The sequence below is a fragment of the Pelmatolapia mariae genome, linkage group LG12 (genome assembly GCF_036321145.2).
Source record: "Pelmatolapia mariae isolate MD_Pm_ZW linkage group LG12, Pm_UMD_F_2, whole genome shotgun sequence".
NCBI lineage: Eukaryota > Metazoa > Chordata > Actinopteri > Cichliformes > Cichlidae > Pelmatolapia > Pelmatolapia mariae.
In genome coordinates, this window is record NC_086237.1 from 36,507,280 (window position 1) to 36,579,368 (window position 72,089).

Sequence of the window (72,089 nt, forward strand, 5' to 3'; positions counted from 1 at the left end):
GCTCAACATTTATTACTTTTGTAAATATAATTTTTGGGGGTTAAATAAATGAAAACCATATTTTTCTAATAATTCCTGGGACTCCTCCTGTTTTTCAACTCGGTCCATCACATGTGGTGTCAGAAGTGGGATCCTTCAGTTGAGGAGACAGGATTTTTTTTTTTTTTTGCATTTTTCTGCCTTTTTTTCTCCCCTGACAAACTTTTTGAGCCATGCAGAATGCTGTGCGCCCAAAGAGAGGAAATAAAATGGAGGCCAAAGAGGCCTTGCAGCAGCCAGAGAGGGAGAAGGAGATGGAAGAAGGAATTTCAGTTGTGGCTGGAGACACTGAAGGAGAGGATACCAGGGAGCCAACTCTGCTTGATATTGCTGGGATTCTTCAGGCTTTCATGGGATAACAGGAAGTTCGAGATAAAAAGCAGAGAGAGGATGCTATACTGCAAGAACAGCGTTTTAAGAGTTTGCAACACCAGTTTCGGCTTTTACAAATGGAAGTGCAGGCCAGAACCACCCCACTTCCAGAGCCCACATCAACTGATCCAGAGCCTGTTGAAACTCCAGCTGATTATCAGACACAAGCAACATCTCAGCCTGAGAGTTCTGGCTCAGCCTCAATATTAACAGGTCAGTCTGTGCATATTCATCATCCTAAACTGGAGAAACTAGCTGTTGAAGATGATGTTGAACATTTTCTGACTACCTTTGAGAGAATTGCAGCTGCTTGTCGCTGGCCAGAGTCAGACTGGATTTTCCACCTCATTCCTCTTCTGACTGGTAAGGCTCGAAGTGCCTATGTTAATATGGACGTGGACGATTCACTGCAATATGATAAGGTAAAAGCTGCCATTTTGCAAAAATATGATATAAACCCAGAAACATACAGGCAAAGATTTCGCTGTCTTGAAGTTTTTGATGAGAGTCCCAAGGAACTGTATGCAAGACTGAAAGAACTTTATGAGAAATGGATTCAGCCTAAAAACAGAACTATAAAAGAAGTTGGTGAAATTATTATCTTGGAGCAGTTTTTAAGAATGCTGTGTCCCGAGCTTCAGGTCTGGATTAAGGAGCATAATCCAAAGTCTGCTGCAGAGGCCGCCATCCTGGCTGATGTGTTTGTAGCTGCCCGAATTAAGAGTCAGCCATGGAGCAGCACTGCATGGAAGGCTGCCAGAGATTCGCGTCGGTCGCAACCCCGTCAGCATCCTCAGAGGTCAGCGACGGGTGTGGGTAAGCCATTTACAAGGGAAAATCAGCTTCCAAATACCTCAAAGCCAGGTAAAAGGCCACCAGTGTGCTACCTTTGTGGACAGGAAGGTCACACTAAGCCCATGTGTCCTAATAATCAAAGCAAATTATCTCAGATGTGTTTTGTGCCTCATCAGAATGTGGATATTAAATCTGAGAGAAAGCAGTCAAATAAAATCACCACAGTTAAGATTAATGGACAAGAAATGAATGCTTTAATAGATACTGGCAGCACACAGACTCTGGTACACAGGAAATATGTGTCAAATGACTACACATGCCCCTCTGAAACCATATCAGTTTGCTGTATACATGGTGATGAAAGGCCATACCCCACTGCTGATCTATTTATTGAAGTGCAGGGGACACCCTATCTGTTAAAGGTTGGTGTAGCGGATAGTCTGCCCTATCCTGTAGTTCTTGGGGAGGATCTGCCAGTCATCTATGATTTGTTGAGAGAAGTGCAGGAGTGTAATGTTGCTATAACAAGGGCTCAAACTAAAAATCAGGATGAGCATTATGCAACCCTCAGTGCTTTACCCTTCTTTGAGGCTGAACTAGAGACAGAACCCGGGAAGTCTCGGAAGCCACGCAGTCAAAGAAGACGTGAAAAATTTCAACACACTGTTGGAAAGACATCAGTTCAGGCTGCACCAGATATGCCTTTAGGCTTTTCAGTACCTACAAACATCAGACAAATGCAGCAGGCTGATCCAACTTTGTCTGCCATGTTGCTGAAGGCTAAGGAAAAGGACTCTGTTGAATCTGACACAAATAAAGAGCAGTTCATTCTGCAAGATGGCATTTTATACCACCAGCACGGCCAGGTTAAGCAGTTAGTGGTCCCTAAAGCGGCTCATGAAACAGTGCTTACTTTGGGGCACTCCATTCCCTGGGCTGGCCACCTGGGGAAGCATAAAACCACCGCACGCATTAAGCGATACTTTTTTGGCCTGGTTTGTGCTCAGATGTTGCTATGTTTTGCAGGAGTTGTCCTCAATGTCAGAAGACTTCAATTATGGTCCCTACCAAAGCACCACTCCAACCCCTCCCAATCATTGGTATACCATTTCAGCGTCTTGGCATGGACATAATTGGTCCTGTGGAAAAAAGCTAAGCTGGAAATCGCTTTATGTTAGTCATTACAGACTATGCTACGAGGTATCCTGAAGTCTTTCCATTAAAAACTGTGTCAGGAGTTTTCCTGTATTGCAACTCAGGTCAGAATAAAAACGCTCAGACAGGTTTAACGTGTACACGGGTGAGACTCAGGGAGACTCGCACCCTGCAGTAAAAAGAAACAGTCTTTATTCAGAGAGCACATACAGGAAGAGAGAAAATAGAACTGCAGGCTTCCTGTGTAACTTCCCCATTTAGGAGTCTGCACAGAGTTGCAGAGTTTAAGCTGAATACTGAAAAGAGCAAACACATTTAGATAAAGAAACGTACTTTTAAGCATAACATAATAAAAATCCTAAAAAATCTCTTATCATTCCCTCCTGTTGTACATATGTATATGTACAGTTCATAGCTTATTGTATCAGTCTATGGCCACTTGTAAACATTTCAATACCATTCAAACATGGTATGACACATGAAGTGAAAAGACACAATAACAGTATTATAACACCAACAAAAACAAGTCCTTTAATCAGCAGGGACTTCCAAGAGCCAAGACCCTGTGTTGCATTACTGCAATGCACAGAGTGTCAATCTCCTGATCCCGTTCGTCGTTGAATTTACATGAAGCATTCAGAACCTTTTGTCTTTCAGTCCAAAGTTTAAATTCCTCTGGGACATCGGAACCCCATATGGAATCATGCTGCTTGAGGTCTGGGGTGCTTCGTCTTTTCCTTGTTGTTGACGTTGATGTTGACGTGGCGTCCATGGTTATCTTGAAAGTGTGGTCAGATATGAAAATGGGAGCGCACTGACCTGTCCAATTCCCAGGAAGGATATCCCAGGCCATCCCTTGCACCCAGAAGGTGCCATTTGAGATGTTGCTGCTCTTCACGGGCCCTCCAGGAGCGTGTGTCTGTACTGCTTTGCAGTTGGTGGTGGTTTTTCCCATTGGCGTGGATCCGTTCTCTTGGCGGTAGCATAGGCTGTGGCTCAAATTCCCATTGTTTCCAAGAAAGACTGGGAATGATTTAGCCTTACTTCTGTGCCTCACTTTCAGGTCAACCCAGAACCATTCATCACATGTGCTGTTTCGTAGTTCTATCTGGAGAGGTTCCTCATGGTTGACCACGATTTCCTGGAATTGATACCCACGGCTGGCGTAGCTTGCGGCACACTTTGCTTGAATTATGTCCATTGCCTTCGCGTACAAGGTGGCGTACTGTGTCGTTGGGGGCATATAGGAGCAAACATAGCAGTCTTTTCTGGGTGTGCTGTCATAGACATAGCGGTACCATGCGTTGTTCATCCATGGGTGAATGTGGTCTTGTGTCATGTCACGAAGATGTGAGTTGTCATGTGTCAATCTTGTCTGCAGGTGGTGCTGTTCATCTTCTTTCTTTCGGGTGAGTGTTAATAAACTCACCAGGAGTGCAACATTAGCCACTAGGAGGACGAGTGTCTTCATGATGACCAGACACACCTGTGACCTCTGATGAGTAGACCAAAGGCAAGAAGGTCAAGGGCGGGAATTTTCCCAATCAGCCCTCCCTCCACCTTCGGATCACCAGAGTGCAGGGGCGTCGGCGTCTATTAGTTTATGCTCTCACTCACTTTCTTACAGTGACTTTGATGAATCCAGGATGGTCTTTCTGCTATTTTGCAGGCAGTTGGCGTGCTCCAATTTTTCCTTTGGAGTACTTTGATCAGGATCCAATCACCTGGTTTCAACCTGCAAGACACTGGAGAAGAGTCTTACCGCAGTTTATTGTTCAAAACAATATCCTTATTTTCTAGTAGTTTTGCCATCCATTCTGCCAGAGCTGTTTCTCTGACAGATTTGTCTAAAGGTTCACTTTTTGCAACTGAGACTGCATCTGCTTTTTTCTCACTGGATAAATCTCTGGCCATTTTGAGAATACGTCTATAATCACTAGAGCGTATTTTGAGCCTTGACTTTCACTTAGTTCAATAAAGTCCATGTGAATGGTGTAAAATGGATGAGGTGGTGTGGGGTAATGTCCTCAGATTGCCTTGTGAGTTTCAAAATTTAGAGTATAAAAGTGTGTATCATCTGTATCATCAGTATCATCCCTAAATCATCAGTATCATATTCTAGTTGTGCTCCACACTTTAACCATTTCTTTTGTTCTGCAGTAGGTGCGGCTTTTTGTTCGTTTTTAAGCACATCAAGTGGTATTTGCATTGTGGATTCAGACATTAATGTGTCTATAGGTAGTTGTGCTGCTGCTTTTGCGGCTTGATCTGCGAAATTATTGCCTTTAGTGACCTCTGAGTTGTCTTTCTGGTGTGCAGCACATTTACACAGTGCTAACTGTTTTGGCAATGTAATTACTTCTAATAGTGTCTTTAGAAGATCTCAAAGTGTTGCACAGCTGTCAGTGTATATATTTATATCTTGGCCTGCGTGTGTGAGGATGTCAACGGTTTCGCTTCTACAACTCTGGCAGCTTCCTTTTATGGGCATGTAGTTCCTGTTACACACACACACACCACAGGCACACACATTTCCTGTTTTTGCAGACTAATCGAACTCTTTGTCGAACTTTGTATTCATAGTCTATAAACCCTCTTTAATTCTACTAAATCTTGATCTAAAACCAATACACCTTTATGTCACGCTCACACTCCTGAATAGAGCCCTTTCAGACATCAGGAATCATCACACACTGCCTTTTCTCTCAAACTTCCACTCGTTCACTCACTCTACTATGAACCTTTGTAGTGTTATTATTACTTATGTTTTATTATTTTTGTACAAATCACACCCAATCACTCAAAACCTACTACTCACAGCATTCACACAGTTAAAATCACTCAAAATATGCTTTCATACGAATATTTCAGACATGCTTTTCAAGATATATAGAGGTCACTCACTGTACATCCACAGTAATGAATTCAAACTCTATTTATACAATTGTAGTGAGCAAAACCAGCATCTCCATGCGCGTCACCGCTCCTCATTAGCTTGGTAGTGTCCATATATTTAATTCAGCTTCTCATTAGTTGTTAGTATAGGTTTGCTCTTCATCCTAACGAAGTCTCATCTAAGATGACAGGTTTACAAGCAGGTCAAGTGTCTCTATGCACCTGATTAGTGTAGTTAATTCCTTATTTTCTTCATCTCATATATCATTGTACTGAGTTTGAGCAAACCTTAAGCTTGATTTAGACTACTTTTAACAATTATCCACCTCACATCATAACTGACTGAGGTGCCTCTTCTTATTAATAGTATCTCATTGTTAATATTATTATTGTTTTGTTTTTCCTTTTTTATAACAGCAATAGTATATTACAATATTTCACTATGTATCCATCCAGGGCTGGGGGTGATCTGCAGTTTCACCCCCTCCCAAGCTGGAGACACACTTTCCTTGGCTGAATAATGACACAGCCTCAATATACCTTATGCATCTCTCTTTTTAATTTGATATATTTTCGTGTGAATTATCTGGTTTCATGCATTCTGTTCATTCTAGGCACGGTCGTCATGCCAACTATGTTTCATTGTTAATACCAGTTTACAGGTTGTTATCCTTCCTATTATTAGTTTGAATACATTAGATAAGCTCTAATTTAATTTAACCTTTTGTTTATTCCACTTCATTCCTTTTCAGTATTTATTTCTGCTTGGAGGGTTTCTTATAATTTAGTCAATGCATTTTCCCTCCCACGTGGGACATTTAGTTTTCTTTGGATTTCTCCATCTACAGTCAGGTCCATAAATATTGGGACATCGACACAATTCTAACATTTTTGGCTCCATACACCACCACAATGGATTCCAAATGAAACGAACAAGACATGCTTTAACTGCAAAGTGTCAGCTTTTATTTGAGGGTATTTACATCCAAATCAGGTGAACGGTGTAGGAATTACAACAGTTTGCAAATGTGCCTCCCACTTCTTGAGGGACCAAAAGTAATGGGACAGAATAAGAACCATAAATCAAACATTCATTTTTTAATACTTGGTTGCAAATCCTTTACAGTCAATCACAGCCTGAAGTCTGGAACACATAGACATCACCAGACGCCGGGTTTCATCCCTGGTGATGCTCTGCCAGGCCTCTACTGCAACAGTCTTCAGTTCCTGCTTGTTCTTGGGGCATTTTCCCTTCAGTTTTGTCTTCAGCAAGTGAAATGCATGCTCAATCGGATTCAGGTCAGGTTATTGACTTGGCCATTGCAAAACAGTCCACTTCTTTCCCTTCAAAAACTCTTTGGTTGCTTTTGCAGTATGCTTTGGGTCGTTGTCCATCTGCACTGTGAAGCGCCGTCCAATGAGTTTTGAAGCATTTGTCTGAATATGAGCAGATAATATTGCCCGAAACACTTCAGAATTCATTGTGTTGCTTTTGTCAGCAGTCACATCATCAATAAATACAAGAGAACCAGTTCCACTGGCAGCCATACATGCCCACGCCATGACACTTCCACCACAATGCTTCACTGATGAGGTGGTATGCTTAGGATCATGAGCAGTTCCTTTCCTTCTCCATACTCTTCTCTTCCCATCACTCTGGTACAAGTTGATGTTGGTCTCATCTGTCCATAGGATGTTGTTCCAGAACTGCGACGGCTTTTTCAGATGTCGTTTGGCAAACTCTAATCTGGCCTGCCTGTTTTTGGGGCTCACCAAAGGTTTACATCTTGTGGTGAACCCTCTGTATTCACACTGGTGGAGTCTTCTCTTGATTGTTGACTCTGACGCACATACACCTGCCTCCTAGAGAGTGTTCTTGATCTGGCCAACTGTTGTGAAGGGTGTTTTCTTCACCAGGGAAAGGATTCTTTGGTCATCCACCACAGTTGTGTCCCGTGGTCTTCCTAGTCTTTTAGTGTTGCTGAGCTCACCAGTGCGTTCCTTCTTTTTGGGAATGTTCTAAACAGTTCTGGCCACGCCTGATGTTTTTGCAATCTCTCTGATGGGTTTGTTTTGTTTTTTCAGCCTAATGATGGCTTGCTTCACTGGTAGTGACAGCTCTTTGGATCTCATCCTGGCAGTTGACAGCAACAGGTTCAAAAAGCAAACAGCAGACTTGAAATGAACTCTGGACCTTTTATTTGTTCATTGTAATTGGGGTAATGAAAGAATAACACACACCTGGTCATGGAACAGCTGAGAAGCCAATTGTCCCATTACTTTTGGTCCCTTAAGAAGTGAGAGGCACATATACAAACTGTCATAATTCCTTTACTGTTCACCTGATTTGGATGTAAATACCCTCAAAAGCTGACAGTCTGCACATCTTGTTAAAGCACATCTTGTTCATTTCATTTGGAATCCATTGTGGTGTTGTATAGAGCCAAAAATGTTAGAATTGTGTCGATGTCCCAATATTTATGGACCTGACTGTATATGCACTAATTTGTCCGGCACCTGGACATTTCTTTCTCTAGCCACTGCTCGTCAGCAGTGAGTTTTGAAGCTTCGTTACCCATTTTAATCCTTTACAACTACACAACTGCGGCACCTTCTCTGGCACGAGAATCGAGAGAGGTAGTTGACACGGCCTTCTACTTTCAAGCTATTCTTGAAAGCGGTGTCTCCTTTAAGTGATGAAACACGACCTATTTCTCTCTTTTCACCAGTACTTGGGTGGCCAACAGCAAACAAAATAGTGGAATAGTTTAGCCTCCTTATTGTGCTGTAAAATCAACTTATTCCACCAACAAAAATAAAACGACAACAATACCTTTTCAACGCGTACTACGTTTTACGGACGAGGTTTATCTAAAAATGCTTCCAGCCCTTTTTCAGGCGAGCGTTTACGTCTAGAAACCCTTCTAAAAGTGCTTCCAGCCCTTTTCCAGGCGAGCCTTTACTTTTAGAAATGCTACCAACCCCTCTGGGCGAGCCTAAACGTTTTACGCGAGGTGTCTGAGTGTTAATATTCACCTGGATGCTGCCGGTCTCTCAGGTCTACCTCATCGACCCCCACCGTCGTGGACCACTTATAAGAACGCTGGCCAGAACCCGAATTGTACGTCTCTGGTCTTTTATCCTGTACCTGGACAGGAGCTGTCGACAGACTTCAGCGCGGGCTTCTCACGACGTCAGGACTCGATGAGGTTTTCCTGTGGGGTCACACAAAAGTGCTGTGTCCCATCCGGCTCGAAGGACCAAGAAATGTCAGGAGTTTTCCTGTATTGCAACTCAGGTCAGAATAAAAACGCTCAGACAGGTTTAACGTGTACACGGGTGAGACTCAGGGAGACTCGCACCCTGCAGTAAAAAGAAACAGTCTTTATTCAGAGAGCACATACAGGAAGAGAGAAAATAGAACTGCAGGCTTCCTGTGTAACTTACCCATTTAGGAGTCTGCACAGAGTTGCAGAGTTTAAGCTGAATACTGAAAAGAGCAAACACATTTAGATAAAGAAACGTACTTTTAAGCATAACATAATAAAAATCCTAAAAAATCTCTTATCAAACTGTTAAAGCAAAAACTGTAGCTTCCTCATTGATTCAACTGTTCTCAAGGGTTGGATTCCCACAGGAGGTTTTAACTGACCAAGGCACTAATTTTATGTCCACACTATTGAAACAGGTCTATAAGCTGTTAGGCATCAGAAGTGTGCGGACAACCCCTTATCACCCACAGACAGATGGATTGACGGAGCGCTTCAACCAAACTCTCAAACAAATGCTCCTAAAGTTTGTCAATGATACAGGGTCTGATTGGGACCAGTGGCTGCCATACTTCCTTTTTGCCTACAGGGAAGTTCCTCAAGCCTCCACTGGCTTCTCCCCATTTGAGCTTCTTTATGGCCATGAGGTGAGAGGCCCATTGACCCTGCTAAAGGACTCATGGGAGGGAGAGCAAGGTAAAGAGGAATTGGTCAATGTTATTTCATATGTCATTCATATGAGAGAAAAGCTTCAGCAGATGAGTGAACTGGCTCAGAGCCATATGGCAGCTGCTCAGAGGCAACAAAAGACTTTGTTTGATTAAAAAAAAGCTCGTCACAGAAGTTTTGTCCCTGGCCAGAAGGTTTTGGTAATGTTGCCAACTTCTGACAGCAAGTTGCTGGCAAAGTGGCTGGGACCCTTCGAAGTACAGAAGAAACTTGGACCTACTACCTACAAAGTTTCCACACCAGGTCTCCAGCGAGGGAGTAGAGTGCTCCATGTTAACCTTAAGGAATGGATTCCACGCACTGAGAATAAAACAGAGGGGTTGCTTATTCACAGCGTGGATGAGGAGGAAGAAGTTAATGACTACTTGCCTTCAGTAACAGCCTCTGTCTTGGACCTGAGCCATCTCACCAGTGAGCAACAGTCTCAGGTAACACCTCTGATTAATTTAGACATATTTCAAAAGTACCCAGGTCGCACCAGTCTGGTGGAGCATGACATTGTTTTAAAACCTGATGCAGCTGTGAAGCGTATGAGTTACAGGATACCAGAACGCTTCCTGGTAGAGCTGAAGGAGGAGGTGGACCTCATGCTGTCTCTTGGAATCATCCAACCTTCAACAAGTGAGTGGTGCAATCCTGTTGTGTTGGCTCCAAAAAAGGATAGCACAATACGATTTTGCATCGACTTCAGGTACCTCAATTCCATATCAAAATTTGACTCTTATCCAATGCCACGCATTGACGATCTCATTGAGCGTTTGGGGAAGGCAAAATATCTAACGACCATTGATCTCTCCAAGGGATACTGGCAAGTACCTCTCACTAAACAGTCTCAAGAGTTGACAGCATTCCGTACTCTTTGGGGATTGTTCGAGTTCACAGTCCTGCCATTTGGTCTGCATGGGGCCCCAGCAACATTTCAAAGACTAATGGATAAGGTACTCTGTGGACTCTCAGCATTCACCTGTGCGTACCTTGATGATGATGTTGTTTTCAGTGGAACTTGGGAAGAGCAATAGGGTCACCTAAGGATCGTGCTGGATCGGCTGCGTTCCGCAGGCCTTACCATCAATCCAGCAAAGTGTGCTCTTGCTAGGACTGAAATCCAGTACCTCGGATTTACTGTTGGAGGTGGGACAATTAAGCCACAGGTTGACATAATTAATGCAATTGCATCATGTCGTCTTCCAAAAACCAGGAAACAGCTGCGATCCTTCCTCGGCATGGCTGCGTTCTACATCAGATTCATTCCCAACTTCTCAGCGAGAGCAGCCCCACTGACAGACAAGATTGGCTCAAGGTGTCCCAATAAGATTCGGTGGACAGCTGAAGCCGTTGCAGCTTTCAAAGACATTCGCCAGTCCCTGAGTAAGGACCCCGTCCTGCATTCACCTGATTTCACAAAAGACTTTACATTGCAGACTGATACTTCTGAAAGGGGTCTGGGAGCAGTGCTTCTGCAGGGACCACCAGAGGATCGACATCCTGTCGCCTACATCAGACGTAAGCTGCTACCAAGGGAAAGCCGCTACGCAACGGTTGAGAAGGAAGGCTTGGCCATTAAATGGGCACTTGACTCTTTAAAGTATTATTTGCTGGGATGAGAATTCATCCTTCAAACTGACCACAAAGCCCTGCAGTGGCTGGAAAGAATGAAAGACACTAATGGGAGAATCACCAGGTGGTATCTGGCTATGCAGCCATACCGGTTTAAAGTTCACTACATCCCTGGTAAGGACAACACCACTGCTGATTACCTCTCTCGCTGCCTGATGGAAGATCAAGAAGTGGGGGGTGTGATGGCCAAACCCGTGGCCACACTCTAAAGTCGGTAACTCTTGTATTTTAATTTCTTCATTTGAACATAGTAACACACTTTAGTTTCCAATAACTTATTGATCGGTTTGGATACATTTGTTCTATTTGTAAGTGCGCACATTTAGTTTACTTATGTATTCATACTACTTCATTACTTTGATTTTTGACTAACCTTTGTCTTTTTATTTCTTACCTGCTATCATCCCTGGGAGTTGCTGGACAAAAGATGGTAGCCAGGGTTTGAAACCATTAAATGCAAAGAGGGATAATTGGACCACACCACCACTTCCTACTGAAGGGGAGAATGTGTGTTTTCTTTAATTTAAAAACAAAGTATTTGTATTTAATTAAATATTTGAGTTTAGGGTTTAATGGGTTTTGATTTTCTTCTTTAGTGTTTAGTTTATTAACAAACTAGATTTGTACTGCATTGTTTTGTGATTTAGACAGATAGAGACAGCAGTGTTTGGGTCCAGAATGACAGGACTGAAGTGGACCTTCTCCTTCATCTTCTCCCACACTCTGAAGGACAGGTTGCCCAGGTGTTTGGCCACATCTATCAGTGCTCCTGAGACCAGCTGTGGATCTGACACTGAGCTCTGGGCTCTGGCTCTGCTCTGAGTGTCTTTATAACTGCTGAGGAATGGCACGCTGTGTTTCTGCAGCTCTTCTTCAAAGGCAGATGCTGTCTGACAGAGAGGAGATCTGCTCCTCAATCATCTTCATCTCTCTGCTGATAGTCCCCCCCCTTCTGCTCCTCTTCCTCCCTCAGAGCTGCCAGTCTGGACTCCTCTTCCTCTTTCAGGAACTGCTGGAGCTTGTTGAACTCTGCTCTGATCTGCCTCTCTGTGGACAACAGCTGCTCCTTCAGGTCACTGACTGCAACTCCTACAGGAACCACTTTGTGACTCTGGTGGAGAGAAAAGTCACACACAGCTCTCTGCTCGTCCACACAGAACAGTTTAGGTTCTTCATGGTGTTTACTGCACACCACTGTTAATTTCTTTTCTCCTGTTGCTGTCTCAGATGACCCAGCTTTTTGCGTGCCAGTAAATGAATCTGCAAGGTTTTTTTAGTGTGAAGTTCACTAGCGGACAATCCTTTGATGATTTTCTCTTACAAATGGGACAGTTTTTGCTTTTAGCTTGCTCCCAGAATTGTTGCAGGCAGCTTGAACAGAAGCTGCGGTTGCAGCTCAGAGACACAGGATCTCTGAAAGTCTCTGAACACACATGGCAGCTAAGGAAATTTTCAAGAAGCCTTCTCTCAGCCATTTACATTAAAGTTGCTTTCTTTCTTACTCACCAAATTGCTCCCTTTTGAACTGTCTGATTAACACCCTCCAAATGTCTGTTTTTCACCAGAGACCTGACATCTCATAAGTCTCTCAGCTTGTTCAGCAGTGCTAAAATTTACTTTCATTTTCATTCATCAGAGTCAAAGGGTAAATTCTTACCAGCAGGAAATGCTATCGTAACATTTGTCTCCACAAAACATCGGTGACAGGGTATTGTTAAGATATCAATTTTCCTGTTTCCAAGTAGATATCTGCTCAATAAACACACCAAAACAAAGGGAACATATCTAAGGTAATGACCTCTCATGTGTTATTTCAACTAAATAATATGTAAAAATGACTCACAGCAAGTAAGACTTCTGGTGTTTCACTCTGGTAGTGAGCATTTCACTGAGTGATGTTAAACCAGTTTTACAAGTTTTATATGAACCAGTGTTGTATATCAGCATGACTGTTTATTTCATCCAACTTGACTAAATCGGGTTATTTAATGAGCAGAAACTATAAGACACATTTGTTGATTAAAGTTAAGAATAACACAGCTAGAAGAAGGTATGTAATCCACTCAATCAAGTCTAGTTACAGCGTTATCTGACTGAAATTCTTTTTTAAATAGACATACTAAAATTCAAGAAGATGCTGATGAGCAGTATAATTAACATCTCTGATTTGTAAACCCACCTCTTTTCATTGGCTACAGTATGAGAGTTGATTTTAATTTATTTTATTCAAATGAGCCTTTTCTGTACTTTTTAATCATGAATCATTTTAAGACATACCACAGCACAAAATGTTCACATTCAAAATGTTTCAAAAGTCATGTAATCAGAATCATTCAAGTTTGGACAACAGCTGCTTCTTGGAGTGTTCACTTCCATGTTTTCTCCACTTGTTTGTATTTATTCTTCTTGTACTGCAGAGACTTCTGCTGCTCCGGGAAGGTTTCCACACTCAACAAATGTAGCTTAGACTCGAAAAACAAAAAAACAAAACAAAAAACCCTGACGCAACTGTTTCTATTATTCTTTCTGAGTTACAACAGCAAATTCAGCAAACAAATTATATATTTAAATATATTATGCTGTCATCTGAAAACCTGTAATAAGATAAGGTGTTTAAAGTACTACTGCTTTAAAGTTGTCAATCAGATCCCCCTTTTTTTTATAAAAATCACTTAAATACAGAAGAAGAAGAGAAGTCAGGAAATTACTGTGTTAGAACTGCCAATGAAACAGAAAATACAAAAAAGTGAAAAACTCAATAAATCAAAACCTAATATGACATAATAAAAAGCTTACACCTAAACTAAATTACAGGGTTTGTGGTGTGAAGTGTAGATCTTCTGTATCTGTCCTTGTGTCAGTGAAGCTGAAACAGTTGTTGATGGAAGTGTTTATTTGGAGGTCTAGTAAGAGATGGAGAGGATGGTCTGGGTCCATTATCTACAGCAATTCATCACAGCCAGTTATTTGGATGAGCTCTGCATCACCTGATGAAGCAATCCAAACAGTGTCATACAGCAACTGCAAGGATGACTTCCCTCATAACAGCCCCGTGCAAAATAGACTTTTTTTTATCAGATAAATCCAACTATTAAGTTACCAGTAGTAGTAGTAGTAGTTTTTCCCATTTTAGTTCTGTTTCTCACCACCCTCGCCTTTGTTTGTATGTTCCTCTCCATAAATAAAGCTCACTCACATCAGCAGTGCCTGCATCTTGGGTCCTTTATTAAATTCCACACAAGTTGCCTCGCAAACCGTAACACTTGGCTTTTAATTAATCACTAATGTTTTTCCTAATAATTGAGCAAACTAATATTTCTGAGTAACTTCTGACAAATTTTGCAGTTTTATTTATTTTATTTGAATATTTGCAGATGAACTCAGCTGACTCTTAATATTCTGTTTAACTTGTCATTTTAATATTTTAGATTTTAAAGATGTGAGTACGTGGAAATGGAATGTTTAAAAAAAATTACCAGAGAAGAGAAGGTGAACTTTGCCTCCATCTTGTAAGTAAAATGTTTTTTGCAGTCCTGCTTAGACTAAATTGACCTTCATCTGACATCTCTGCAGCTAGAGTTTATAAACATACAGATTAGATGTGAGTGTGCAAATTTTATCAATGGTTACTTGTGATTTTTGCCTGGTAATGTTACAAACTGATGAGCAGATGAATGTGAGAATCAGTAAGTAAAAATAAAACACTTTAGAAGTAGTTGCTTGAAATAAATTATGTTTTTCATGACATCTAACGGTTTCAGTTGTTGCAAACTAACAGAAGCAAATCATCTTTTACCCTAAGCATTCAGTTAAAAGTAAAAGGAACAATGAAAGTGAGTTTATGTATTGAAATAATATGAACTAATGACTGCATGTGTCTGAAAAGCTGATTTACAGTCAAACACTATAACAAAAAAAAATCCCCTCATTTGATTTACTTCACTTCACAGAGACATTTTGTTATGCTCAATAAACAAAGTATTCAATAACACTAAAATAACAATCAGAGGTAGAATCTTTTTTGACTGAAACACTGAGACTGAAGTCTTTAAATAAAAATTTAAACCTCATTATAAAACATGAGAAGATCCAGAAATATATATATAAGAGAAAACTGCTGCTGATAGAAGTTAGAAAACCACAAATAAAGAGTTTCTAATCAAATCAATCAATTGCAGTTAAAGTGATATCTGACTGAAATATAGATGATGCTGAAGTAAACATATTATAATTTTATCTGTTTAAACATTTTAACCTGTGGATGTGATACATGATATGATACCATAAAATGCTGTTTAATTGAAAACAAGATGTTGATAATCAAGATATTTTAGTTGTAAAGTTCACTCTTGCTGATGTGACACAAGTTTAATCACTAATTCTTCTTTTAAGAAATGTCACACTTTACTGTTCACACTAAAAGAAATGGAAAACCAAAGAAATCAGCATCATTCAGATATTGACATGATCAAGGTTTTTGCATCAATTCCATTAAATAAAGTTCCAATAAAGCAACAAAACAAAACAAAACCTCATTATTAAATCAGACAAGTTGATAATTTCTCTGACCCTTTGCAACAACTCAACTCTGCTGCCATCATTTAATGCGAACTAAAATCTTATGTTAGACTGAAGAAACACACACTTTAGTTTGACAGATTTTGATTTCAGAGGTTTTGGCGTCTCCTGCCTCTCCAATACCAAAATATGGGAAGAGTTTCTCAGTGAAAGTGTCTCTGTAAGTGTAGATGTGAGGCATATCTTCAGGGTCAAAGAAGGACACCTCCCCCCTGTCATAGTCCAGCTGGACTCTGATCCTCTGGAGACTCTTCTTCACTGTCACAGTCTGACCAACACCATTAGTGTATTTTCCACTGTGGTGCTTTAAACACCAGATTCCATTTTTTGGTGAAGCAGAACACTTTCCCTTCCTGTCAACTGACTCTTTAACTAAACCCACAAGCCAGTGAGGATGGTCTCCCACCTCCACCTCCCAGCTGTGTTTCCCTGAGCTGAAGCTCTCAGAGCCAAAAACATTGGTATAATTAGTGTTTCTCTCTGGATTATCAGGAAGCTGCTGTTTTGTGTCTCCACATCTCACACTGGTCAGATCATCAGACAGACAGAGCCAGCCACTTGCAGTGTTTGGGTCCAGAATGACAGGACTGAAGTGGACCTTCTCCTTCATCTTCTCCCACACTCTGAAGGACAGGTTGCCCAGGTGTTTGGCCACATCTATCAGTGCTCCTGAGACCAGCTGTGGATCTGACACTGAGCTCTGGGCTCTGGCTCTGCTCTGAGTGTCTTTATAACTGCTGAGGAATGGCACGCTGTGTTTCTGCAGCTCTTCTTCAACAGCAGAGATGCTGTCTGACAGAGAGGAGATCTGCTCCTCAATCATCTTCATCTCTCTGCTGATAGTCCTCCTCTTCTGCTCCTCTTCCTCCCTCAGAGCTGCCAGTCTGGACTCCTCTTCCTCTTTCAGGAACTGCTGGAGCTTCTTGAACTCTGCTCTGATCTGCCTCTCTGTGGACAACAGCTGCTTCTTGGAGTGTTGAATCATTTCATTGTATGTTTCCTCCACTTGTTTGTATTTGTTCCTCTTGTCCTGCAGAGACTTTAAGTCAGATTTCAGCTGCTCCTTCAGGTCACTGACTGCTTCTTCTACAGGAACCACTTTGTGACTCTGGTGGAGAGAAAAGTCACACACAGGACACACAGCTCTCTGCTCGTCCACACAGAATAATTTAGGCACTTCCTCATGTGTACTGCACACCACTGTTAATTTCTTCTCTCCCTTTCCTTTCTCAGATGATTCAGATTTCTGTCTCCCAACAAATGAATCAGCAAGTTCTTTCAGAGTAAAGTTCACATAAGAAAGATCCTTTGAAGATTTTCTTTTACAAATGGGACAGCTTTTGTTTTTAGTTTTTTCCCAGAATTGTTGCAGGCAGCTTGAACAGAAGCTGTGGCTGCAGCTCAGAGACACAGGATCTCTGAACGTCTCTGAACACACATGGCAGCTCAGGTAATTTTCAAAAAGAGCTCTCTCAGCCATTTGATCTTCAAGTATTTTTAACTCACCAAAACAGTGTCTCTTGTATGTTCAGATTAAAATCCTCCAAACGTGTGTTTTTCAGCAGAGCTCTGACTCCCTGTAATGGCGTCTCAGCTCAGTTCAAAAGTGTCGGAATTTACTTTCATTTTCATGAATCACGTGTTAAACTGAAACACACACATAACACTTGTGTCCATCAGAAGGCGTTGTCAGAGTCATTCAGATAGTTTTCAGTTTGTGCTCCTTAAGACACAAATGCGAAAATGTAAAAAATTTTGACATCTTAAAAATGAAACCCAAATAGAACATAAAAATGACACAAAGAAGGTGAAGCTGTGGTGTTTCTGAAGTTCAAGTAGGAAAAGTCAGCGTGTTCTCAGAGTTTTTATCTGCAGTTTGAACTAAACTCATGTTTGCAGCCAAGGATATAAATTTTGATTCATCACAGGGTTTAGATTGTCAACCTACCAGAGCCCTGCTCTCACGCTCAAAAAAAAGAAGAAAAATTCTTGACCCTCATAAACATGAAGCAATAACAGCTGAAATACATAAAATCAAAAGTTCATTGTTTCAAATAATACATCATTAAAATATGTTTTTTTAAATAAACTAAATGTATACCAGTGAAGTTAATTTCCTTTGACCAGATTCAATCAAAGATGACTGTATTACTGTAAACTGAAGACATCCTGTAAGTAGTTCGAGTTCAGGGACACAGGATCTCTGAATGTCTCTGAACACGTTACAGTTCAGGAAAGTTTCTACACGCATCAAATGTCACATCTTTACAGCTTGAACAGTTCTTCAAGAAAGCAAAGTTCTTTTACAGAAATAACCTGTTGTCATGGTGTTCTAGATAATTAATAACCACCAAACACAATATGTGCTTTTACTACCTGCTGTGGCCTCAAACCTGCATAAGATTTTAGACCTTTAGACTCCAACTTTCAAGTTTGTTATGAACTGAAATGTGATGAGCTGACCAGTGTGAGAGATGTCACCGAAATAATAATGAAAAATAAAGAGAAAAATCACAGTGAACAATGAGAAACCAGAAATGCTAATAATAAAAAAAATTAAACAAACTGATATAAACTGTTGATATGACATAATATGACACTGAACTGTGACAACACAGAAGAATTTACTGTCACATGTCATAAATCAGATTCTGGTCAAAGTCATGTTTAAGGTATTACTGCCTCGAAATTGTTAATCACATCCACTTTCTTGAAAAATAATTAAAAAGACAAAAAAAACAACAACAACATTGTAGAGCTCTTATAAATGCATTAAATGAAGCCAATGAAAGAAAAAATACAAAAAGTGAAGTGTTCAATAAATCAATACATAATATGACACAATAAGGAGCTTATGTCTAAACTGAGTACAGGGATTGTTGTTCTGCCTTGAATTTAGTGCCCCCTACTGGGCCTTGTAAATTGTTGTTAATTTAGATGCCCTGCATCTGGAAAAGGAGGCTGCAGCTGCCATCGCCCAGGCAGAGATATTGGAGGCAGCAGCACAACATGTGGGTGAGGAGCTTTGCAGTAAGAAAAGCGATTCAGCAAAACTTCAGGGCATGTACGAACGTGTGAGTGAATGTGAATGTTAGGGACCAGGCCACACGTCTTAACAGTCTGAAACAAAGTTCCACCTGGCACATGACCAGAAACCAGAGCATCCCACCTGTTTTATGACGCAATGTTCTCAAAACACCTGGAAGGAGGCCAACAACGAAAGTGTTAACCAGCATTCCTACTCTCCACTAGTGATGGGATTTCCAGCTCTTTTTAGAGAACTGGCTCTTTCGGTTCGGCTCACTAAAAAGAGCCGGCTCTTTCGGCTCCGAACCGGCTCTTCAGGTTGTTTTGTTGCTTAAATTAATTTATTATTAACATTAATATAAAATTATGCACAAAAGGAATTACAAATGTAAAAAAGTGGTTTATTTATATATGTTTATATATAAATATATGCGGTGGTCCCTAGAGAAAAAGCACGTACAAACTCCAAAACACATTTCTAGCATGAACTGAACTTCTAAAACAGAGCTACCTAGATCACTTAAATTACACAATTGAAAGCATGAAAGCATATGTGTTTTTGTTTGTGTATTTATACACAACATATTTATATACATTCAAATAATAAAAAAAAAATTGTTTTTTTACCTGTTACTACCACACACCAAATCCGGTCATTGGTACTTGCTGGCTTGTGTAGCCACTTTGTAATAAAAGCTCAACACTGCACTGAGCATCCTGGAGCACTACTGTTGTCTTTTGTACGTGTTTTGAGTTTTTCCGTGCTTCAGAGTTTGTACGTGCTATGGAGTGCCGCCAGTGCTGTGCGAACAGAGATGTTCGCACAGCACTGGCGGCACGGAGCACCGCTTTTGCCTCCGCGAACACATCGGACTACAAACACGCACATTACCAACTCCGGAAGACGATCAAAGCAGCCAAACGTGAGTACAGGGACAAGGTGGAGCAACATTTTGACAACCCTCGGAGTATGTGGCAGGGACTAAACACGATCACAGACTTTAGAGGGAAAACCAGCACACCGCAGACCACGGCGTCTCTGTGCGAGGATCTAAACGTATTCTACGCTAGATTCGACACAGCGAACACCACGAGACCGGACAGTGTGCGCACCGCGGATGACGTCAGTGCGCACACTGTGTCTGAGGAGGATGTGCGGAAGTGCTTCAGGAGGGTGAACGCACGCAAAGCTACTGGTCCGGACGGGATTCCCGGCCGCGTCCTCAAGTCATGCGCGGCTCAGCTGGCTGTAGTGTTTACACACATCTTCAACCTTTCCCTCTCTCTGTCTGTAGTCCCAGCCTGCTTCAAAATGGCCACCATCGTCCCTGTACCCAAATCCTCCACCATCTCCTCATTGAACGACTGGCGACCCGTAGCCCTGACCCCCATCGTGAGCAAATGCTTCGAGAAGCTGGTCAGGAACTTCATCTGCTCTGCACTACCCGACTCACTGGACCCTCTACAGTTCGCATACCGCCACAACAGGTCCACTGATGATGCCATAGCCCTGACACTCCATGCTGCCCTGTCACACCTGGAGAAGAGAGACACGTATGTGAGAATGCTGTTTGTAGATTACAGCTCAGCATTCAACACCATCGTTCCCTCGAAGCTGGACAGGAAACTGCAGGATCTAGGACTGAGCAGCTCCCTCGGCAGCTGGATCCTTAACTTCCTGTCTGACAGACGCCAAGTGGTCAGACTGGGCAGCACCACCTCATCCCCCATCACACTGAACACTGGTGCTCCACAGGGGTGTGTACTGAGCCCTCTCCTGTACTCACTCTACACCTACGACTGCACGGCCACTAGAAACTCCAACATCATTGTGAAGTTTGCGGACGACACTACAGTGGTGGGTCTTATTACCAACGGTGATGAGACGGCCTACAGGGAGGAGGTCAGCGCCCTGACCCACTGGTGTCAAGACAACCATCTCACCCTCAACGTCACAAAGACAAAGGAGTTGATAGTGGACTTCCGGAGGTGCAGAGGAGTACACACCCCCATCACCATCAACGGCGCCGCTGTGGAGAGAGTGAGCAGCTTCCGCTTCCTTGGTGTACATCTGGCTGAGGATCTTACGTGGTCAGTACACATAAACAAAACAGTGAAGAAGGCGCAGCAGCGCCTCTTCTTTCTCAGGAGACTGAAAAGATTCGGCATGAGCCCCCGCATCCTCAGGACCTTCTATCGCTGTGCCATTGAGAGCATCCTCACTGGATGCATCACCACCTGGTACGGCAACAGCACCGCTCACAACCGCAAAGCTCTCCAGAGAGTAGTGCGGTGTGCTGAACGGATAATTGGAGGTGAGCTTCCCTCCCTCCAAGACATCTACAGGAAGCGGTGCCTGAGGAAAGCGGGGAGGATCATCAAGGACTCCAGTCACCCCAGCCATAAACTGTTCAGACTACTTCCATCAGGAAGGAGGTTCTGCAGCATCCGGTCCTGTACCAGCAGACTGAGAGACAGCTTTTTCCATCAGGCCATCAGACTGCTGAACACTTCATAGACACCTCACCCTCACTACTGGAACTTCAACATTATGCACTCCATACTGTATATAAATACCACTGTTTTGCACATACCAACCTCTGTATATTTTATATATCTTATTTTATTGTTTACTTTATTTCATTTGTAAAACATGTATATACATACTATATACACACTCAAACACACACACGTAGAAAAACATATTTAGTATACACATTCAGTAATGTATATACCTTTACATATTGTACATATATTTATTACTTTTTAGATTAGCCATTTTTATATTTTGCTTGTTTTACATTATTGTATTTTGCACAACTCTGTTGCTTGTGAAGCTCGCACACAAGAATTTCACTCACATGTACTGTACCAGTGTACCTGCACATGTGATGTGACAATAAAAGTGATTTGATTTGATTTGATTTGAGTTTTTACGTGTTTTGGAGTTTGTATGTGCTTCGGAGTTTGTACGTGTTTTGAAGTTTGTACGTGCTTTGTCTGTAGGGGCCACCGTAAATATAATGTAATTGATTCCTTAAACTTCACACAATTTGTGTCTGGCCCAACACGTAAGGGCCACACCCTAGACCTTGTCTTGGGTTACGGACTGAATGTATCCATGACTGAAAATTGTGTTTTACCTATCTTAGACCACTCAGCAATTTTATTTGATATTTTAATCCCTAAATCTCCAGCTTATGAGAGGGGAAAATTGCCCCTCAGATCATCTCGTTATATTAGCCCCGAAGCATTGCTTGGAGTTAAATTACATCAACCTGATGTGTTGGACCCTATTTTTTACCAAGGAGCTATGTGTGGACACCTTGACTGCGAACCTTAATAATACACTTCTTGAATTACTGGACTCTGTTGCTCCCGTAAAGAAGTTAAAATGTCAAAAAAGGAACCCTATGCCTTGGTTAAATGAGGAGCTCTTGAACTTGAGAAGATTTTGTAGGAAAGCAGAGAGTCACTGGAGATCTTCCAGACTAGAAGTATTTCTCCAGGCTTGGAAGAACTCATTATCTTCTCTTCAATCAGCAATGTCAACAGCGAAAGCAAATTATTTCTCAAATCTCATCATGAGTCATAAACATAACTCAAAGCTCTTATTCAATACAGTGTCGCAACTTACAGAGAGTAAGTCAACTCTCTGCTGTTCTAATTTGATAGCTCATGACTTTCTTACGTTTTTCAGAGACAGGGCTGAAACACTTAGGAATCAGATTACTCCCTCCTCATGCTGTTCATCAGACTACTCAGCTGCTTTGCCTGCTGGTGCTGATAAACTGTTCTCTGACTTCAAGGTTATTTCTCTGTCTGAATTAACTAAGGTTGTAAAAGCAGCTCGATGTACAACCTGTTCTTTGGATCCTCTACCAGCCTGGGCTATAAAGGAGCTGTGGTCAGCATTAGGACCCTACATTCTGTTTCTTTTAAATACTTCATTGACGACTGGAGTCTTCCCTGAATGTTTTAAATCAGCTGTGGTAGTGCCGATCTTGAAAAAGCCTGGACTGGATGTTGACATGGTCGCAAACTATAGACCCATCTCACATCTGTCTTTTTTATCTAAAGTCTTTGAGTGGTTTTTAAGCAGCTCACTGAGCATTTGTCAACAAGCAATCTGTTTGAACCATTTCAGTCTGCTTTTAGACCAAATCACTCCACAGAAACAGCTTTAGTCAAAGTGGTAAATGATCTGCTGGTAAATGCAGACAACGATCGCACTTCAGTTTTATTACTGCTGGATCTAAGTGCTGCGTTTGACACTGTGGATCACTGCATTTTATTGGATAAGTTTGAACATTATATTGGAATTACAGGAAATGTTTTATCATGGCTGAGATCTTACCTATCTGGGAGGTCTCAGACTGTTAGTTTTAAAAATGATCTCTCCGAGACCTGTGCAGTGAGGCACGGGGTCCCTCAGGGCTCTGTACTTGGACTGTTGCTGTTTTCTATGTACCTGCTGCCTCTTGGTGTTCTTTTACGTTCTTTTAATGTAACCTTTCATTGTTACGCTGATGACCTGCAGCTTTATGTTCCTTTAACCATTGGAAATTGTGCTGAAGTTTCTAAACTAGAATCTTGTCTATCTGCAATTAAGGGCTGGTTATTGGATAATTTCTTGTTCCTAAATACTGATAAAACAGACTTGATGGTCATTGGGCCACACAAATTTCAGCACTTGTCCCAAAACTTCATCTTGAGAATTGATGACAGTGTCATAAATTGCAGGGACAAGGTAAAAAACTTGGGCGTGTGGTTCGACATGGTGCTCTCTTTCGAGTCTCATGTAGAAGAGATAACAAAAAACGCCTTTCATCATTTGAGAAACATAGCCAGAATCAGACAAGTTTTGTCAAGCGACACTGCAGAGGTTCTTATCCATGCATTTGTGTCTTCACGTATTGATTATTGTAACGCTCTTCTTTCTGGGCTACCAAAGAAAAGTTTTAGAGGTCTACAGATGGTGCAAAATGCAGCTGCTCGCATTTTAACAAGGACTGGGAAATTTGAGCACATTAGCCCTGTATTGAACTCTCTGCATTGGCTACCTTGTCAGGTTCGAGCAGATTTTAAGGTCCTGCTGCTCACCTACAAGGCTTTAAACGGATTGGCACCTACATACCTCTCCGACCTTTTACATCTTTATGTTCCATCCCGTGCTCTCCGATCCCAGGACTCTGGCCTTCTAAAAGTTCCTAGAGCCAGAAAAAAGACAATTGGAGAGCGTGCTTTTTCTTTTCGTGCCCCGTTTCTGTGGGACAACCTCCCTCAAGATATTCGGCAGGCATGCTCTGTGGAGGTTTTTAAAACTAAGCTGAAGACACATTTGTTCACCCTTACATGTCTTAATTCTATTGCTTTTAGTTTTTAAATTTTTACTGTTTTTAACTTGTATTGTGTCTTTTACCTGTATTGCTATGTATCGCTTTTATTTTACTTATCTTTTTAGTTTTAAATAGTTGTACAGCACTTTGTTTGAAAGTGCTTTATAAATAAAGTTATTATTATTATTAGTTATTATTTTATTTATTCCACGTAAAATGTAATAAATAAATCATATAATACAAAAACCAACTATTCACATTTCAACTTTTAACTATTTAAATTTTCAGATTTTTCCTTTGTGAAACAACACAAAACACTGCAAACCACAACACAATTAAACATAAATTAAAATATGAAAACAAAAAGAAGATGCATATTCTCTGTCATATGGACCTGCATGAATAAACTTTCTGAATCCTTTATCATCTGCAACTGAAAATAGTTGTGGATGATTACTATACCTTTCTAATGTGACGTTGTTGTTGTTCCTGTGCTGCTCAGTGTAACTACGGCCCCATCCCCCCTCATCCCAGCGTAAAGCACAAGGCTCGCGTGCGGAGTAAAGCGGAAAAAAGTGTGAGAGAGGGGGTGAGAGAAAGAAAAAAAAAACCCCACGGCTTGCAATGAGGAGCTTGCGTCGTTCGCGTCAAAGATCCGGCTCTAAGAGCCATTTTGTTCGCGACCGACCCATCACTACTCTCCACAACTGGATGCCAAACAAGATTTTGAGATACTACTGACTCTCACTTACCTGTCCAACTACAAGACAAAGGTCTCCCCCATATCAAAAAAGAGGCAACACTCCAGGAACCATACAATGACAAATGTCAGAAAAGGGCAAAACCTGTCACTCCGCAGTATGCAGCTAGTCCGCCGCCGAAGAGTGTGCATCCAGAGCCTGCAGGTATGATGGACATAGCAAAGTATTTAGCCCGGAAAGAGCTTGTGAGTACTGGCTTATCAAAATTTGATGACTGTCCAGAATCTTACAGAGCATGGAGGTCATCTTTCCTTAACACAATAAAGGATTTAGACCTCACAGCCAGTGAAGAGTTGGACTTGCTGTCGAAATAGCTTGGAAAAAAGTCATCAGAGTATGTGAGGCATATGAGGGCAGTTCAGGTAGGCAACCCAGGAGCAGCCTTAAAAATGACTTGGGACAGGTTGGATGAATGTTACAGCGCCCCGGAGGTCATAGAACGTGATTTGTTTGAGAAACTGGACAGCTTTCCTAAAATCTCAAACAAGGACAATAGTAAGTTAAGAGAACTTGGCGATCTTCTAATGGAGCTACTCTTAGCTAAAGAAGATGGCTCTCTTCCAGGTTTGGCATACCTGGACACTGCTCGCGGCATTGGCCCAATTGTAGAAAAGCTGCCATACAACTTGCAGGACAAATGGGTTTCTCAAGGATCCAAGTATAAGGAAGAGCATCATGTATCATATCCTTCCTTTCAGATGCTGCTCATCATCTGCACATCTTGCCCGCATCTGCAAAGCTACATTAAAATGTGATGAGTGCAACAGCGACAGCCACATTACCGCATTACATCCTGGTCCACCACCATGGATAACCAAGTACTTAGACACTCCAGCAGAGGACGGCGGGGAGGAAGGAAAACAGGAAGCCTTATCGCCTGCTGTGAGCTCCCTGTGCACTGATGTTTGTGGTAGCAACATTACAGCAAAGTCCTGCTCTAAAATATGTCTAGTCAAGGTCTATCCAAAAGGTCAGCGTGAAAATGCTGTTATTATGTATGCTATGCTCAACGACCAGAGTAACAGATCATTAGCAAGGACAGAATTCTTCGACCTGTTCAACATTCATGGTGAGGCATTCCCCTACACCTTAAAGACATGTGCTGGCATTAGAGAGAGTTCTGGAAGAAGAGCCAATGGCTATCAGATTGAGGCACTTAATGGTGGTATCAGCCTCACACTGCCAACACTGCTTGAATGCAATGACATTCCAGACAATCGTGAGGAAATCCCAACACCCGAGGCCGCTTTTCACCATCCTCATCAAGAGAATTGCCACTGAAATCCCAGCTATAGATGGGGGTGCTCTCATTCTACTTTTGCTTGGCCGGGACATTCTTAGGGTCCACAAAGTCAGACAGCAGATCAATGGCCCTGGCAACGCACCCTTTGCACAAAAGTTGGATCTTGGTTGGGTCCTGGTGGGTGATGTTTACTTAGGGAAAGTCCATAAGCCAACAGTTTGCAGCTTCAAGACAAATGTCTTAGAGAATGGAAGACCCTCACTGTTTAGACAATGCACAAGCCATGTTCACCTCAAAGAAAGGGTTGATTTGAGTTTATTACGGAGTCCCTTACAAGGCTGTTGGGGTGGCAGAACGGTGGATTCTCTTGGAGTCACAGTTTTCAGGAGAACAAATGATGATGAGAATTAATAGGAATAGGAAGCATGGAGGGACTCACTACTAGAGATGGACCGATCCGATATTAAGTATCGGTATCGGTCCGATACTGACCTAAATTACTGGATCGGATATCGGCGAGAAATTAAAAAATGTAATCCGATCCATTAAATATCAAAAAAGCACCTCACAAAACTTGCGACACGACGTAACTCGGCTTGTAACCGTAGCACGTCGAAGCAGTGTGCTCACGTGATAGAGCGGCTGTGTTTATTTGTAGCCTCGCTAGCAATCCAGCATTTCATCTCCGAGGAAGTTATCCCAGAGAGAAGTAAAGCAAGTGTGTAAGTTCATCTCTGAATGTTTGTAAAGCGTACCTACTGTAGGAGCCATATGAGTTGCTCTTTGTCTGTCTAAGTGGGTTGGTTTAAATAGATTCACTTTATTGGTGCACGGGTGCGGGGCGTGTCTCATGGGTGTGGTAGAGGATAAATGTGGTTGCACTCACCTGTTCACAGCACCTGCTGTTGATGAGCAGAAAGGTAGGGTGAGCATGGGGCAAAACTTTCTGTTGATCGCAGCTTGAGCGCAACTTGAGCGATTTGATAGATTTGTCTGTAACTTCATGGGTTTGTATGGTTATGAACTAATTGATGCTATAGAAAAGTTTTAGTTTGGCATAGTAGTTAGTGCCATCATTGTGAGTTGCAGTCATTTGTTTGTGCAGCCTGTGCATTTGTGTATTTGGTTAGAAGTTGATCCCATGTGCTGATTTGTATATTGGACGGTGCATGTGAATAAAGGAGCAAATGTTACAGGAGTGTATTTTATGCGTTTAATGTTGCGCGTCACCTGTGTCCTCATGTTTAGCCTGCCGCGGTCATAGGTTGGAGGAGCCGCAATACCTACGTTAAGCTTAACAACCGATATATGGAGCCTCTTCTCCCTCCCTCTCTTGCTGCTACTTCAATCGTGAAACTGCTTAATGATCAGCTGATCGGCTTTTCTGTCGCGAGTCCGTCTCTCTTCTTTGTTTTTGGCCCACTTTGCACCAGAAAGAGGAAACCAGCGGCTGAACAACAGCAGCACGTTTAACCTTGATAAGCTGTTGTTAGAATTTATTTAATATTACTTTCTAGACCAGGATCCTTTTCTACGTAGCTGACGGCTGGTAACTGTGCAGGGGCGGATCTAGCAAAGTTTAGCCAGGGGGGCCGATAGGGCATTAACAGGGAAAAGGGGGCACAAAGACATACTTATCTTTCTTATTCTCATTTAAAATATCTAGCTTTTAATAAATAATTATCTGAATCTTACACCCAAAGTTTTAATCTGATGTAAAATGTATAGAAGTCCATTACTGTATATAGTAACTGTTAAGTCTAATATACCCTAGTAAGCTATAGTACTTTTTCCTTTGGGAAAGTACCATCTGTGCAGTCTGCAATTCTGTAGAAGAAAGATGTTGAATATATTTAATTATTCTTGAAAAATAATTTATTTCTGTGCATTTTTTTCACACTGCATCAAATTAAAGTTGATTACGTCGATTAAGCATCATGAGGTGGAGGGTGGGGGTGGTTCCCTTTTTTTTTTTTTTTTTTGCTGGGAGTTTGCAACCCTATTAGTTAGGTTGCTTAATATTTCTGCTAAGTACTCTTTAAAATACCAGAATAGGAAGGATGGAGTAGGTTTAAGTTTATTAGATTGATCAGTATTGCTGAACTATGAAATATTTTGGGTGCAGTGTATTTTTTACATACAGGTATAACAGAATAGCTTTAGTGTTGTTGTTTATTTAAACTTGAGTATGAACTTATACAAAATGCAGCAAGATATTAAAAAAAAAAACAGTTTTATTGATTAAAAAACACACTATATCGGATTAATATCGGTATCGGCAGATATTCAAATTTATGATATCGGTATCGGACATAAAAAAGTGGTATCGTGCCATCTCTACTCACTACAAGACCTCCAACAGTTGCATATTCCTCGAGCTTACACAGTCAACTCTCCTTCAAAGGCCAAGAAAAAATAAATATGCATTTTCTCAGATGCTTCAACCAAAGCCATCGGTGCTGTAGCATACCTCAAAACAACTGATGACGAAGGACAGATAAACATTGGCTTTGTTCTAGGGAAGGCCAAACTGGCACCATTAAGTGAGCCCACCATCCCCAGATTAGAACTCTGTGCGGCAGTGCTAGCGGTGGAAATGGCTGAACTTATTGTCCAGGAGTTGGACTTGGAGCTTGATGCAGTCCCCTTCTTTTGTGATAGCAAAGTGGTGCTTGGATATATCTATAATGAGTCTAAACGCTTTTATGTGTATGTTCACAACCGAGTTCAACGAATTCGACAATCGACGCAGCCAGAACAGTGGAGATATGTGCCCACAGAACATAATCCAGCAGATCATGCTTCAAGATCAATCCAAGCCTCGCAGCTCACTAATACGAACTGGCTGACTGGACCAGCGTTCTTATATGAACAACACAAAAATTTTGCTGAGCAGCAGGAGACCTTCAGTCTGGTTGACCCAGACTCGGATAAAGAGATCCAGCCACAAGTCACGTGCTGTGCCAGTAAGAAAGTGGAGAAGAAACTCACCCCAGAAAGGTTTGAGAAATTTTCTTCATGGAACTCTTTGCAGAGAGCAGTTGCCACACTTATTCACATTGCACATTCTTTTCAGTCCATGACCCAAAGCACCAATGAATGCAAAGGATGGCATCAGTGTTCAAAGCCACATACTGTCAGTGAATTGTCCAAGGCAAGGAGTGTTATTATTCGCTCTGTGCAGGCAGCTAGTTTCTCTGAGGAGTTAGACACTCTCTCCAAGAAAGGCAATATCAGCCAGAAAAGCCCATTGGCAAAGCTGAATCCATTCAAAGACGCAGATGGTCTGCTTCGAGTTGGCGGCAGGCTAAAACTAGCTGATCTTATCAATCAGGAGAAGCACCCAGTCATTATGCCTGGCAAACCTCATGTCTCTACATTGCTCATACGACACTACCATGAACAAGTGGAACACCAAGGCCGTGTCTTCACAGAGGGTGTGATTCGAGCAGCTGGAATATGGCTGATAGGCGGCAAAAGATGCATAGGCAGTGTTCTTCATGGATGTGTCGTTTGTCGGAAGCTGCGAGGCAGAACTGAGAGCCAGAAGATGTCCCATTTGCCAGAGGAACGACTTAGTGCTTCTCCCCACTTTACTTACACAGGTCTGGATGTCTTTGGGCCTTGGAATGTATTTGCAAGGCACACAAGAGGAGGACTGGCCTACAATAAGCGCTGGGCGGTATTATTTACTTGTCTAAGTACTCGTGCTGTTCACATTGAAGTGATTGAGTCCATGGATACTTCATCTTTCATTAACTGTCTCCGGAGATTCTTTGCTATCTGGGGCTCATGTAAACAACTGCACTCTGACTGTGGGACTAATTTTGTTGGCGCCTGCAACAACCCTGAGTACCACAAAACAGTAAAAGACTCAAAAGTACAGAGATATGTGAACAATCATGGTTGTACATGGGAGTTCAACCTTCCACACTCGTCACATATGGGGGGCGCATGATTGGAGTTGCAAGGAGGATCTTGGACTCTATGCTAATGCGCACAGATTGTTCCCATCTCACTCACGAAGTACTGTGCACTTTAATGGCAGAAGTAATGGCTATTATTAACTCCAGGCCTATAGTTCCTGTCTCTTCAGATGCCGACTCACCTGAAGTACAGCCAATAGCGATTTTCCTTACTGAGGAGTTGGCAACACTGCATGTTACTTGGGGTAAGCAGGTTCACATGTGCTGAAGTGTTCCTGTAGTTATCCGCTGCTATCCTCTTTCTTGTTTATGCATTCGGAAGCATCGTCTGTAAGTACTTGTTGACTTAAGAGTATAGAGCCATATTTTAGTAACATTTTGGTAGTTACTAAAAGCCTAACTTTGTGTATAATTGTATTGCTAAGCTAATCTCATGTCATGTATACATAGGATGACCTATTACATGGAAATTTCTTTGTCTTTTGTTCTAGCCTTGACTTGCTGTAGAGTAGATAAGGGAATTTGTAATATCAGTGTGTTAATCACCTTACTGTTGTATTCTTGTTTTTGTTTTAGTTTCACTCTGATTCAATGGTGTATGGCGGTGCGACGTAAAATAAAGCACCTGGAGCTTGGACGCTATATCCTGACTCCCGTATTCTTTTGAATGCTGCCCTCTCTGAACCTCCTACTGGCCTATTTCAGAAAAACTGGAGTCGGACGTCGCTAGCTCGAGTCGGACGTCGCTAGCTCACACTGGATTGAAATGCTAGCTTTCTACAGTCGCTGCTTATCAATGGGCACTGTATTTTGTAACTTCTAAAACGGCAAACAGGACTTTGGTTAAGAAGAGGACAACCAACATTCTACCAGTTCTATCGACCGGAGTGTTTTGGGCTGCGCTCCCTAACCGGGAGATAGCTAGCAAGTTTACAGTAGCATTAGCTACCAGCAGCTGCTAGCTCGCCAGTTAAATAAAAGAAGAAAGGACCCCTGGACTGGAAAGGCTGGTTGAGACAAATATTTTATCGGAGTTTCACGAGTAACACAAACTAAAGACAGTATGCCACCCAAGAAAGGCCCAACACCAGAGGAGGTCGAGGACATAAAAACCTCCCTTGGAGTGCTGTGCGGAGACGTGGCCGCAGTCAGGGCGCAGCAGGAGCTGCTTCTGGGGCTTCTGGAGGAGGTAAAACAGCTACGCCTCCAAAATGCCGAGAAGGACAGAAGAATCATGGATCTTGAGGGGCGGGTGGATGAGCTGGAGCAGTATACCCGTACGAACGACGTGGTCATCAGCGGTATTAAAATCAAGCCGCGCGTGGCCGGGAACGTCGGGGAGCCCAGCGACGAGGAGACCCGCTCGGTGGAGCAACAGGTGGCGTCCTTCCTCCAAAGCAAGGGGATAGAGATGGACCTGGAGCACGTAGAAGCATGTCACCCACTGCCCAGGAGGGGCGACAGACCGCCGGCCGTCATTATGAGATTCGTCAATCGGAAGAACAAGGTCGTACTGCTGAAACAAGGACGCAAACTGAAAGGCACGGACGTTTTCATTAATGAGCATCTGACACGAAAAAACGCAGACATCGCGAGGAAGGCAAGGCAACTGAAGAAGAACGGTAAAATACAACATACATGGGTAACAAACTGCAAGATTTTCATTATGCTTAACGGGACACCAGAAGAGGCAAAAGTACTGATAGTGAGGAACATGGAGGATCTGGACAAGTACAACTGACACTAATGTATCGAGGTAATATATAACTCTAATGACAATTAAAATGATAAATACACCAACATCTTTAATTACACCAGGAAATGACATGGACACGTTGAAATCAATTCTCCAACAGAAAGTAATTGATCTAGATTGTGAATATAAGGAGCATAATATAATAGACCCAGAAATAGATTCTGAAAGTAATTTTCTCTCTTCTTTTGTTAAAAATTGTAATTATTTTACACAGGAACAATATGAAAAAAAAATCAACCTAGACGGGAAGCTCTCATTAATTCACTTCAACAGCAGAAGTATGTACTCTAATTTTGATTTCATTAAGGACTACTTGCAACAATTTTCTCGCCCCTTTAGTGTTATAGCCATCACTGAAACTTGGTTCAATGTCGATAAAGGAATAGATTTCTGTTTGAATGTATATGATTTAAAATACATGAATAGATTAAATAAGGCGGGCGGCGGGGTTGCTATATATGTTCATAACTCTATAAAATATAATGTTGTAACAACTATGTCTATGGCTATTGATGGAATTTTGGAATGTTTGACTATTGAGATCATGAATGAAAAAAAATGAAATGTTATAATAAGTTGCATATATCGGACACCCAGTTCAAGTATTGACACTTTTAATGAATGGATAGAAAAAATGTTTGCTTCGGTGAACCAAAAATTACTATCCATCTGTGGTGATTTTAATATTGATTTGCTAAACCCAACAAGGTTAAAAGCCATTGTTGACTTTACTGACACGATGTATAGCTTATCACTATATCCAACAATAACAAAGCCAAGCAGAATAACATCACATAGCGCCACTATTGTTGACAACATTTTTACTAATGTCATGGATTTCCAAATTAATAGTGGCCTGCTTGTCTGTGACATAACTGACCACTTACCAGTTTTTACTTTGTGTGACTGTGATTTAAAAATAATAGATACCAAGATTACGATAGCAAAGCGAACAATAAATGAAGAAGCAATTCATGCCTTCAATTTCGATTTAGCACAACAAGATTGGAGTTCGGTGTATGAAGAGTCAGATGTGGAAAAGGCTTATGACAATTTCCTAGATATTTTCACTATGTTATACAATAAACATTGTCCTGTAAACGAACACAAGACAAAGAAAAAAAGATAAAAAGTCCTTGGCTCACAAAAGGAATTATTAATGCTTGCAAAAAGAAAAACAATCTGTATAAACAGTTCATCAAAGTAAAAACAAAAGAAGTGGAACAAAGATATAAAGCATATAGAAATAAATTGACTGATATTATAAGAACGAGTAAACAACTTTATTATAGAAGAAGATTATATGAAAATAAAAACAATATAAAAGGAACTTGGGATGTGTTAAATAACTTAATCAAACAAGGATCTTCTGGAACATCATATCCTGAATATTTCATTGATGCAAATGGTGAAAATCACAACATGAGTAACATTGTTGATGGGTTCAATAAATTTTTTATAAATGTTGGCCCTGAACTAGCAGCGGACATCCCGTGTCAAAAAAATGAAAATATCAGTAATATAAAATCAAATCCCTTTTCACTGTTCCTCTCAGCTACAAATGAGCAAGAAGTAATAAATATCACATTAAAATGTAAAAGTAAGTCTTCAATGGATTATCATGACATAAATATGTCTGTAGTTAAACAGGTTATTCTGAATATTGCTAGTCCCTTAACATATGTCTGTAATTTATCATTTCAGTCCGGTTGTTTTCCAAAAAAATGAAAATTGCGAAAGTAATACCACTGTACAAAAGTAATGACAAACACAGTTTTACCAATTATAGGCCTATTTCTCTACTGCCTCAATTCTCAAAAATTTTAGAAAAACTTTTTAATTCAAGATTAGAAAAATTCCTTGAAAAACATCAAATAATAAATGTTGGTCAGTATGGTTTCAGAACGCAAAGAACCACTTCAATGGCAATAATTGAGGCAGTAGAAGAAATTACTAATGCACTGGATAAAAATAAATATGCAGTTGGTATTTTTGTTGATCTCAAAAAGGCCTTTGACACAATCAATCACTCAATTTTATTGGATAAATTGGAAAGATATGGTATTCGAGGGAAAGCTGGTAACTGGTTAAAAAGTTACCTAATGGGTCGGGAACAATATGTTAGCATAGGGCATTACCATTCAGAGAAACTTGGTATTACATGTGGTGTTCCCCAAGGGTCAGTGTTGGGACCAAAACTTTTCAATGTATACATAAATGATATTTTTGATGTTTCTCAAGTACTTAAACTCATACTGTTCGCAGATGACACCAACATATTTTTCAGTAGCGATGATTATACTGATCTTGTAATGACCGTAAACAGGGAGCTAAAATTAATTAAAAAATGGATGGATATAAATAAATTATCATTAAATATAAGTAAAACTAAAGCAATGTTTTTTGGTAATTTAAAATATAATATAGAATTACCAATTATCATTGAAGGTGTACCAATTGATAATGTGAGTGAAAACAAATTTTTGGAAGTCGTAATTGATAACAAAATTTCATGGAAACCCCACGTCAGACACATAAAAACCAAAATTTCCAGAAGCCTCGCAGTTTTGAATAAAGTGAAACCATACCTTGATAAAGATGCACTTCGTACTCTGTACTGTACCCTGGTTCTTCCATATTTTACATATTGTGTGGAAGTGTGGGGAAACACATATAAAAATACAACTAATCCATTAGTCACAGTACAGAAACGAGCACTGCGTATTATCCACAAGGCTGGTTATCTAGATCATACTCACAAACTCTTTCTTCAGGCAAAGTTACTTAAATTCCAGGATCTTGTTAATTACAATACATCCATAATCTTATATAAAGCCTTTAATAAACTTCTACCTGCAAATTTACAAACTATATTTGAAATTCGAGAAAGGGTTTATAATGTGAGAGGCTTCGGAGAATTCAAATTATCCAGAACTCGAACAACCCGTAAAGGTTTTTGTGTGTCTGTATGTGGTGTGAAAATCTGGAACAGTCTGAGTTTACAACTGAAACAATGCAAAAATATTCATAGATTTAAATTCCTCTACAAACAGTTGGTCTGGTCACAGTATACTCAATGATGGTTTTAGTGTGCTCTGTAATGTCTGTTCTCTTACCATTGCTGGTATGGATTCCAAAAAAAAAAAAAAAAAAGTGTGTGCGTATGTATGTACATATATGTACGTGTGTAGATATATATGTATGTATGTATATGTATGTGTGTTTGTTACTATGTAATTATTATTGCCTGTTACCTGTGGTAACACAATTTATAATTAATATATTCTGAATCCAGTTATGAAGGTTCTATTTGTTGTTTGCGAGCTGCCGTTGAATGCTTGCATGTGCCCGGGGCTGTGGATGGGTTTGTTTGGTTTGCAATGATGGGCGTAGCTGCGGGAAGCTTATTGTTTTTTGTTGATGAGTGAGTATAGGGGTGGGATTTAATACGTTTTCTTCGTCCCTCTCCTTTTCAGGAAATTTTTGTTTTTTTGTTTTTGTGCACTTTATGTTCAATATATGTATTTTGTTGTGCCTGAAATGAACAAATAAATGAATGAATGAATGGAGTTTGGCTGGCTGCTGAATTGTGTACCTACGCACGCACGCATGCACACACACAAGGAGAGCAGTACAATCGTGGTGTGAGGTGTAGATTTTCTGTATCTTTGTGTTAGTGAAGCTGAAACAGTTGTTGAAGGAAGTGTTTATCTGCAGGTCCAGTAAGAGATGCAGAGGATGGTTTGGGTCCATTATCCACAGCAGCAGTCATCAGGATGGAGGGATCCAATCAGGTTGTATAAACCGAATTAATCAATTCATGAAATATTCATTACTTCCACACAAAACACGAGCTTTATTCAGACCATGACATGTGAATTAAGACAATAACTATGGTGTTATACTTGGTTAGAGTTGTATTTGACACTATATAAAAATAAAATGAACTGAATTCTCTCTCTCAGTAACTCAGAGACCAGTTTCCCATGAAAAATCTGTTTTCTGCATTATTCACTTGTTTATTACGCACCAGCCTATAGTTGTGTTCAGTGCTTTTGTTTTTTCAAAATTGGCCTCTGACAAGAAAATTTCATTTCTGTTGTTCAATACTGAAGAAATATAAACTCTTACATATTATGCCAAATTACAAAAATCTTATTTGCTTCTCTAATAAAACCTCTGTAACTTTGCTCTGCTTCACTTCAGCAACATCAGGTAATGTTCATATTTTGATTCATGGTGTTCTTGTGTTTTTGTTCTGCTGCAGAATATTTAAAGAGTGTTGTGTGTTGTAGAAAGCCAAGCCAGGAAATCTCCTTCATATTTTTCTGTGTTTTATTCTCAGTTACACGAGACCCTGCCCTAGTGTGAACAGAGTGTTTGTGGTGGTAGGCTGGACAACAGAGCTACAATTGTTAAAACACTGGGTTATGCGTTGATGCTACTTTGTGTGGTTTTGACCTTTTTGTAGAGCAGAGTCTGCTTTACACACGCTGTGACAGTTTCACGCTCTCGAAGGTAGCTCTCTGTGCTCGGAGAGAAATCCTGCTCACGCAAGTAAATTTCAGTTCAATTCAATTCAATTCAATTCAATTTTATTTATATAGCGCCAAATCACAACAAAAGTCGCCTCAAGGCGCTTTATATTGTACAGTAGATCGCACAATAATAAATACAGAGAAAAACCCAACAATCATATCATATGACCCCCTATGAGCAAGCACTTTGGCGACAGTGGGAAGGAAAAACTCCCTTTTAACAGGAAGAAACCTCCGGCAGAACCAGGCTCAGGGAGAGGCGGCCATCTGCTGCGACCGGTTGGGGTGAGAGAAGAAAAACAGGATAAAGACATGCTGTGGAAGAGAGACAGAGATTAATAACAGACATGATTTGATGCAGAGAGGTCTATTAACACATAGTGAGTGAGAAAGGTGACTGGAAAGGAAAACTCAATGCATCATGGGAGTCCCCGGCAGCCTACGTCTATTGCAGCATAACTAAGGGAGGATTCAGGGTCACCTGGTCCAGCCCTAACTATATGCTTTAGCAAAAAGGAAAGTTTTAAGCCTAATCTTGAAAGTAGAGATAGTGTCTGTCTCCTGAATCCAAACTGGAAGCTGGTTCCACAGAAGAGGGGCCTGAAAACTGAAGGCTCTCCCTCCCATTCTACTTTTAAATACTCTAGGGACAACAAGTAAGCCTGCAGTGTGAGAGCAAAGTGCTCTAATAGGGGGATATGGTACTACAAGGTCATTAAGATAAGATGGGGCCTGATTATTTAAGACCTTGTATGTGAGGAGCAGAGTTTTGAATTCAATTCTGGATTAAACAGGAAGCCAATGAAGGGAAGCCAAAACAGGAGAAATATGCTCTCTCTTTCTAGTCCCTGTCAGGACTCTTGCTGCAGCATTTTGGATTAGCTGAAAACTTTTCAGCGAGTTTTTAGGACATCCTGATAATAATGATTTACAGTAGTCCAGCCTGGAAGTAATAAATGCATCAACTAGTTTTTCAGCGTCACTCTGAGACAGGATATTTCTAATTTTAGAGATGTTGCGCAAATGGAAGAAAGCAGTCTTACATATTTGTTTAATATGTGCGTTGAAGGACATGTCCTGGTCAAAAATGACTCCAAGGTTCCTCACAGCATTACTGGAGGCCAAGGTAATGCCATCCAGAGTAAGAATCTGGTTAGATACCATATTTCTAAGATTTTCAGGGCCGAGTACAATAACCTCAGTTTTATCTGAATTAAGAAGCAGAAAGTTAGCGGCCATCCAGGTCTTTATGTCTTTAAGACATTCCTGCAGTTTAACTAATTGGTGTGTGTTACCTGGCTTCATGGATAGATAGAGCTGAGTGTCATCTGCATAGCAGTGAAAATTTATGCTATGTCTTCTAATGATGCTGCCTAGGGGAAGCATGTATAATGTAAATAGAATTGGTCCTAGCACTGAACCCTGTGGAACACCATAATTGACCTTAGTGTGTGAAGAGGACTCTCCATTTACATGTACAAATTGGAGTCTATTAGCTAGATATGATACAAACCACTGCAGTGCAGTACCTGTAATACCTACAGCATGTTCTAATCGCTCTAATAGGATATTATGGTCAACAGTATCGAATGCTGCACTAAGGTCTAGCAGGACAAGCACAGAGATGAGTCCACTGTCAGAGGCCATAAGAAGATCATTTGTAACCTTAACTAAAGCTGTTTCTGTGCTGTGATGAGCTCTGAAACCTGACTGAAACTCTTCAAATAAGCCATTCCTCTGCAGATGATCTGTTAGCTGTTTGACAACTACTCTTTCAAGGATTTTTGATATAAAAGGAAGGTTGGAGATTGGCCTATAATTAGCTAAGACTGCTGGGTCTAGAGATGCTTTTTAAGTAAGGGTTTAACTACAGCAACCTTGAAGGCCTGTGGTACATAGCCGATTATTAGAGATAGGTTGATCATATTTAGGATTGAAGCATTAATTAATGGCAGGACTTCTTTGAGCAGTTTTGTAGGAATGGGGTCTAAAAGACATGTTGATGGTTTGGAGGAATTAATTATTGAAGTTAACTCAGAAAGATCAATTGGAGAAAAAGAGTCTAACTTAACATTGATGGTATTAAGAGTAGCTGTAGACGATATTACATCTGTGGGATGATTATTGGTAATTTTTTCTCTAATGATAAAAATTTTATTTGTGAAGAAGTTCACGAAGTCATTACTAGTTAACGTTAAAGGGATGGTTGGCTCAGTAGAGCTCTGACTTTTTGTCAGCCTGGCTACAGTGCTGAAGAGAAACCTGGGGTTGTTCTTATTTTCTTCAATCAGTGACGAATAGTAAGATGTTCTGGCTTTGCGGAGGGCTTTCTTATAAAGCAGCAAACTATTTCTCCAGGCTAAATGATGATCTTCTAAATTTGTGACACGCCATTTCCTCTCCAGTTTACGAGTTATCTGCTTTAGGCTACGTGTTTGAGAATTATACCACGGAGTCAGGTACTTCTGATTTGAGGCCTTAGTTTTCACAGGAGCTACAGTATCCAGAGTCGTACGTAGTGAGGAGGTAAAATTTTTAACAAGATAATCGACCTCTGTTGGAGTAGCGTTCAGGTAGCTGCTCTGCTCTATGTTGGTACAGGGCATTGAAGATGATAACAGTGGGTGGATTATATTCTTAAACTTAGTTACAGCACTTTCAGAAAGACATCTACTTTGATAAAGTCTACTCTCCACTGCTGTGTAATCAATTATTGTAAATCAGTGGTTCTTAACCTTGTTGGAGACACCGAACCCCACCAGTTTCATATGCGCATTCACCGAACCCCTCTTTAGTGAAAATTTTTTTTTTTCAAATTCAAGACATAGATATGTTTTTTTACTGGTGCACAAAATGATCCTTGCATGAACATCACCTTGTTCAAAGAACAAAACCAACACAATGCATGAACTTACAAGAAATTACATACCTGCAAATCAGTGTGACTTCTGCTGTTGCCTTTGAGACACCAGTTCAGATATGCGTGGCTTCACCTTGGCAAGTGCCAGTCTCATGTCATTTTCACAGAAAAGTCTGTTCCTTTTCTTCGTTTTTATGTCCAGCATCGTCGAAAAGGATTGCTCGCAAAGATATGTTGTAACAAATGGTATAAAAAAATCCAGGGCTTTCTTAGCTGAAATGCGCTGAAAATGCGGTGCCTCAGAGCACTATTTCGCACATAGTTCACACATTCCACCACAGTTTTTAATACTTCTGCCATTGTTGGAGGAAAGTTTTTTGTTGCCAATGCATGCCTGTGCAAAATACAATGAGTCACAATGATGTGTGGTGCATCGGCTTTTACTAGCGCACCAAAGCCAGAGTTTCTTCCTAGCATGACTGGAGCTCCGTCCGTACAAACTGCAGAAACCATGTCCCATGAAAGATTGTTGTCTCTGAAGAAGTCATCCACAAGCTTCTTCACATCGGCTGCCTTAGTTGTTGTTGTAAGAGGCTTACAAAATAAAAAATCTTCTTTTATCATGTCATCTTTCACATAGTCCACAAAAACAGTAAGCTGGCTTAGATTAGCAACGTCTGTGCTCTCATCGAGCTGAAGGCTGAATTTTGCCGGGCTTGAAATCAGATCAGCGACTACTTGAGCCAAGATGTCTTTACTCATGTCTTCTATTCTGTCGCTGACGGTGTCATTTGAAAGAGGAATTTGGGATAATTTACCTTCGGCCGCTGTTCCGAGAATCAGATTTGCCATCTTTAACGCAGCTGGTTTCACGAGTGTTTCACCAATGGTGTGTGGCTTGCCCTGCTTTGCGATCAGGTAAGCAACTTCGTACGATGCTGTGAGGATCGGTTTGTTAACGGCTACAAATCCAAGAGCAGGCAGAGTGGGCCTTTCACCGAATCTGGCTCTCTTCACCTTGAACTCAGCAAGTGTTGTGTTCTTGTATTCCCCGTCTCCATGCAGCTTCAAGAAGTGTTCCTTTAGTTTTGCCGGTGCGAGACTACAGTTGCTCAACTTGGCGTTGCAAATCATGCAGATAGGACGCTCACTCCCATCACGTTCCGTGATACATGTGAATCCATACTGTACATATTCGTCCGACCACTTTCTTCTTTTGCCCGACATAGTTAGTATGGATTAAAATGTTAAAATAAATCACACGAAGTACTACCACTACATTCACCTGTTGACTACTGCGCGCGCTACATTCCCCGCAGCCCTGATTGGCCAAGCAGTGTAGCATGACAGTCTGCAGCCAGTGATGGCCAGAAGGGGGCGTGTCATCACAAATTTACACGATAATTCGGGTGTGTCTGGACCTCTGTGACCTCTGCGGTGGAGGCTCTGCCGAACCCCTGAGACCGGCTCACCGAACCCCTAGGGTTCGATCGAACCCAGGTTAAGAACCACTGTTGTAAATGTAAATGTTATCAGGAAATGATCAGACAGCAGAGGGTTTTCAGGAAACACTGTTAAATGTTCAGTTTCTATGCCATATGTTAAAACAAGATCTAGAGTGTGATTAAAGTGGTGGGTGGGTTCTTTTACATTTTGAGAGAAGCCAATTGAGTCTAATAACAGATTAAATGCGATGTTGAGGCTGTCATTTTTAGCATCTACATGGATGTTAAAATCACCCACAATAATTATTTTATCTGAGCTGAGCACTAAATCAGATAAAAAGTCTGAGAAATCAGAGAGAAACTCTGTGTAAAGCCCAGGTGGACGATATATGATAACAAATAAGACTGGTTTCTGAGTTTTACAGCTGGGGTGGACAAGGCTAAGCATCAGGCTTTCAAATGAATTAAAAGTCTGTCTTGGTCTTTCGTTAATTAATAGGCTGGTGTGAAAAATTGCTGCCACACCGCCCCCTCGGCCTGTGCTTCGAGGTTTCTGGTAGTTAGAATGACTCGGGGGTGTTGATTCATTTAAACTAACATAATCATCCGGCTGCAACCAGGTTTCTGTAAGGCAGAGTAAATTGATTTGTTGATCAATTATTAAGTCATGTACTAACAGAGACTTGGAGGAGAGAGACCTAATATTTAATAATCCACATTTCATTGTTTTACTCTTTGGTTCAGATGTGGATACTGTATTGTTCTTTCTTTGTGATTTTTTTATGTTTAAGTTGTTTATTGCTGGTTTTTAGTTTGTTTTTTGTCTTTTTGGGAGCTGACACAGTCTCAATGGAGATGGGTTTTTGGGGGGGTAGCAGGAGGAGAGAAGCTGCAGAGAGGCGTGTTAGACTGCAACTCTGCTTCCTGGTCCCAACTCTGGATAGTCAGATTTTGGGGGGTTTAATAAATTGGTCCATATTTCTAGAAATGAGAGCTGCTCCATCCAAAGTGGGATGGATGCCGTCTCTCCTAACAAGACCAGGTTTCCTCCAGAAGGTTTGCCAATTATCTATGAAGCCCACATCGTTTCTGGGACACCACTCAGACAGCCAGCAATTTAAGGAGAACATGCGGCTAAACATGTCACTCCTGGTCTGATTGGGGAGGGGACCAGAGAAAACTACAGAGTCCGACATTGTTTTGGCAAAGTTACACACCGATTCAATATTGATTTTAGTGACCTCCGATTGGCGTAACCGGGTGTCATTACTGCCGACGTGAATTATGATTTTACTGTAAATTTATTTTTATTTCTCTACAGAAACTTTGTGTTAAAGGCTCAACACACCAAAAAAGGTTTGATAAGATTTGATTGCTCGTGCAATACAGAAACTAGTCAGGATGATTAATAATGAGCACAAGTTAAATGAGCTTATAACACTAAATTAGCTTTATTAGTCCTGCACAGAACAGACTGATCTTGAATTCTCTTAAAGTCTCTTAAAGAAGTAAATTATGAAACTGAAGATTTCTGATTCTTAAATAAAAAACTAAATCTTAAAGAAACAACCTAGCTGTGGGATTTGGAACAAATGTAAGGATAAGTGTGAGCTACTTAACATCAACTGATTGTGTTGATGTTTTTCTGTTTTATTAAAGATGGCTGCTTTTTGTTGAGCTCAAAGAGTTTTCTTCTTCTTCGGCCATGTTCTCTTAATAATACACACTCTTGGTTGGTTGATTACTTTTCCCGTTTCTTTTATTGTCCGCAACACAGGAGGGCAAAACATACATCCATTTTTGGCAGTTCGCGCTTCACAACAACAAGGAACAGGAAGTGAAGTCATCTATGATCACCAAAATAAAATCATTTCCAAAATAAAATGACAGTCAGAAAACGTCTTTTACAACACAAGATAAATTAATTTATTTACTTATGAGAACACAAATCTAACACCCCCCCTTGTTCTCATGCTGTTAACCCATAGCATCTTATGCATTTCCAAAGAACCATTTTTGAAACTTTCTGAGTCTCACTCTTGTAACTGGTTTTGTTAGTATGTCTGCAGCCATTTCTTCTGATGGACAGTGTTCAATGCGGATTTTTCCTTCATTTACCGCTTCACGAATGAAGTGATATTTCACATCAATGTGCTTCGACCTCTGTCTGTTCACTGGATTTTTACTTAAAGCAATGGCCCCTTGGTTGTCCCCAAACAGTTTGGTACATGTGTACCTTTTTCTGTCCATGCCATTTAACAGTTGGGTTAAGTACATGCTTTCCTGAGTAGTGGTTGCAAGACCAATGTATTCAGCTTCACATGTTGAGAGTGCCACTGTAGGCTGTTTCTTTGTTTTCCAAGATATTACTGGTCCCTCTTTAGTAAGTGCAAACCAGTAGCCTGTTGTACTGCGTCTGTCTTTTACAGAGGATGCCCAGTCAGAGTCACTGTAAGCAATTAGATCTAGATCCTCACTTCTTTTCTTAAAGATCAGTTCAAAGTCATTTGTGCCTTTTAGGTATCTGAGGACTTGTTTTGCCGTTACTAAGTCCTCTCTCGTGGGTTGAGCTAGTGTTTGAGATAGTCTGCTAACAACCCAGCTTATATCTGGTCTCGTACACATCATGGCATATATCAGACTGCCCACTATTTCTCTGTACTCTCTTGAGTTAACTGTCTCATTTGCATCACTTCCTCCACATGTAGTAGTGTCCATTTTTAGTTCACACGGTGTGGATCTGGGTTTGCATTCTGACATCCCAAAGCGTTCCAACATTCTTTGAATGTACCTCTTCTGATTCATCCTGATTTCAGCCTCTTTTTGTATAAACTGGATACCAAGAAAACTGGATATTTTCCCCAGGTCTTTCATGTTAAACTTTGACCTCATTGTTTCTTTGAATGTGTTTAACAAGTTATTATTGCTAGCCGCAATGATCAAGTCATCTACCCAGATGATAACCAGTAGAGTTTCATGGTCAATGTCTTTCCTGTATACACAGTGATCAGAAAGGTTTCTTTCAAAGTCATTTTGTTCAAGGTAGTCATTCAAGAGTTTGTACCAGTTTCTCCCTGATTGTTTTAATCCGTAAAGGGATTTCTTTAATTTGTACACCAAATTTTCTCCTGACTCTGTTTGCTCAAAACCTTCTGGTTGGTCCATGTATATTTCTTCCTCAATGGGAGCATGCAAATATGCAGTTTTAACATCCATTTGGTGGATAATAAGATCATTCTGGACTGATATTTGCATTAGGGTTCGCACAGATGTCATGTTTGCTGTTGGTGCAAATGTCTCTTGGTAGTCTATTCCTTGTGTTTGGTTGTAACCTTTTGCTACAAACCTGGCTTTGAATATTTGTCCTTGTTCATTTTCTTTGAGGGCGTAGACCCATTTTCCTCCAATGGTATTTCTACCAGTAGGTAAAGTAGTCAGTTCGAATGTGTCATTCTCTTTCAGAGAGTTGATTTCTTCTGCCATTGCCTGTTTCCACCTTGGTGCCTCTGGTGACATCAGCGCCTCTTTATAGGTTTGGGGGATTCCACATTTTGCTCTGTAACAATAATCAACACTTACAGAAGTTACATTAGCTAACCCTTTGCAGTTGGATGTGTAATCCTCTAAATATTTAGGAGGCTGCCTTTCTCTTTTAGGATAGCGTTCAGTTTGGTTTTGCTCATCTCCCTCATTTCTTTCTGTGTCAAGGTTTGGTTCATTTGTGTTGGTTTCCTCTTCTCTAGGAGGTCTGTTCTCTGCTGCATTTTCATTTTGTTGTTCTGTACTTTCTTTTGAAGGCACTACATGCTCATAAGTCTGAATTTCTGTGTCACATTCATCAGTCTGTGTTTGTTGTTCAACAGTGTTCTTCTTGATAAATCTCACAAGTCTGTGTTTTGACACTTTTCCTGTGTGGGGGTAATAAACCAGGTATGCTGGGCTATTTTTACTATAACCCACAAATATTCCTTTTTCACATCTGGGATCAAGTTTCTTGTGATCATGTATGTATGCATAACAGTCTGACCCAAATATCCACAGTTTTGAGAGATCTGGTCTTTTCCCTGTTAACATCTGATATGGTGTACTTTTAGTCCTGTTACTGTAGCATCTGTTGCGGGTGTGTGCTGCATTTTGAATGGCATAAGGCCATAATTCTTTTGGCAGCCCCTTTTCTAGTAAAAGACACCTCCCCATTTCAAAGAGAGTTCTCCATTGCCACTCAGCTGTGCCATTCTGATGAGGAGAATATGGCGCAGATGTCTCATGCTTTATACCCTTTTCCCTTAAAAGAGACTGGAAGGAACTGCTTGTGAATTCGGTGCCATTGTCCGATCTAATGCACTTAACACTGCCGTATGGTGCACAGTCAGCTAGAAACTTTGCTGTGGCCTCTGTGGTGTCACTTTTCTGTTTTAGGAAGTAAACTGACACTGCCCCTGAAAAATCATCTGTGAATAATATAGCATATTTGTGACCACTTTGGCCACTTGGTTCAATGGGGCCGGCTAGATCAGTGTGCACCAACTGTAATGGCTCACTCGCTTTTGGGTCGCTTTGTCTGTTTCTGTTGTTAGTGAATTTCCCTTCTGTGCACACATTACAATCTAACATCCCATTGCCTGTGATTTTCATGCCCTCTACAACATCAGGTAGCTTTAACACATCGCTAACATTACAAAGTCCTAAAATTTCGTGCCATGTTTTCACATCACAAGTCAGATTAACAGTGTCACAGGACATCATGTCATTGAATGATGTTTCATTGTTTACCGTTTTCAAATAGTAGAGTCTGTTGTATTCTTCGATGGAGAAGACTGTCCCATTTGTGTTCACTAGTTCATTTTGTCCCTTCTTGAAGACCACCTGTGCTCCATAGGTTGTAGCGGCCTTCACTGAAAATATGCTCTGAGGGTAGGATGGGATGAACAGAGCATCTCTCAGTGTGATGGTGGTACACTGTCCTTGTACGTCCCGTAGAGAGACGTTGGCATCTCCCCTCTTGAGTGCGACGTTATTTGTCCTGGATCCATCAGCAAGCTCCATGTAGTGTTTCTCTGGATCAAAAGTCTCATCAAACTTTATGAACTTGTTCTTCTCCGTAATGATGTGTGAAGTAGCACCACAGTCCACCATTAGTCCTTCTCTTATTATGTCAGTAGGCAGAAGTCTTTGACTAACTTTAAATACAAAAGTCTGCTCTTCTTTCTTGTCCTCTTGTTTTTCTACAGTTAGTTTTGCATCATCTCTGTACTTGGTTTTTCTTCTACATGTCTCATCACTGTGTGTTGAGCTTCTATGGTAGCTACACCACTTAGGTGTTCCTTTTTGGCGACAATCTTTTACAAAATGTCCTCGGTTTCCGCATCCATGACAGGTGATTGAGGTTAAATCAACCTTCATCACATTATCTGTTTTTACTTTGTTGTCGAATTTCTCGGTTTCCTCATAACTTCGTAGGTTGCTTTTGAACTGTGTGAATGTTAAATCTTCACTGCTTTGAGTTGTGTGAATAGCAAATGGCTTGTAGGCTTCAGGAAGCCCCTTTAAAATCATAGCGATAATAAGTCCATCACTGATGACTTCTTTTGCATTTCTTAGGGAGGTCACTGCTTTTTCAGCTCGGATAATATAATCTGTCACTGTCTCATCTGGTTTCTTCTGTAAAGACGTCAACTCTGTGTACAGTGCGATGATTCTGGGCTTGCCTTTACTATCGTAGTGGTCACGTAGTATTTTTAAAGCTTTTCTTCCGTCGTCAGTCGCATCTCTCATTACCAGTGAAAGGCTTTTATCATCAAGAAACTGAATCAGTTCAGCGTAGCATTCAGCATTCTTCTCTGCATCTGGGTTAGTGGCTGATAATATAGTGTCCTTTAGACCAATGATCCGCATGTGGCCGAGAAACTTTGCCTCCCAGAGTTCATAACTGTTTTCGTCTCCATTGAACACTAACCTCTGCCATCTTCCTCCTGTTGTGTCACGCCTGGGCCCATAACCTGTTGAGCTCAAAGAGTTTTCTTCTTCTTCGGCCATGTTCTCTTAATAATACACACTCTTGGTTGGTTGATTACTTTTCCCGTTTCTTTTATTGTCCGCAACACAGGAGGGCAAAACATACATCCATTTTTGGCAGTTCGCGCTTCACAACAACAAGGAACAGGAAGTGAAGTCATCTATGATCACCAAAATAAAATCATTTCCAAAATAAAATGACAGTCAGAAAACGTCTTTTACAACACAAGATAAATTAATTTATTTACTTATGAGAACACAAATCTAACACTTTTCATTTGAAACGTTTCTGACTCTGGTCTCTTCACTGTGCTTTGCTCCATCACTCCTCTGAACCTAGAACTAGTCCAGCAGCTTATATATATATTTTACAGCGACATCAGTGCTACAACTGGTTCAAGAAAACAGTGTCAGCACAACAGGAGTATTTAAAAACCATCAGAATCAAATGTTCTTTTCTTCTAAGGAATCAATTAAATGTAAAAACAACAATATGAGCAAATGAGCAGTTGATCTGGTGACGGGCAGCTGAACCAACCAACTCAATATGCAAGATGACAAACAGCACATTGGCCCTCTCAATGGGAAATCTGAGTATAAAAAACAACAAGACGGAACAATCGAGCGACATAAAGTATTATGCGCTTTGTGCAGGAAAGAATTTTGTTTTCACCAAAGCACTTCCAGCTCAAAATATCACATTAACGCGAAGCATACGTTAGTCGGGGATGCTGCTAGCACTTTGTCGCCCAGCTTGCAACAAACCACTCATGAAGCATCGGGACTCAGTGAACCTACCTTGGACAAATTGACTGACACAATTGCCAAGTGGATTGCAACAAATTGCAGACCAAAGGTTTTGCAAGTTGCATTGTACAAGGCTCCAACAGGAAGAACAATAATGTCAAACATTCATGGATTCTATGAAACTGAAAAGGAAAAAAAGCACGAGGATTTAGCTGTAGCCAAACATGTCGCCCTGACAGGTGACTACTGGACTTCTGTGAGTAACAGTAACTATCTTGGTGTTACTGCATATCTACTTACTACTGCATAGGAATTAAAGTCGTTTGCATTGAGAATAATGAAGACAGAGGAGCGTCACTTCGCAGAGGCATGTGCTGAACATTTGTTAACAGTGGCACATGAGTAGGGAATTGAAGGAAAAATCACAACTGTAGACTGTTCTCAGTTGCAGGCAACATTGTAAATAAGAAGCGGTCAGCTCTCCTCTCGGGCAGTGTCAACAAGTTAGTTTGTCTTAGTAACAGGGCCGAATTGATGTGGATAAATGTTTAGAGTTATTTGTTAACATGAATGTTCAAGATGTTCAATAAGGATGTTAAGTGCATATGTATTCCCTTTTTTCTTGAGTCTGTTTGCTCATGCAAAATGAAATGCGATTAATACCGACTAAAAATGTCAGGATGAATGGAACGGACTCGGGCGCAGACTGAGAAACACAGTTTAACTGGGCTTTGTTAACCACACCGGGTGCTCTATATACACATGGGGGAAAAGGGTCCACAGGGTAGGGAAACACAAGGTCCTCACACACGCTCCACTCTTCACACTCCTCGCACACACAACTCCACGCTGAACAGCTCCACTCGCACTCAGGGGTCCAGGGTCACAGGTCCGGGAAATCTACACACAAACACGAAAGTTACTCGGAGGTACACACAAGAAATGATTGCTTTCTACAGAGCCAGTCAATACTGACTAGAGTTACTCAATATTCCAGCGACGAGTAGCTCAGCGCCCCTGCCTTATGACGAGTCAGCAAACAATTGTGAGGAATCATCGGTAATCAGCTGCAGGTGCGTGGGCCAAGGGTGGGAGCTCAATTTGGGCTCCGCCCAAACAGAATGACAGGAGCGAGAGAGCAGGAGAGAAGAGAGAGAGAGACAAAAATAAAAGAAAAATACTTGTGGCCGCTGGGCTGGCCGGGCAGGCACAAGGACCATGACAAAAAATGAATGATATTTAATTGTGATTAATCAAAAATAATCCACAGCAATCCTGTGATTAATCTGATCACAAATTGTAATCGTTTGACATCACTAGTTTGAAATAAATAAAACTAAATGCTTGGTTAAATGTCTGAAAGAGGATTTTCAGGAAAAAACAACTATAACAACAAAAAAATCACTGCTGGTGCTGATGAGTAAAATATTAATCAACCATAGACAATATGTTTGCTAATAAGAAGAAAGTTAAAAAACAACAACAAAATTTTTACGATAAAGCTTTGCCATTGTAACTTTTCCCCCATAAGAAAAGGTTGACTTTATAATGAAATCTCAGTCTGACTTGATATCACAGGTTTTTGCATGTCTGCAGGGTAAAAAAAGATTCAATTGGCAAAAAGAATAAATGAAGTTTTACTGATTTTTAATTAATCACTTGTCATCTTTCTCTGATAATTATAGTAACTCAACATTTCTTAATAACTCCTGACAAATTATTTATTTAGACCCAGAGTTTATGGAAATACAAGAAAAAGATGTTTTATTTGTCGATTTAAAATATTTACAGATAAACTCGGCTCAGTCTTAATGTTCTGTTTTACCTGTTAAGTCATTCCTAACATTTAATGATTTACATTTAAAAATGTGAGAAAGTGGAAATAAAATGTTTAAAAAACGTTTTTCCGTAAATGAAAATACAAACTTTGTGTCCAAGTTGTGAGTAAATATAATATACGAATAAAACACCAATATTATAAAGTTGGACCTTCATTTGACATTTCTGCAGCTTTGGTCATACAAACTATTTCCAGCTCTGCTCTGTCAATGTGAATATTAAATTTACTGTTAAGCAACATAAATAGAGTTTATAACAGGGGTCGGAAACACTAGGCACGTGTGCCACAGTTGGCACGCGAAGGGTTAACTGATGGCACGACCATAGCTGGACTGGCCATCGGGCATATCGGTGGCCCGATGCTTTTTGTTTTCTTTTTTTTGTAACGGTATAAACAATGAAAGGTGGTGGATTGGCCAGATGCTGGCCGGTGTGTAAAAATAACTCAATTGTTTGGTGGTGGCTATGGCTAGAGCTGGGCGATATGACCCAAAATTCATATCTCGATATTTTTTAGCTGGATGGCGATATACAATATATATCTCGATATTTGTTATTTATTTGGTATTTGTTAAAGCCATAAGGTAAGAACAAAAAGAGAGGTCTTAGTCAAAGCTGTGTCCCAGATGTCACACAGGCACTTTTATTAACATACAACGTAGATGTACATGAAGAAATTACTCAAAAATAAATTATCATCATTTATTAAATAATAATCCTCCATAAATAAAAGAAAACAATGTTGTTTTTGTGCATAACAAAAAGCTCACAATTGTGCAGTCAAAATGTAAACTAAAAGACGCTGAGCATAATAACAAAGACAGATTTCACAGCTGCTCTATTCCCAACTTCTACTGCCTGACTGACAGCCTGGAGTTTGAAATCCTCTTCGTAACCGTGTCTCTGAACAGGTGCCATTTATGGTCCTTATACACACACAATACGGTAATATTACATTGAAGCACAGTACGTATCACTCCGCGAGGCTCCAGACCAGTGTTGCCAATTTAGCGACTTTGTCGCTATATTTAGCGAGTTTTCAGACCCCCTAGTGACTTTTTTTCTATAAAAAGTCGCTAAAAAAGATGTGAAAGCGCATAACGCTTTTAGTCTCAACAAGCAGAGGGTGCTGTAACGCAGTCAGTTCTTCTTTTACTCTTATGCTGTTTTGTGGATCACAAGGTTTAAAACTACTTATAAACACACACACACAAAGTAACTCCACCAGAGTGCCTATTTCGGGTCACTTTTGCCGGTCCAAGCCTGGGTAAAGGAGCAGGGTTGGAATTGTGACATTAAAAAAAAACAATAATTGCTAAAAGAAATTTAATTTGTAGTTCTAAATAAACTCTAAATGCATTTAGGACGTTATTTACTCACTTTATGTCTCTTCCACGATGTTATTTCTCTCTCCAACAACATAGGTTACAATTATATTAGCGTGACCAATTATGCAAATTAGGTGATGACGTCATTTAGCGACTTCTAGCGACTTTTAGGACAGCCAATAGCGATTTTCCTTACTGAGGAGTTGGCAACACTGCTCCAGACTACGGTAGCCGTAATGCTCCGACAATCCATCAAGCGGTGCAGCTCCGTAGCTTACCAATGTCGTACTAACACATTTTTTTTTGACAGATTGTTGAGCGCCGTGTACCACATAAAATCGGTTTGCAGTCAGTAAGCACAGCCAGAATTCATACATAAGGCGCACTGTTGATTTTTGAGAAAATGAAAGGATTTTAGGTCATGCAGCCCCTGTGGGCTGCATGTCGTTAGCGCGGTTAGCTCGTTAGTGCGGTTAGTGTGGTTAGCTCGTTAGCGCGCTTAGCTCGCTAACACGTTGACGCCGTCCTGCCCCACACACGGGGCAATCCGCGGTAACTCGTTAACGGAGATTTGCCGTGTCCATCTTGTCGTTGCCTGCAGGTGAAGCTATGGGGGAGGAGGGGGAGTTGTGTTCAGTGAAGGAGAGGCGAGGCCGAGCAACGTTGCGTAGAGACAAAAGTGGACGAAAGAGAGGCGAACTAGCGGCTCCACAAGTATAATTATAACGTAACATATACTATATCGATATAAACGATATTGTCACATATTATATCTCATATTAAAATATATCGATATTTTTAAAAAACTCGATATATCGCCCAGCCCTAGCTATGGCGGAGCTTCCACAGATTCAGAAACATTAGCAAGTGGTGGAGGCTAGCAGGTGGATGAGGTAGAAGGGAGGCAGGAGGAGCAGAGACCTGAGGCGGTCGCCGGTCCGAGTGTCAGGTGAACTGAACTTCAGGTAAGAAGTTATGACCTGCAGTCTATCTGGGTCAGATATAAACCAAGTTTAGGTGTAGTTTATTTTCGTTGTGATGACTTTTTACAGTCAGTTACAATAATTCGTACTGCGTGCTAGCTAGCATGAGTTTCTATACAGCTGGGTCGGTGCTATAGTGTTACTGATAGTAAACTTTATTTTATTCATAAGGTTAGTTAGTAGAGTTGCCAACCGTTCCGTTAAAAGACGGAATCGTCCCGCATTCAGAGAAATTATTACGCGTTTCGTGTTGAGCTGAGAAGGGACGCAGTTTGGCCCGGATTTCAGCTAGGATGGAAAAAGACACAAAGGTGGATTTATTCTGTCGTTACTCTGTCAGCTGCTTCTTCTTCTCTCATTCTCTCCCTTCTCTCTCCTGTTGCTACTTTAATCATGAAACTGATCAATGATCAGCTGATCAGCTTTTCTCTCTCTTTAGTTTATCGCCCACTTTCCGCCAGAAAGAGGAAACCAGCGGATGTCGCGCTAAACAACAGCAGCACGTTTAAGCGTGATCAGCTGTTGTTAGAATTTATTTAATATTAATTTCTAGTATCAGCTGAGGTTTGCTGGCGCCACAGCTGTAAAACCTGCTGGTCATGATGTCGGTTTGTATATCTGGTGAGAGGGAAACATGAAGATGAAACCAGGAGATGTCCTTACTGAATCATCAGAGTTCAACAGGTGATGGAGAAACAGGTTTACCTTTTAGGTGACATGAACGAGTTGAAGGGAAGTTATGAACTGTTTCTGAGAGACAAATAACACCAGGATCCTTTTCTAAGTAGCTGGTAGCTGACAGCTAGTTTTGCCAGGGGGCCAGGTAGGGCATTAACAGGGAAAGGGGGGCACAAAGAAATACTTTCTTATTCTCATTTAAAATGTCTAGCTGTTATTAAATAATTATCTGAAGCTTACAACCAAAGTTTTTATCTGACGTAAAATGTATAGAAATCATACATATACCAACAAGACAGTGTACATCACTGTCACAACAGCGTTTGTTTTCATTCAAAGGGTTTATGTTTTTAATACCTGGTGGGCCGGTCTTTAGTCAAAATGCTTGCTGGGTTAATGCCAGTTAATGCAACATCAAAGCAGCTGGAATCCACAGCTGTGCGTGTTCATGGAGCTTGCATTGTCACCTGTTGGACATCACTACCTAACAAGTTTAACTGTCTTCAGAACATTGCAGAGGCCTTATTGACAGTATTTGGCTCTACATATCTGTGTGAGCAGATTTTTTCTCACATGAGTGTCCTCAGGTAGCTGTCTGAATGCTGGACACTCGGAGTGGGAGACCTGAGATCACATTAACATGTGTGTCTCTGTATTAACAGACATGCCATATTGGCTGAGTTTATTTTTCTTATCATTGTTGTGAGGAGACCATAAATAGCATTTGCATTTTCTGTTGTACAGTTCATTTGCTGTTATGGAGTTTTTGTTATGGATAAAAAGTGTCTTTTTTTGTTTCAAAATAGCTGATAACTATTCGCTGATAGCTGCCAACATCTGCAAACAAATATAATTCTATAAAGTGGTTCTATATAGTGTGTAACTGTTCATATAGAGCGTTATTAAATTTATTGCTAATGCAATCATATGGCACTCTGACTTCTGAGGAAATTTTAAATGGCACTTGCCATCAGAAAGGTTGCCTACCCCTGGTTTATAAAGATGCAGATCAGGTGTGAGAATGTAAACTTTATCCATGATTCCATTTGTAATGGTGTAGTACCCTCATACTCACTGTGTTTTCTGTCCATAGCTATCCTGGTTTAGGTTCAGGTCTCTGTTTTGTTGTTGCCAGCAATAAAGCTGAGTGTTTTGAGTTTTTCTTCTGTGTTTTGGAGTCTGCGTTTGGGTCCTTTTCCTGCCTGCCTACACACAGCCATGACAATTGTAGCTGCAGCCTCCTCCTCTCTGAGGTGGCACCTCCTGCTTTCTCTGGAGCTTCTGCCTCCTGCTCTCTACTCTCAAGTTAAAAGACAAAAAAGACATACATGACAAAGTTAGTGAGCCAGACACCAACAGATTACCCACATGATAGCCTCAGACTCCTCAGTTTCCATACAGAGTGTATCTGACTACCTAAAAAGCAGGTATCCATTCAATTAACTTTTACTATTAAAACAATAGTAAAAGTATATTTAATAGTACAAAAGCAAATGTGCTGTCATTCATGGTGAAGTCCCTCTTATCATATTAATTTTAATAGTATACACGAGTGAGAGTCTGTATTTAGTGAGGATTAACAAATGTTCCTGACCACAACCTTCTTTTATGTAAAGATATGGCAAAAAGTTAAATGTTGGACAATCAATGCATTAAAAAAACATAACAAATTCTCTAAATGTGTGTTTTTCAGCACAAATCTGAGACAATCAATGTGTCTCAGCTCAGCTCAACAGTGTAGAAATTTAGTTTAAGTTTCATTCATTATAGTGAAGAGGCAGCAAGGTGGAGTGGTGGTTAGCAGTGTTGCCTCACAGCAAGAAGGCCCTGAGTTTGTCTCCACCACCTGGCCTGGTCTTTCTGTGTGGACTTTTCATGTTTGTTTGGGTTCTCTTTCTCTGTGAGTAGTTGTCCTCAATACAAAAACAAAAAAGGAAAACAAGTAAAATATTGTGAGTTTATCTTAATATAGCATTAAAATGAGACCAAGAATGTGAAGTGTTTGGTATCTTACTTATTGAGGAACACTGCAATCAGTAGAGGTGGGCAGATCTATCTAAATTTTGATCATATCGACACTGACTCTGGTATTGGTATGGGATTGATACGGCCATGATCGGATCAATGCTTTGTTTCTATCCCCACGTTTTTGTATTAAATTAATACATTTTTTGGAAAGTAAAATTGTACCTCAAACCTCCACAATGAAAAATGTCAAACAACAGAAGTTAACCCAAAGACCTTTAGAGACAGGCACATTTACATTCGAGGTCTCCAAAAACCCAGTTTCAGAATACAGGAAAAGCTGGAAGGTGTGTTTTGTTGTGTTAACCAAAGTCAGAGTGAGCTAGTGGTCACTATTTGCAAATTGATGATGAGCCATCTGTTAAGTCACTGCTCTCTCCAACATAAGCTGCCTATAGGTTAAAAGTATTGGTTAAATGGCCTGTATTTATATAGCACTTTACTAGTCTCTAAGGACCCCAAAGCGCTTTACACATCCAGTCATCCACCCATTCACACACTGGTGATGGCAAGCTACATTGTAGCCACAGCTGCCCTGTGAAAACAAGATGCTGATAATAAGGAATATTAAGATCTTGTAATTGTAAAGTTGACTCTTGCTGATGTGACACAAGTTTTATCATTAATAATTCTTTGAAGAAGTGTCACAGTTTACTGTTCACACTCAACAACTTTGAAAGGCAAAGAAATCATCATTCAGATTTTTAAATTATCAAAATATTTACATGAACAACATCAGAAATAGTCTGAAAATATTAATTTAAAAGAAACAAGAATATAAAAAGCAAAAGATTTTTTTAACAGAAACTTGAGTGGGTCACAAGATTTTCATTTGAAAAAGTTTTGGTTTCATTGAATTGCTAATAGTTTCATTAATTCAACAAAATAAAATAAAACCTGATAATGATGTTACACAATTTGATTAATAATTTCACTAAAATTAAGCCTGCTGCTGGACTGAAAAAACAAACATAGAAACAAACAACAACAAAAAAACAAAACAGTGAAAACAAAGACCCGCTTTACAGTCAAATCTCAGTCTGACAGATTTTGATATCAGAGGTTTTGGCGTCTCCTGCCTCTCCAATATCCAAATATGGGAAGAGTTTCTCAGTGAAAGTGTCTCTGTGAGTGTAGATGTGAGTCATGTCTTCAGGGTCATAGAAGGACACATCCCTCCTGTCATAGTCCAGCTGGACTCTGATCCTCTGGAGACTCTTCTTCACTGTCACAGTCCGACCATCACCATTAGTGTATTTTCCACTGCGATGGAATAAACACCAGATTCCATACTTTGGTGAAGCAAAAAGCTTTCCCTTTCTGTCAACTGACTCTTTAACTAAACCCATATTCCAGTCAGGATGGTCTCCCACCTCCACCTCCCAGCTGTGTTTCCCTGAGCTGAAGCCCTCAGAGCCAAAAACAGTATGATACTTAGTGTATCTCTCTGGATTATCAGGAAGATGTTGCTTTGTGTCTCGACGTCTCACACGAGTCAGATCATCAGACAGATAGAGAGAGGGGTTTGCAGTGTTTGGGTCCAGAATGACAGGACTGAAGTGGACCTTCTCCTTCATCTTCTCCCACACTCTGAAGGACAGGTTGCCCAGGTGTTTGGCCACATCTATCAGTGCTCCTGAGACCAGCTGTGGATCTGACACTGAGCTCTGGGCTCTGGCTCTGCTCTGAGTGTCTTTATAACTGCTGAGGAATGGCACGCTGTGTTTCTGCAGCTCTTCTTCAACAGCAGAGATGCTGTCTGACAGAGAGGAGATCTGCTCCTCAATCATCTTCATCTCTCTGCTGATAGTCCTCCCCTTCTGCTCCTCTTCCTCCCTCAGAGCTGCCAGTCTGGACTCCTCTCCCTCTTTCAGGAACTGCTGGAGCTTGTTGAACTCTGCTCTGATCTGCCTCTCTGTGGACAACAGCTGCTTCTTCATGTGTTGAATCATTTCATTGTATGTTTTCTCCACTTGTTTGTATTTGTTCCTCTTGTCCTGCAGAGACTTTAAGTCAGATTTCAGCTGCTCCTTCAGGTCACTGACTGCTTCTTCTACAGGAACCACTTTGTGAGTCTGGTGGAGAGAAAACTCACACACAGTACACACAGCTCTCTGCTCGTCCACACAGAACAGTTTAGGCACTTCCTCATGTTTACTGCACACTGCTGTTAATTTCTTCTCTCCCTTTTCTGTCTCAGATGATCCAGATTTCTTTCTCCCAGCAAATGAATCAGCAAGTTCTTTCAGTGTAAAGTTCACACGTGGACAATCCTTTGAAGATTTTCTTTTACAAATGGGACAGTTTTTGTTTTTAGTTTGTTCCCAGAATTTCTGCAGGCAGCTTGAACAGAAGCTGTGGTTGCAGCTCAGAGACACAGGATCTCTGAACGTCTCTGAACACACATGGCAGCTCAGGAAATTTTCAAGAAGAGATCTCTCAGCCATTTGATCTTTAAGTATTTTTAACTCACCAAAACAGTGTCTCTTGAACTTCTTGATTAAAATCCTCCAAATGTGTGTTTTTCAGCAGAGATCTGACTCCCTGTAATGGCGTCTCATCTCAGTTCAAAAGTGTCGAAATTTACTTTCATTTTCATGAATTACAGTCATGTGGTAAACTGAAATGTGCATATAACATTTGTATTCGCCAGGGGGCGCTGTCACAGTAGTTCAGATAGTTTCCAGGTTGTCCTTCACAAAAAACACAAGAGTGAAAATTGAGAAATGGTTTATTTTTCCAATGTTTTGTTTTTTTAAACTAAACAGTATAAAACTGACACAAAGAAGGTGAAGCTGCAAACTGAACCACTTGATGAGTGTCTATACCTATAGCCCTTGAAAACAGAACGCGTGATCAGAACATAAAATAAAGAAATTTCTATCACACAATGAATCCAGTAGCCAATGGAACAAAAATACAACAAAGTGAAGAGCTCACTGAATCAAAACCTAATTTGACACAATGAGAAGCTTACATCTAAACACAGGGATTGTGGTGTGAGTTGTAGATTTTCTGTGTCTTTGTGTCAGTGTTGCTGGTGTTGAAGCAAGTGTTTATCTGCAGGTCCAGTAAGAGGTGCAGAGGATGGTCTGGGTCCATTATCTACAGCAGTTCACCACTGCAGCAGTGATTTGGATGGAGGAATCCAAACAGGTTGTCGACTCAAACTGGATTCAAACAGGGTAAGACGGCGCTGGCACGGCTGGCAGCCTTAACCCAATTTCTCTCGGGATGAATAAAGTACAATCAATCAATGATGAATTCTCTCATCAAGACACCTGCACCACTCCCTGTGCAAAAAAGATGAACATACAATTACTGTTTTTCAGATGAGTGCAAATATTCAGTAACTGCTGGGAAAGACAAGATAAACATATTTATAGGAAATAACTGTAATGCTAATTTGAAGAGCTTCACACACGAGAAGTTAAAGGGACTGAAACGTGAGAGAAACATTAACGTATAAAGGTTTGGAGAGTACGTGTAATGAGATACTGCTGCACAGAAGTTTATTAGAGAGAAACTGGTTCTGCTCCAAGTTTAGTTCAGTAGATTTCATTTGCAGATTCTCTCTAGTGACATCTAGCAGGTGATAATATTTTAATATTCTTCTTATAAATGAATTTATTAAACACTGCACTAGCTTAGGATTAATAAAACACATTCAAAGCCATCCATTCATCCATCCATCCATCCATCCATCCATCCATCTTCTGCTTATCCGGGGCCGGGTCGTGGAGCAGAAGCCTAAGCAGAGAAGTCCAGACCTCCCTCTACCCAGCCACCTCCTAATGTTTGTCCGTGGGAACACTAAGGCATTAGCAGAGAGATATAATGTCTCCGGCGTGTCCTGAGTCTGCCCCGGGGCCTCCTACCAGTGGGACATGCCCGGAACATCTCACCCAGGAGGCGCCCAGGAGGCATCCTTGTCAGATACCCGAACCACCTTAACTGGCTCCTTACAATGTGGAGGAGCAGCGGCTCTACTCTGAGCCCCTCTTGGATGGCTGAAATCCTCACCCTATCTCAAGATTCAGGATTCAAGATTCTATCTCTAAGGGAGAGGCCAGCCACCCTTGGGAGGAAGCTCATTTCCGCCCCTTGTATCCGCGATCTCGTTCTTTCGGTTACTACCCACAGCTCGTGACCATAGGTGAGGGTAGGGACATAGATCGACCGATAAATTGAGAGCTTCGCTTTTACATTCAGCTCTCTCCTCACCACAACGGATCGGTACAGCGTCTGCATCACTGCAGCCGCAGCACCAATCCGTCTGTCGATCTCTTGCTCCCTTCTCCCATCACTCGCGAACAAGATCCCGAGATACTTAAAATCCTCCACTTGGGGCAGGAACTCATCCCTGACCCAGCGTGGGCACTCCACCCTTTTCCGGCTGAGAACCATGGCCTCAGATTTGGAGGTGCTGATTCTCATTCCCACCGCTTCACACTCGGATCTGAATCGTTCCAATGCGAGCTGCAGGCCATTACCCGATGAAGCCAACAGAACCAAATCATCATTGAAAAGCAGAGATGAGATTCTGAGGCCACCTAACTGAAAGCCTTCCGCCACTTGGCTACGCCTAGAAATTCTGTCCACAAAAATTGTGAACAGAATCGGTGACAAAGGGCAGCGACAAAGGCACAATTGTTTAATCTTGGAGTAATCACTAAATTACAGCAATGTGTACTTGATTAATTCTTATACTAGGCTGATGCTAGTACTGGGTACCTTGTGTAGTGGAGTGTAAGTAAACTATGTTAATTTGCATTAGAATTAGGAGACTTACAGTCACCATGGTTTAGAGAGCATGTGAAAGAAGATGCAGCTGGAGAAGAGTTGATTAGATCTTCTCTCTGAAACTGCTGCCTCCTGCTCTCCACTCTCTTTTTGAAAGACAAAAAAACATACATGACAAAGTTAGTGAGCCAGACACCAACAGGTTATCCAAATGATAGCCTCAGACTCCTCAGTGTTTCCACACAGAATGTATCTGACCACCTATAAAGCAGGTATCCATTTAGTTAACGATTACGTTTAAAACAATACTAAAAGTACAATTAACAGTACAAAAAAATAAATGTTATTCTCGTCCTCTCTGTGCTGTCATTCCTGGTGAAGTCTACCTTATCATATTAATATTAATATTAATATTAATATTAATATTAATATTAATATTAATATTAATATTAATATATTCATGTAAAGATATGGGACGCAGTTAAATGTTGGGCAATCAGTGGATTCAAAAAGAAATTAAATTCTCTAAATGTGTGTTTTTCAGCACAGATCTGTCAAAATAAACATGTCTCAGCTCAGTTCAACAATGTAGAAATTTAGTTTAATTTTCATTCGTTATAGTCAAGAGGCAGCATGGTGGAGTGGTGGTTAGCAACGTTGCCTCACGGCAAGAAGACCCTGAGTGTATCTCCACCACCTGGCTGGAGCCTTTCTGTGTGGAATTTTCATGTTTGTGTGGGTTCCCTTCAGTACGGAGCCCTGCAAAAGACATGGGAGAAAAAAAATTAAGAAGAACTTTTGCGAGATCTCGGAACACTGCAATCAGCAGAGGTGAGCAGATTTACCCAAGTATTGATAGTATCGATACCAACTCTGGTATTGCTATGGGATCAAGTCTACCGTGATAGGATTGATGCTTTGTTTCTATCCTCACATATTTGTATTAAATTCATACTTTTTTTGGAGATTAAAATTATACCTCAAACATGCAGTCTGAGGTATAATTGTTACATGCCACGACAAGTGTCACTGTTATTCCTCTGTTTCTCTTGTCTTGCAAGTGTAAAGCCTGTATCTACTGGCCCATTTAAAGTTAATTGGTATGTGTCTATTGACTGATCTGTGCACAGTAGATCAATCACTTGTCAGGGATCATTACAAAAGGGCAGCTGCCTAGCCGGTTGGACCTGCTTCTGACTCTCTCTGTGTTTCTGTGTGTGATCTTAAGGTGGGTTTAATAAAAAAACAAAAAAACAAACTGTATTTCCTGACTCAAATCAGTTTAGTTTGAATAAAACAACATCGATTCATTAAATCCTGAATTGATTTTTAAAAGAAATGTAATTTGCCCGGCACGCCAGAATCTCAGCTTAAAGCTCACAAAACAATTTCAACACAGCAAACAGCTAAAACAGGAAATAAAAGCAGGTGAACGGATCCGCAAAAAGATTTAAACACAAAATGTGGATCTTTCATCCGATGTCACGCACTGTGACAGTTTCACGCTCTGGCGGGCAGCTCCCTGCTCTCGGATAGAAATCCTGCTCACGCGAGTAAATTGACTTTTAACAGTCCAAACGAGGACGGGGTCCTAATGTGAGTTACACTGTGGCAGCGACAGAAATGCTGTTTTAAACTGTATTTGTTTACAATTTGAAAAATAAAGTTTGCTGAATTCATTGTTATTGTTTGCTATTGTTTGTGAGCTTTGTGGGTGTTGGTCGAGGCCTGTACTGCCCTCTCTCCCCTCTGAATGTTTGGTGTTGCAGATGACACACAAGACTCAAACTTACAGACACTACAGCGACCACATCTGCAGAATTGGTTTGATTGGATCATGAAAAGGCAATTTGCTTTATCGCAGCAGGATTCTGGATTTGAGCTGATCAGACTGACACTGACCTGAAGTGAAAGTGTGATTAGACATTTTATTTGTTTATTTAAAATATTTACAGATGAACTTGGCTCAGTCTTAGTGTTCTGTTTATCTGTTAAGTGAAGTCATTCCAAACATTTAATGATTTACATTTAAAAATTGGATAAGTTTAAATGTTTACAGTGTAAACATTTTTACTAGAGAAGAGAATATGAACTTTGTCTCCATCTTGTGCGTAAATATAATATACAAATAAAACACCACTATTATAAAGCTGGACCTTCATCTGAAATCTCTGCAGCTTTGTTCATACAAACTATTTTCTGAGTTTGTAAACATACAGATTAGCTGTGAGAATGTAAAGTTTATCAATGATTACATTTGATTTCTGTCTGGGGTTAAATGTGAATGTTGGTCTGAAAAAAAGATTTAAAATGTAGCTGCTTAAAATAAATTCTTGATTTTATAAAATCTGCTGATTGTTTTATTGAAACAGCTTCAGCACAACAAGAATATTTACAAACTAATAGAAGCAAATAATATGTTATTCTAAGGAGTCAGTTAAATGTAAACACAACAATCAAACTGAGTTTCCATGTAAAATGAATCTGAACTAATGACTGTGTCTGAAAAGCTGATTTACTGTCAAACACAACAACAACAGAATCACTGGATTTATTTATTTCACTTCACAGAAACATTTTGTGATCTCAATAATCAAAGAGAGCAGTTAAAGAATAACATTGAAGTACAAATCAAAGGAAGGTGATTCATTGAAACACTGAGACTGAGAGTGAAGTTTGAAAATCAAATTAAAACCTAATTATGAAACATGAGAAGATCCAGAAATCTTTCAAACTGTGAGAGATGTCAGCTTCTGATTAAGGTTGAAAACAACACAAGAAATAACATTTTTAATGAAATCAATCAAGTGTAGTTAAACTGATGAGACAGCGTCAGAACTTAGAAGTCATTTCTTTGAATTTGGAAAACTTTAAAGAAGACGTGTTACTTTCAAATGTTATTTAACTGAAAACAAGATGCTGATAATCAGGAAATTTAAATCTTGTAGTTGTAAAGTTGACTCTTGCTGATGTTTACTCATTAATCCTTCTTTTAAGAAGTGTCACAGTTTGCTGTTCACACTTAACAACTTTGAAAAGCAAAGAAATCATCATCATTCAGATTTTAAACCTATCAAAAATATTTACATGAACAACATGAGAAATATTCTGAAAATATTAATTTAAAAGAAACAAGAAAAAAAAGTAAAAGTTTCTTACAGAAACTCGAGTGGGTCACAAGATTTTCACATGAAAAAGTTGCTTTGGTTTCATTGAATTGCTAATAGTTCCACTAGATCAACAAAATGAATTAAAACCTGATAATGAAGTTAGACAGTGTGATTAATAATTTCCCTAAAATTAACCTGCTGCTGTACTGAAAAAACAGTTAAAATGAAGAATCACTTTACAATCAAATCTCACTCTGACAGATTTTGATATCAGACGTTTTGGCATCTCCTGCCCCTCCAACACTGAAATATGGGAAGAGTTTCTCAGTGAAAGTGTCTCTGTGAGTGTAGATGTGAGTCATGTCTTCAGGGTCATAGAAGGACACCTCCCCCCTGTCATAGTCCAGCTGGACTCTGATCCTCTGGAGACTCTTCTTCACTGTCACAGTCTGACCAACAACATCAGTGTATTTTCCACTGTGATGCTGTAAACACCAGATTCCATATTTCGGTGTAGCAAAACGCTTTCCCTTCGTCTCAACTGACTCTTTACTTAAACCCAAAAGCCACTCAGGATGGTCTCCCACCTCCACCTCCCAGCTGTGTTTCCCTGAACTGAAACCCTCAGAGCCAAAAACATTGGGATAATTTGTGTTTCTCTCTGGATTATCAGGAAGCTGCTGCTTTGTGTCTCCACATCTCACACTTGTAAGATCATCAGACAGATAGAGACAGCAGTTTGCAGTGTTTGGGTCCAGAATGACAGGACTGAAGTGGACCTTCTCCTTCATCTTCTCCCACACTCTGAAGGACAGGTTGCCCAGGTGTTTGGCCACATCTATCAGTGCTCCTGAGACCAGCTGTGGATCTGACACTGAGCTCTGGGCTCTGGCTCTGCTCTGAGTGTCTTTATAACTGCTGAGGAATGGCACGCTGTGTTTCTGCAGCTCTTCTTCAACAGCAGAGATGCTGTCTGACAGAGAGGAGATCTGCTCCTCAATCATCTTCATCTCTCTGCTGATAGTCCTCCCCTTCTGCTCCTCTTCCTCCCTCAGAGCTGCCAGTCTGGACTCCTCTTCCTCTTTCAGGAACTGCTGGAGCTTGTTGAACTCTGCTCTGATCTGCCTCTCTGTGGACAACAGCTGCTTCTTCATGTGTTCCCTCATTTCATTGTATGTTTCCTCCACTTGTTTGTATTTGTTCCTCTTGTCCTGCAGAGACTTTAAGTCAGATTTCAGCTGCTTCTTCAGGTCACTGACTGCTTCTTCTACAGCAACCACTTTGTGACTCTGGTGGAGAGAAAAGTCACACACAGGACACACAGCTCTCTGCTCGTCCACACAGAACAGTTTAGGCACTTCCTCATGTTTGCTGCACACCACTGTTAATTTCTTCTCCCCTCTTTCTGTCTCAGATGATCCAGTTTTGTTTCTTCCAGCAAACAAATCAGCAAGTTCATTCAGTGTAAAGTTCACAATAGGAAAATCCTTTGAAGATTTTCTTTTACAAATGGGACAGTTTTTGTTTTTAGTTTGTTCCCAGAATTTCTGCAGGCAGCTTGAACAGAAGCTGTGGTTGCAGCTCAGAGACACAGGATCTCTGAAAGTCTCTGAACACACATGGCAGCTCAGGTAATTTTCGACAAGTGCAAGTTTCTCAGCCATTTGATCTTTAAGTATTTTTAACTCACCAAATTAGTGTCTCTTGAACTCTCTGATTAAAATCCTCCAAACTTGTGTTTTGCAGCAGAGATCTGACTCCCTGTAATGGCGTCTCAGCTCAGTTCAGCAGTGTCAGAACTTATTTTGGGTCACAGTCACGTGTTGAGCTGAAAGACGAACATATTATTTGTGTCCACCAGAGGACGCTGTTAGTGTTGCTGCCAAGGTCATAAATTTGGATTCAACATTGTGATTGCCGACCTGCCAGACCCCTGCTCTCATTCCCTCCCCTAAAAAAAGATAATAGTTTTGATTAAAATGCAGCTGAAAAACATAAAATCAAAGGTTTATTTGTGCAAATAAAATGTTAAGGAAAATATCCTTTTTATCAGCTGAATGTATACCAGTCAAGTACATTTAATTTCACCAGATTCCATTAAAGTGACTATAATCTTACTGTAAACTCACTACATCCTGTAAGTAGTTAGAACTCACGGACACAGGATCTCTGAATGAACACATTACAGTTCAGGAAAGTTTCTACACTCAACAAATGTAACGTCTTTACAGCTTGTACCTTACAGTCCTTCAATAAAGTTCTTTTAAAGAGCTCACCTGTTGTTATGGTGTTTTAGTTAATCACCAAACACACTACTATCTGCTTTTACTACGAAGAAGGTGATAAGGGTGTGGTCTGAGGAATACAGTGAGAGCCTGAGAGACTGTTTTGAATGCACAGATTGGCCGGAACTCTGCAAGTCTCACGGCGAGGACATTGACAAGCGTCTACATCTCTGAGGACCTCACCTGGACACTGAACACCACACAACTGGTCAAGAAGGCTCAGCAGCGGGGCTGAGGAAATTTGGTATGTCAGCCAAGATCCTCAGCAGCTTCTACAGCTGCATTGTGGAGAGCTCACTGACCAGCTGCATCACTGCATGGTACGGCAGCACTACTGCCATGGACCGCAAACACCTGCAGAGAGTGATAACAACTGTGGAGAAGATCATCAGAGCTCCGCTGCCCTCTCTGCAGAGCATCTACCATCGCAGAGTCCAGAGGAGAGCTGCCTCCATCTTCAAAGACCCCACACAGCCCTGACATGGACTGTTCACACTTCTGCCCCCGGGGCGGAGGTTCAGAAGAGAAAGGCCCAGTCTGTAGGTTCAGTAAAGTCGCCATGACACCGCGGTTAACAATGAGCGTTGTACTGCTGAGTTTTGGACACCTGCAGCCAAACTGCTTTTATTTAATAATGATAATATCAAGTAATGCTGAAGTTAACGGCAGCATTATGTGGGCTTCCCCGAGCCGCTGGGCTTTACCGTCACAGATGAGAGCGCTTGTTAGCTCTGTGTTGTTAGCTGTGAATGTAGCACATTCAGTTATCACCGTCACCATGTGTTTACGAGCACAGTAAAGGAACAACGACTGAGTAACTAATGCTCCATGTCGCCCTCTGCCCTCTGTTATCACACTTAATAGATTGCAGTTAGCAGTCTTGTGATAGTTGTTATAATTACTTATCACCTGTTAATATGAAATGTAGCTCACAATGATAGAAACGGCAATTTTAAGCAGTAAAGGGAGTTTTCACATATATGATTAACTAAAGTACGCGTGTGTTCGTTGTAAAGGCTTATTGCTGCAACATGCTAAACCTGTCTTGGGGAGACAATCAAAATCAGGTCCACTTTGCATTTCTCCAGTTTCCATAAAATATGTTTTCTTTTTTTTTTTTTCTTTTTTTTTTTAAACCTGTCCCGTTTGGTTCTTTTGCCATCAGAATTATTGTCTAAAGGCGAAGAAAGATGCCCAACGGATTTACTTTACCAAATGGACCATCCCAGCCTTGCCGTAATGGTCCATTTGATTTACCTTTTATTGTTTATTTTATTTTATTTTTTTTTACTTGCTAGATACGGGACAGGGGAAAAGAAAAGGGAGAAAGAAAGAGGGGGAAAAAAAAGAAAAAACAGCGGAGAAGAGGGACGGGGATAAAGGGCAAAAAACAAAAACCAACAAAATAAGCAGACAAAAAATACATATATCGATCACCTGGATCACCTGTTGAGAAAGAAGAAAGAAAACAAGCAGAAGAAAACGAGAGTAATAGAATAAACAACATCACAATGATATATGGGAATATAATATAATATATTGACAGTGAGTGGTTCCCGTTACTCATCCAGTCTGAGAAAGCACTGGTTAAAGTGTTTGTGTATTTATTGATTTATTTTAAGTAATTGGGTTTTATGTATATTATGGTTTTATATTTTTACAAATGTTTTATATACTTATTTATATACATATATATATATATTTAATGGTTTATACCCTGTGTTGGGGGGGGGGGTGTTGTGTGTGTGTTTCTGTCTTGTTTTTATGGACATGAAGTCTGCCAATAAAGATTGAATTGAATTGAATTGAATAACACTAAATACTTAATATTAAACATTATTGTGCAGCACGTAAGATCGACAGCGCACAGTGTGCTTTGAGGTAGGAGCCAAAAAGGGTGTAGTTTGTGTGTGTGATCACCTGTGTGTACACCTGTGAGCATGAGCGCGCTTGTATTTAAAAGGTTCCTTCATGTAATGATCTGCTAGAGGGTGTGGGGGGCCACTGCCCCGACCTCCAGGGCATGAAGCAGGTATGGAGGAGATCAAAACTCCAGACATCCAGAGGCCCCCAGAACACAAGAGACCAAGGAAGACCAACAGAGGGGCAGCCGCGCCACTGTCCCAGAAAGAGCTGAGGAGAGTCCCAGATGAGGGATCACTCAGCAGCCGCGGAGCAGAAGCCAGGGGGGGTTGCAGTGACGTGCCCGTGAGCTCCGCCGGCAGCCAGCTGTGCCAGAGTGACCGAGCCCCAGGCCGAGAGGCCGAGGGCACCCCAGCCCCGAAGTGGCCCGAGCGAGCCCCAGGTTCCAGGCCCCGATAAGCAGCCACCAAGGAGTGAGCCGGTGTGTACCCGGACGCCCACCCCCGGACACAAGGAACCACCAACGCACCGATGTCTGAGGGCGTCTGCCACCGGCAGGGGAAGTGGTGGGGGGAGATAGGCCTCCAAACCTTGGAGGGCCTGAGATGTCCCCAGAGAGGTGGCGTCTGATACCCAACCTGACATATAGACACAGACATACAGGCACACACAGATACAAACATCCATTCCCACCCTCATGCTTTCATAGGCAATTACTCCACACTCAACCAACGTGGAGACAGACATAAAGAGACGCTGTACACACAATCACACTCCCCAAGCGTACTCTAAGAACCGGGTCTAGGTACCCTTGCCCCTGGAGGGGGAAACTGCACCCAGACCCAGGTGGTGTTACCCTTTTCCCTGCAGTGGGGAGAAGCAGACTGCCCCGACTCCGCAGCAGCAGGGAGGCCCCACACACCAGACCCCAGTCGGACGGCCAACTCCTCCTCCTAGCCCCCCCGCTCCAGCAGGCCGCAGAGACCGGGGGTGTGAGAAGACTCCAAACCTCCCTCTACCCGCTCATATGTAGTGTTGATGTATATGTGTTCTAAGGTGCAATTAAAACCCAGGAGGGCATGGAGCTACCTGCCAGAGAGCAGCAGGTAAGCGCATAGCCCCTCCTGATAGCCCTCAATGTCTACGTGTATTTAAAATTGAGAGGTGGGCAACGACGCCAGGGGTGAGGTGTACACCCTGATGGTAATTTGGAGTCCGTGTTGTGAGCCCACCCCCAAGATCCTATATGTATGTGTTATGAGAGTGTGAGTAATGTGAATGTCTAAGTTGTGAGATAAAATTGAGGCAGAGGCAGCCAGAAGGGGACAGAGGGGGGGGATGCCTCCTCTGCACCCTGGTGACACACCCCTACCCCAAGGCCCTGCATGTGTGGGTGATTGTGGTGGAGCGGGAAGAGGGAGGCAGCTGGAGATGGGGAGGGAAGAAAGGGAGGGGCAAGTGGGCATAAAATATGTTTTCACAGTTAACTATTAATCAGGTTTATTCAATAACTGCAGGGACAAATGTGTTTCATTATTATTCGGGATGTCTTTCAGTTATAGAATCATAATCGTGGTGATTAAGTAAACACCTTCTTCTTGAGTAAACTCATGTTTCTGTGTTCTGTGAAAATTGGCTGTCATGACTTTGAAGATCACTGCAGAAGGTAAAGTGTCTGCTGTTCCCTCTACACAGCACAGTCAGCCAATAAAGTCACTACTTAAGAGGAAAGACCAATAAGTCCTTCAGGAGTATGAGACCACAGGTACCCTGTCAGTGCCATTGAGGAAGCTCCTTGTGAAAAGTTGTGTAGGAGACTTGGTGGAGAGGTGTGGTTTGTAAGTATAGCACCATAATACACTTTGTTAAAATTTTGCAGTAAACATTTCACTTTAAAAATGTTGAAGTGCACTGAAGCAAGAAAGGGTACCTTTGTTTTCCAGTTACCTTCTTAGTGTAGAGAAGCTGACTGTAGCAAAAAGCACCATCACCACCTTTCCATCCCCGAGTGGCCGCACAGGGGGAAGGATTTATAAGTAAATTTAACATTTTAAAAATTTTAAATTGCACTATGATCTTTAATCATTACACTTGTTCCGACCTACTTGAGAATTGTATATCTTTGAACTTTTAACTCGTTATTTTTCAGAGCTGGTCTTGTTATTTTAAAACCAGAGCATCTGATTTGTTTCAGTTAAATTTGCTGAGCAAACGTGATCCGTTTTCCTGTGAACCATATACCTCTGAGGAGAACTGCAAAGTGCTGTTCACTGACATGTCCTATCCTGTTCAGGATCGTTATTATGATCCAGTCTCTCACTGTGGATTCCTACAGACTAAACTGCACAACCTTAAACAGACTCTCGAACAGGGGCAGAGACGTTATAGGAAGCAAAAGGTGACAAATGACTGTGATACAGGCAAGAGTGAAAAAACTGAACATCCATGAGTGTAAAAAAGCTAATATTTTTCTCAGAATCTGATGGAGCCCAAATCAGAGCTAAAATGAGGGAATAATGGACTTGCCTGCAAATACCACCCCAAATAAAGGGTAATGTTTCTCAGTGTAACTCTGATGTGGAAGTGGGTAACAGAAATGTTTTAGCCTTCTTTCTAGGTGTTGTTGTAGGATGTGATTTTAGCCATATGGCTACCAAGTGGCCAGAATGTCAAATGAAATCAGCTTACAGGAGGAGGGGGGGGGGGACGAAGAGAGAGAGAGTGAGAGTGAGAGAGATTATAATTTCCCAAAGATGGGAGGCCAGGATCATTCTGAAACTAAAAGTGGCTGGCCTGGAAACAAGAATGTCCTCTCTGCTGAAGGATCTTTGTTACGTTCCCCTCAAAAGGGTCCAGGCGATTAGGGAAAGTAACAAAAAACTGTCCAGGTCAGAAAAAGGAGACAGAGGCAAAACTTAACTAAAAGAGATGGACAAGGCACTATCACCATTAACAGAAACAAACCAAAACACAGGCATCAGTCAGTAAACTGAAAAGTAAAGAACAAATTAGTCACCAAACACAGAGCAGGAGTAAACACTCACCAAACGCAGCTCACTAGCTGCACCCACCAAAACACACACAGCTCTTTGCCCCCAGAGCTCACTTTTCTCTGGCCTTAAATACCTTTAAGTGCTGATGGAACTCACACTGAAAAAATGGAAATTGGCAGGCTTTTGAATTTGCACAAATGAATTTAGTTAATGCTACACAAGCCTTTCATGTTTCTCTTATTTACATGATTGAATAAAGTACAATTTACTTGATTATAAACAATACTGAGACTACTCATTTTTCTTGCATTGATTTAAAGTGACTAAATTAGAATACTAAAACCATTGTAATCATGTTTGACCACAACCGGAAATGATGCAATATATTCAAAGACAAGAACTAAATATGATTGGATAATAAGACCTAGAGTCTTATCCAATAAGACAACGACATAATTTAAGGAGAGCGCAATTGACCGCCAGATTCTGGAAGACTGTTTAGCCACATGCAACCTTTGGCACTGAGTCAGGCATACTGAGAAGGTAAGTAATTTAAATACATTTGTTTTAGTTGGGTACGTTTTCACAGAATTGCTGTAGTGCATGCTATATGAAAAGTAATCTGTAATGCATCTGCATGTTGTTTTTACAGTGCTAGCTAAAGTTGGTATTAGCTTCGTGGCTAAAGCTGAAAAATAGTAACAAATTGCACAAAATTGTCCGTCAGATATGGAATTTATGTATGTGACAGAGAGCACTGGCGTTTTTGATGGCTTAGCAAGTGAAAACGTCACTGAGAGAGCGCAATAGTGTTTGTGTTACTCGTGCTAGTTATGGCTACAGTGGCTAATTAGTCTGGCTGTAACTGTCAGAGTTTAAGAAGCTGGGAGCGCCACAGTGCCATACCTTAATTCTTGCTGCTGACACGTTATAATAAGTATCCTGCCACCTTAGACGTGGGTTTAAGAACCTGTGCCCATAAATGCCAAATCATTTTTCCATTTAGTCATTGTTTTAGGTGAAGTGTCACTTATTTGACTATTCAATTGGTCAAGCCCAAATAATACAGCAGATATCTACAAGGAGATAATTTTATTAAGTGATGTATTGTGAATTTTCCAACATTGTCCTAACGAAAATTAGGACCCTTTTTTCCCCCTTCTTTTTCTACTTTGTGTGGAACATATGTGAGCTGCTTCTCAAAACATTATGTATAATTGAGAGAAAGATTGGTACTCTTCTGGACTGAAATACCTTTTTTCAATTAAAATTAATGTTTTTGTGATGGTGGAATTTTCACCTTTATGATTACAGAAGTCAAAACATCAGATGATGATAGCATCTAAACTCCCCATCTCTTGGCAAGTCTGAATTAGAGGTGTCAGCTGTATCAGCTTTTCTAGTGGATTTGCTTAAAGAGGAGATAGCTTAAGTCATTAGGTCCATATTCCCTGACGTTCTAGAGGTCGACTTGCACAGTGTGTGACATTAAAGGGCATAACTTATAGAAAGGGAATGGTACTGGCCCAAAGGGCAGCAGGTGGATTGCCAGAATACTGAAAAACCATATCTGCATTGTACCACAGCATATTCTACATTGTTAGAGAGCTTGGTGGCTGGTACAGAGAGCACGACAGAGCTTTTGAGCTCAGCCCAGTATCCACAAGAATATTCATTCTTGTTTCACTCTGTTAACTCCTTGATACTTATCCATTGGTTGACTATAAGATTGGATCAGTCCACATTGTGACTTTAAAAAGGCATATAGAAATAAAAGGTGTTCAGATAAGTGTAATAGGTTCAGTCGCATGTATTTCATTAGATAAATTCTTCTTTTTTTATGTCTGATCTTTATAACTTTGACTATTGGGTATGGATAGCTGTATGAAAACTAAACTGAAATGATTCTTTCTGAATGTCTGATATGTAATTCTTTTTTGCCTACAGAGTCCTATGGTCCTAAAGACTGTCTTGGCTGACGGAACCTGTCGAAGGCTCACTCTCTAATGGAGCGACTGAGTCAACTGAGGATCTCATTGTTGAAGTCAAGAGACAGTGTGGTCTTCAGGGCAGTTTCAGACTTCAGTTTATGGATTCCTTGTTTGGGAATAAGTTTCTTAACCTCACCTTAGTTTCAGAAGTAGCAGACAAAGGGACTCTTAAAGCTACTGACATGTCAAAGCCCACCACATGGACATAAAAAAGAGTAACAGAGTTGGTGAAACTCAAGATGGAAAAGACTTTTTCATACAGAAGACATGAAGTTGTTTGTGATGCACCAATGGTGGAGGCTTTCATGGCAAGATGGCCTGCTCTATTTGATTTCCATGAGGTAAGGTGTTCTTGTGGTATTAGCCTAAAATGGTTAAGGCACAGTTGTTATTTGACAGCCCATTTCTTCAGCATGAGTGATTGCAGCCATCTTCCAGGTATTTAACCTTTGAAGCTCATTCCTCTGTGCTCATGTTTTCAGATCAACGCTGAGTTTAAGAGAATTGCCACCATCCCCCCTCAAACAAAGTTCCTGGCTCAGCTGGATCTCTACTTGGACAACCTGGTGAAGCTGGTCAACAGAAGAGGAGAGCTTGGACTAATACTGGAAAGAATTGTGGCACAAATGGATAATGTAAGTGATAAAGCCTCAACATTCACTTAACATGATCCTCTTTGGATGAAACTTTATAATTGTGGAAGATTTCAAATGTTTTCCCATGATAAATTCTCTCATTTTGTATTTTTACATCTGCTTGTTTTTTTTTATCCTTCACTTTGTCAACTTATTATTAATTGCCAGTAAACCTATTATTAATTTGTGTGCCTTTACTTTAAAAACATTCATGTAAAGTTCACTATTAAAACTTAAATCAAGGACAAGGGCTGAATGAAGATGCTAATTACATACATTTCATTTCAGTGTGAAGATGTTGATGCTGGACGTGAGTGTGTCAAGGGAGTGTGTATCTACACAGTGAAGACCCTGGCATGCTTATCCGGGAGTATGTGGTATGTACTTGTGGTTTTTTTTTTTTTTTTTTTCGGACTTTCCACAGTGTGTCATATTACTTAGTTGGCATGAAATGACTAACATGGCTTCTTTTTTACAGGGCATGGAAGAACGTGCCATCAGTGAGACTGT

General features: G+C 40.9%; 3 protein-coding genes across 3 annotated transcripts; all 3 read right to left on the reverse strand.

Moving 5' to 3' along the window:
* Positions 1 to 15,370: 15,370 nt before the first annotated feature.
* On the reverse strand, positions 15,371 to 17,031 carry LOC134639188 (E3 ubiquitin-protein ligase TRIM35-like). Its single transcript, XM_063490291.1, has one exon. It carries the CDS (start codon positions 16,927 to 16,929, stop codon positions 15,496 to 15,498), a length of 1,434 nt encoding a protein of 477 aa, XP_063346361.1. The 5' UTR covers positions 16,930 to 17,031; the 3' UTR covers positions 15,371 to 15,495.
* A 37,950-nt stretch (positions 17,032 to 54,981) lies between these two features.
* Positions 54,982 to 56,406, reverse strand: LOC134639313 (nuclear factor 7, brain-like). The gene has a single exon (XM_063490441.1). The coding sequence runs from the start codon at positions 56,404 to 56,406 to the stop codon at positions 54,988 to 54,990; it is 1,419 nt and encodes a 472-aa protein (XP_063346511.1). The 3' UTR covers positions 54,982 to 54,987.
* A 5,558-nt stretch (positions 56,407 to 61,964) lies between these two features.
* LOC134639258 (E3 ubiquitin-protein ligase TRIM7-like) lies at positions 61,965 to 63,476 on the reverse strand. The gene has a single exon (XM_063490378.1). It carries the CDS (start codon positions 63,474 to 63,476, stop codon positions 62,055 to 62,057), a length of 1,422 nt encoding a protein of 473 aa, XP_063346448.1. The 3' UTR covers positions 61,965 to 62,054.
* Positions 63,477 to 72,089: the final 8,613 nt, after the last annotated feature.

Excerpts from the sequence above, each read along its gene's own strand:
- LOC134639188 (XM_063490291.1), bottom strand. The coding sequence starts at position 16,929 with ATGGCTGAGAGAGCTCTTTTTGAAAATTACCTGAGCTGCCATGTGTGT.
- LOC134639313 (XM_063490441.1), bottom strand. The coding sequence starts at position 56,406 with ATGGCTGAGAGATCTCTTCTTGAAAATTTCCTGAGCTGCCATGTGTGT.
- LOC134639258 (XM_063490378.1), bottom strand. The coding sequence starts at position 63,476 with ATGGCTGAGAAACTTGCACTTGTCGAAAATTACCTGAGCTGCCATGTG.